We start from the raw sequence: 72,089 nt of genomic DNA on the forward strand, positions 1-72,089 counted from the left end.
TAGGAGTGCTTTTCATGTGGGAGATGGTATGCGTAAGCTTTTCCTTAGATGCTGCTCTCTCTTGATTTACAACCTCAAGCTCCTTGATTTTTTCTTTAAGCCTGAAGTAGTCCTTGGTGTACACTAGCAAGGTTAACTTGGAGCGTATGCAACTGTGATGACAATCAATTAGAAGACTCTACCAGCATCAGTTATTGCTAATCTCTTGCAATAGCCGAGTAACCCATTCTCACCATCTCCCACATAATGAATAAATGATGGTAAGTCTTTGAAAGTGGGTGGGTAATGCTCTCTTGGGTCAGCTGGGTATAGATGCCCATCAACCCATAGATCCACATTAGTGTGACCCCCTTTCTACGTACATTCCTCTCCTGTTATGTGAGATGAACGTTGCCCGAAGTTGCATACTCTTCCAACACCCACACATGCAAATCCACCTTGTGTCGATGTAATGGCACATTAGTGTTAGTGATTTCATGAAATTCCATGCTTAGAAGTGTTGATAGTGGAAAAGAAGAGGGAGGCCCTAAACTCATAGTAGAGAGAGAGAGAGAGAGAGAGAGAGAGAGGAGTTGAGATTAGAGGGAGTGAGTGCATGCCATAACCTTCCAAGGAGTTGATATTAGAGAGAGGGAGGATGCAGTCACACAGGGGAAAGAGAGAGAGAGAGAGAGAGAGAGAGAGAGAGAGAGAGAGTTTGCAGGCCATTAGCTCTCACAGTAGAGAGAGAAAGGGAGAGTTGTGAGAGTAGATGGAGTGAGGCTATGCAGGCCAAGCTCACAATGGAGAGAGATATTCCAAGGAGTTGAGATTAGGGAGAGGGAGCATGCAGTCTCACAGGAGAGAGAGAGAGAGAGAGAGAGAGAGAGAGAGAGAGAGAGAGAGAGAGAGTTTGTAGGCCATTAGCTCATAGTAGAGAGAGAAAGGGAGAGTAGAGAGTAGATGAGAGGATTGTAGAGAGAGGGATAGAGTGAGGCTATGCAGGCCAAGCTCACAGTAGAGAGATGAGTAGAGTTAGAGAAAGAGTTGGTTCAATTTTGGGGGGAAAAAGAGATTGAAAATGATTTTTTGATATATATATATATATATATATATATATATATATATATATATATGGATTTGGGATAACTTTTAAAGCAAAAAAGTTCAAAAATGAGAAAAAAATCACTATTTTTGGCCCCCCTAAGTTGCGAGATTGATGATGTGGAAAGTGACAAGAGATCTCATGACACTTTCCACACTGATTTGGTTGATTTTATGGGGAAGTGGAGGCATTAAATGAAGGAGAAAAAGGTGGAGGCATTCAACACCAACCTTGTAGGTACATCTCTAGATGGGGAGAGCGTGCACGGCGGCCCATGGTACAACCCAACCCTCGCCTTTGTAGGTACAACCTTGCAAGTGTACCTCCAAGATCTTTAATGCACGCAAATTTTAGTTTTCGGGATTCATAGGCTACTGCATTACTACCTGGTTACCCTTGAAGTTGGCCCTCGTGCCAATGCTAGGCTAATCGGTTGAGCAGACTCTTTTTGGCTAATCAATTGAGCAGATTGTCTTCCAACTCATGGTCCTTGATTAGGACTCTTTTGAGTGTGGTAGTGGGGCCTTGTACTAGCCACAAAAGAGTCCTTGATTATAGGACTCTTTTTAATGGTAGTAGGGTCCTACTAGCCACAAATGCTTTAGATGATGCATCCCCTATCTCTTGGTTCAGGTGGACAACTTCTAATAGGCCCATTGCTTTGTCGCAACAATCACTCATCAAAGATGTAGTATCTATGCCTATAAAGATGATCATGAAGCCTCTTGCACTTAAGGTCAATCATTAATTGGTCAATGAGTGATAAATCATTTAGCTTTTCTCTAGGGCTTCATCTTATATGGAGATGTCTCTAGTAATCTAGTCCCACATGGTCTCACATTCCTCTTGCTTGAGGTTATAGATTTGCGCAATGGAGCTTCTTGTGTCTCATTGGGTGAAAATCCTACAATTAATGTGTGTCTCATGATATTATAGTTTGGCTTTTTTTAAAGTGTATTTAGTGTCCTAAACCACTGGCTTTTTCTTCTCCTTTAAGGTAAAGCCCGAATGAGCAGAGCTTGTTGGTGGGATCATCAATCTTTCCCATGGCTTTGCAAAATTGATCAAACTTCTCTAAGTATTGAATGGGATATCTAATTTTATCAAATTTAGATTGAGCTAGTCTTGTCCAAATATGGGCCTCTGGGTGCTATCCTTCCAATTTCAAATGCCATCCCTAGCATGTCTTCTACATATTTATGTGGTAGTGGAACTTAAGAGAATAAACCCTTTGTCTCTGGGATTAAAGTTTCATGCCTGATGGGGTTGGGGCTATGTAGTTTCCAATGAAACTAGTCCTATGCCTATCTACCTTTGTGAGGCTGCAGGCTTGTGGCCGTTGAGGACATATTAGGTGATTACCCTTGTGGAAAACCTAGGTTGGAGGTAGTCCTTGTAACTAGAAAGGGAAACTAGAACTTAATTTTTTGGTGAAGAAGCTTCCAAAATGGAATTTTTAATCCTACTTGCATTGTGTGTGCTTGTAAACTGGTTTGTGGATTGCCATGCCAGTTGCATGACCCCCCCCCCCCCCCCCTTGATGTTACTTAAATTGGGGTCAACATTAGAAGTTTGAAATAATATGGCATTAGACATGGTTTGAGCACTTTTTGCTAAAGCGAATGGTCCTGGTCCTTCTCATGCTCCCTCACTAGAGCTTCACCCAAGGATAGGGTGATTCAATGCCCTTTTCATGAATATTTCTACTACTTTCCAACTGAGCCTGTTGGTGAATCTAGGGCTTGAAGGATTGTGGCACGTATTATTTCCAAGGGTTACATGGTTACTCCACCATGTCTATGTTTATTTGGCTCATTTCTTCTCAAATCTTCTTATTTAATGTAGATTCGAAGGAGTCTTAATAGCAAGAAGTCTCATTTTTAAGGGTTATGTAGTTCCTCCACGATGTCGATGTTCATTTACCTCATTTCTTCCCAAGGATCCTTGTTTGATGTAGATTCAAAGGAGTCTTACCTTCTTAAGAAGGAAGCACTATGTTGAGTGTTGGTTGTTTTTTATGGGACCGAAGCCTGGGTGGATGGGAGGAGGTATGGTTTGATCCACTATCATTAGCTAGACTATCATTTTTAACAATTAGCCCTTTGACCAAGTTTGCATGAAATGGTTTCTCTCTGGTGAATCAGTCTCTAGTGCTTATTGAAGCATGTATGAATGGATTCAGACACATGTGTTCTCCATCCAAGTTGCAAAGTTTTTTTGAGTAGTTTTTGAACTTTTTTTGGCTCGTGTTCTCCGTCCAAGTTGCAAAGTTTTGTTTTAGTAGTTTTTTTTGGGTTTTTGAACCTTTTTTTTGGCTCGTGATGTCACATCGGTTGGGCTCACAACTATTTCTTTGTGAGCTAACACCTATGGGCTCCTCATGCCAAGTGGTTCATGCCTTTTTTTTTAATAAAATGGGCTCACACGGGTCTTGTGAGATGCTTGGTAGGATCATGTCTGGTGGTTTCATGTCTAGCGGCCTTACGTTTTGTGGGCTCACGTCCTCACATCATGACTAGATAGACTCATGTCTCACTACTAACTAGAATCACATACTCTTTATAAAAATAGTATGATGAAATTTTTTTCTTATGAACCTAGCAGATATAGAGGGTTTTGCACAACCATCTGTAGGGCCATTAGAAACTTAAAAACCTAACCTCATGGGGCATGAAACTCTAAACCTAACCTCAACTTGCATATGTTCGAGAAAATATATATGTATTATATGTTGGTCATATATATATGTATTATATGTTGGTCAACAAGCCTTCTAGTGTATCCCAACAAACCATTATGACCCTCACAAACAAATTTAATAAAGCTTGTCAATCTAGAAACCTGTGGAGGCTGACAAGTGAGAGGATCGGCTACTGCACTCTCAAACCAAAGATAATACTTCTCTTACTCGTATCTTTGTATTGTTGCATTACTGATTGTTGTGCCAAACCTACTTTTGGGCACAACAATCTACTTTTGTCTTTTTATACAAAGGACCATACTCTGGATCCAATTGGAAGTGTGTAAATTATGTCATATGTAAAATCACATACATTATCACTCCATCAAGATATTAGAGCCACAACAAATAGAGAGGAATATAAAAAATACATAACAATAAGAATTATCCTCTTCACTCGATACCCCCCAAACATATATATATATATATATATATATATATATATATATATATATATATAGATATATCATTAAACCACAAAATATATATATATATATATATATATATATATATATATATATATAGATATATATATATAGATATATATATATATATATATATAGATATATCATTAAACCACAAAATATATATATATATATATATATATATATATATATATATATATATATAAAGTACCTTTCAATTGAACAAAACTTACAAACATACCTCCATATTCCTTTCTTTCACTCTCGAAGCATTACAGACCAATAAATAGTCACTAACTACTAAATGATGCAATGAAACACCTACCATGATTTAGCTTTCAGCCCTAACGATTCACATTTATTTCCAACCTTTGAATCCTTCACCTAAGGTTCTATTACAAGTGATAGAGAACTATCTTTGAACTCGAGCTTCTATTGATTGTGGATAATATATCCAAGATCATACGTTTTAGCCCTCTTTTTAATCAAAGCTTTAGCACTCTCTTGAATCATAAGTGTTCACAACATGTACATTCTCTGCTTGATCATCAAAACTCTCCTGTGCCATCTACTTAAAGACAATTCCACACTCCTCTCTCAAACATTGACATTTGTAGAAGACGTGATGTCTAACCCTTGCCATCATGAATCAAGCAATCCCAAGCTTATAATGTCAAAAAAATTATCACAATCTTAAACCTAGCAAAATTTAATTCTTAGGGCTGTATTTAAGACAACCTCATTTACAGTCCACATGTCCACTGTCAAAGCCAACTAATTTTCTTGACCCCCATATTTCACCTGTGTTCCTCACTTGGGCCATGTGCTTCTCAAACAAGCAAGGGAAAAAAAAGTAGCAAATCATCAATTGGCTCACACATTCTCACTTGCTTTTAGGTAACGGTAATATGTACATAAGAATAGAGCAAACTTCAGAGCCTATCAGGAGTATTGGCATTCCTTCAAGTATAACTTAAAAGATCCCATCAATCATTACTAGAAACCGTTGATCAATCACCATTGACCATTGTTCATTCAGGATTGACCATTGATTGTTGCCCGTTGACCATCCCAATCATCAGCAAAAAGGTTAGGACTTCTTTGTCTCTATCACCTTTGAAGGTCAGAGACCGTTGACAGTTGGTCATTCACGATTGACCATTGGTTGTTACTCATTGACGACCCAATCATTAGCAAGAAGAGAAGGGTCCTTTCTGAAATTGTATACATTTTGAAGAGGAAACACGCCAACACTGGCACACATGATGAGCATGACCAAAAACGTTGGCTTTGACTACATGGGGGAGAAACCTCAACTTTGACTACAAGGGGGAGGAAAACATTGCATTTACCAAAAGCCAAACTAAAAACAGAGATATTAGTAGCATGTAATTTACAGGGAAACATAATAAGTTATAATCGTGAGTTCATTACAAAATACAACAGAAAAAATTCTCATCACAGCCACAAGCTTCAGATCACAACATGCCATCAAGAGCTGATGCAACAGGTCCTCTAGAAGATAGAAAAGCACAATTCAAAACTCTCCTGAAAAAATTTGCTAACTGCTATGGCATTGAGAAAGAAAAACAAAATAGAGTACCAGAAAGTAAAACAAAATACCATAGTGGAACACAAGTGAAATGTCTTCGTTATTAGTTTTGTATAAAGGTAGGTAATAGAAATTCAGAGCCACGGCCTTCATCCTGCAAGAAGGCTAGCAAGCAAACTGAATGTCAAGATGCACACCTTTTCAGATCAGCTTGAGAAACATGGAAGCCCGAACTTTGGCAGGATAGCAAGATCATCTCTGAGGTTCTTGATCTTCATCGATGTGGACCTGCATTTGCAGTTGTAGCCTGTCCATCTCCACCTTCATTTTCTGCCCTACCCTTGTTGCCAGAATCATATTGACCATTGTAAGAATAACCATTTCCATAAGCTATGTCATCCACAGTCCTAAGCTGCTCTTGACTGTTTTGAGGTCCCTCCCTTTCATACTCCTCCTTAGCGGAGATAGGCTGGCTACAAATCATGTTCCTGCCCAAGGTGTGTAACAGCAGGTCCCTGATAACCAGAACTAGGTACCCTGGCTTCATGCATTGAGTACACATGCTAAGAGGACTCCTGCCCACCATACACAAGCTTGGTAGGTGGCTGGAGTCCGTCTTGCTGCTGCTCATATACAGGTTGGCCAGACTGTCGCCCATATCCAGACTGCTGAGGTACCTGCTCCCCATGACTGGCTTGATTAGCATCATTACCGCTATAACTATATTGCGCTGAGCTATGATTCCAATAACCTGTTCCTGGTTGCCCATAGTTCAGTTGGCCTGCTATCCGTTCCCCCTGACTGGTATCATGTTGACCTGGCCCAGGTGGTCCATACAAGGAATGTGAAGGTTCCTGCTGTCCATAACTTGTTTCATTAGCCCCATCATAACTATACTCTGAGCTCTGCTTCTCGTTTTCTGATCCCACTTGTCCATAACCTTGCTGCCTTAGATCTCGTGCCTCATGAGCTTGTTGGTGTTCATAATCTGGCTGCCCTCCTCCAGGTGGTCCCTGTTGGGAATCAAGTTGCTGGCCCAACCCTTGTTGCCCATATCCTGGCTCTCCTACTCCAGGCGGTCCGTAACCCTGCTGTGAAGGCCCTTGTGTGAAAGTTGTGGAAGCAACACCTGGAAGCCCATAAGGAGGCATGTCAGGCGGCCTGTAGGTTTGATGTGAGCCTATCTGTCCATATGGCTCAGGCTGGCCAGGCACTTGCTGCCCGTACACTTCCTGTGAAGCCCCAGGAGGTTGTTCTACATATGATGCTTGCTGTTCATAACCTCCACCATGAGGCGGCTGAGTGTATCCAATCTGACCTTGTTGATTATAATAGCCATAACTGCCAGCTGGATGGAACTGCTGTGGCGGAGCAGGTGGCAGCTGGTGCCAACCAGTAGGAGTCTGTTGAGGAAAGCTTCCATATTGCTGAGGTGGACCTGTATGGTATGATCCCTGCTGTTGATAGCCCTGCTGGTAGTCGTAGCTTTGTTGTTGCATGGGTGGCCCACTTGAAGGACCCCACTGTGGTGGACCTTGAGTCGTTTTGTAGGCTTGACTGTAACCCCCATACATTGGTGGTCCTCTTGCCCAATTCTGCAGGTGGACAAGTACATTAGGTCCAAACCCATGAAGAAAAATCTGTATGAACAAAGGCACTTGATTTTAAAAGCCTGAAAAAACATGCATCACACCTTCACCAACAATCATAATGCCATCTGAAACCAAATCTTTCCACATCATGGTGTCAAACAGCATTATGCTACATAACTTATTTTTCATCCTGCATGTAATCTAAGCCATGTTCTTGTGTCTAAACCCTAGACACTAAAAATAAGAACATGAACATACCTTATTTTCTCATGCGTGATCTGGCTTCTGAAACATACCTCACTTATGAGTTCTTTGATAAGTTCACTAGCTTCATCGACATGCTGTTTACTGCCCATCAAAGTCAACACTCTCTCAGCCACTCCTGCATGATATTCAGGAGGACCTGGAAGAGGAACAAGCTGTGACAACAGAAGAAATTAATACCAACCAGTGAAAGTGAAAAATACATACACACACGTGTATTTAGATGTGTGTGTGTGTGTTTGTGTTTGTGTGTGTGTGTGTGTGCGCGCACACACACACACACACACATACAGTGAATGTCTGTGTGTAGAAGTCGCATTTTAATGCAAAAGAGCAGTTACGAAACACCTGGATCCGTGCCCCAGTTCGACTCTGCAAACTTTTGATAGTTTCTCCTCCCCGTCCAATAATCAGGCCAACCTGTTGAAATCACAATCGCAAAGGTCTCCGGAAACTCCTCAAAGTTTTTCTCGTAAATTCTCATCAGCTGGCTATTTATGGGGAGACCCCTCACCTTGTTAGTTGGAACGCTCATCTGGATTTGCTCTCCTGCAGAAGAATGTGCAGCATAACTAGGATTCATGGCTGCTGCATCTGCCTGCATGGACGGAATACTTGTAAGAGAGACATACACAAACGTTTGGGGTGCACATGCACGCACCATCCATCCACCACACACACACACAGACACCCTTCAAAAAAATAGAACTGACCTCTTCTATTACATCCTGAATCAGTTGCTCTGCACGATTAATCTGATCAGGAGTTCCCATCAACTCTACCATGCGAAAAGGGACATTCGGGTTGTGGTCCGTATCTTTTGTGATCTGTATTCTCGCCCCCGATTGTTGCTGTATATACTTGGTAGTTTCCCCACCTTTCCCGATAATAAGGCCAACCTGCAGTCAAATGGTATATTAGAAGCCAAATGACTACATAATACGATCCTTTCCAAAAAACTACATAACAGATGAAGTAATATATACAACTGGATAAATTGGGGTGGAAGGCTTGGAACACATGCTAATCTTAATGGCAAGTTAGCAGAGATATGTCTGTTACATACCTTGACGTTAGGTATCTCCACTTTTCGGGACTCGGGAGGTCCATGCATGTTGTAAAAACTCTCGCTGGCAACTTTATTAAATGGCTTTTCTTGGCCCCTACTCTGGAAAAACTGGCCAGAATCGTGCACTGAGACACAACAAAAGACCAGCTAAGTGTAAGCCAATAGAACACTAATAAAATAAAATACCTAATGCCATAAAATCACCTCTAAACCATCATTTCTTCAAGAAATGGGACGGCCTAAAAATCTAGACACATTTGATCACACTTGGCACAACCACAAAGTTACAAACATAACACTAGAATTGGATCCAACAACCAGGCCAATGCTGCTAATTTCTCTTGCTCCAAATCTCTTCTCCATGCTTTGATCTTTTGTTCCCCGCCTACACGTTCTCATAGGCCTTTGCCTCCGGACACTAATTCGTCCATCACATGCATTGCCTACTGTGCCTTAGTGCATCCTACCTATCAAAACACTCAATGACCCTGTGTCACATGTCACCGGCTGCGACTTTTCCTAATTTCCCACATGAAAAAATGGATACAAAGCCTTTGGAAGATGTGGGATTTTTTTGACTAGGGGATTTGCATGTTCTGTGTTATGCATTGGGTCTTCTCAAGTCACCCCAAAAACCCAAGGACAGGATAGATCGCCAAGCCTAATAGTTTGAATGGGATTTCCATGTAGTTGCCCTTAATTTAAAATAATGTGGGAAACCTTTTAATGGGGCCACAACATAATCACAAGACACGTTTCGAGATTAATGAAGTTCCATCCTAGACTTGAAAAACCGATATGTTATCAAAATATTAATTATTCTTTAAATATAATTACAAAATTTAGACACCGCTACATACAATGAACATTGGATATGGATGACCAAAAAACATCATGATTCATGAATTTAAAAGCTTGAAACTTCAAAACTTCAAAATAGGAAGACCAAAAGATGTTGAAGCTTTTGGAGGGATGGGACTCAGGGAATTGGCATGGATGGAGCTTCAAAGAAGAAAAGGAAGGAGAAGAGAAGGGAAGGAGAAGGGCGGGAGAAGGAGAAGAGAAAGGAAGGCAAGGAATAGAAGAGAAGGAGAAGAGACGGCAAGGAGGACAAGGAAAGCGCAAGGCCTGAACACGAGCTGCGAATGGCTGCAGAAGAGGTCAAAAACAGGTTGCAAACAAGGGAAAATAGGGGAGCAAGGGCTGCACACAAACTGCGAATGGCTGCACAAGAGGTCAAAAACAGGTTGCAAACAAGCGATTTTGTGTGGGAGGATGAGAGGTGGGACCAGATTTGTGGGCTGCTAAATAATGAAGAGCTCTACTAGTGCTGTGGGCTGGGTTGTTGAAGGCAGATTAGCTCGGCGGTGCAAGAAACCCTAGCTTTGATACCATTTGAAGGTGTAGGGCCTAGGTTAGGGTTTTTGGCAGCCCATGGCTATATGGTGGGTGAAACTCCATGGTGGGGGGAGAGAAAGAAAGAAAGAAAGTCATATTAACGTCTACAAAAGGCCAAAATGTCCTATGAGACCAAAAGATTTCATCATGTCCACGGAATACATCATCATGGGTACTAAAAATAAAAGAACGGAACAAGAGCTGAAATGCCAAAGCTGATCCCAATACAAAACGCGTCAAGCTCTCACATCACCCTAAAATATCCCGCATAGGGCGCCACATCATGGTACCCAATGTAGTAAAGCTGAGCCGGCGGGAGAAAGTCCTATAGTGGTGGGAAATGATGGCTCTGATCCTCCTGTGGAGATGCGAGCGTGGGTGGAGGCCATGGGATCGGGGGCGTCGAGCTCTGCATAGCTTGATGGCTCTGTCTAGTCACTCCTCTCGGCCGGGCTCTTGCATCAACCTGGAGATCAGGTGTAGTGGGCGGATGAACTCTCGGAGCTTTAGTCTAGTAGAAGTCAATGAGAGCTCTCTGTGCTAGTCCTCAAGCGGGTGTTGGGGTAAAGGCGTTATGCCCACCCTTATAGTGTGTACAAGCCCATAAGTTATAGTACATAGTACACTTAGTACTTTAAAAGTACTAAGTGCACTATGTGTACTAGTGCAATATACATGTGTGATAGGGGAGTCACACACTCATGCTATTGATGAGTTGACTTATCCCCACAACTCTCTCTCTCTCTCTCTCTCCCTTGTTGTTTTCTCTGTGTATGTCTCCCACATGACCTAACCCTAATACTCTCCCATCAACTGGTATCAGAAGATGGTCGCCATTGAGCCTGCAGCAGAGCATCAATAGGAGGTTTCCATTGGCGCAAGGAGCGCAGAGCATGAAGGCAAAGAAATGGCCAGTCGCAACATCTAGCTGGAGAGAAAAGCAGCGAGAACAACAAATTGAGAGCGCAGAAGCACGGCTGGTGGAAGCTGGCGCAGGAACCAGCGCAGCATTGATGCACATGACACAGCACAGTATGAAGAAGCTTGAAGGCTCGCATAATTATGATATTTGGCAAACCCAGTGCTACAATGTGTTGCTCCAGAAAAAGCAGCACAAGCCTATCAAAGAAAGGGGTGTGATGCCCGCTTCTCTTACTGCTGAAGAGTGGGAAGATATGGATGAGCTGGCAAGATCTACTATCATGTTGTCTGTGTCAGACTCATTACTTTTCAGCATTCGTGAAGAGAAGACAGCTTGGGGAATGTGGCAGAGATTGCAGGACTTGTATGCCCAACAAAGTGCCTCAAGCAAAGTGTATTGGTTGAAGAAACTCATAGGTCTTCAGATGAAGGAAGGGGCGTCTATGACAGCCCATCTAAATGACTTTAATGGTATTGTCAGCCAAGTTATAAATCAAAAGTTGGCAATGGACGATGAGTTCAAAGCCACTTTTTTGTTATGCACTTTGCCAGAGAGTTGGGACACATTCAGGACAGCCACTAGCAATTCGCATGCTATGCTGTCATATGCAGATGTTGAGGGTGCTCTTCTTCAAGAAGAGATGAACAGGAAAAACAACTCTGTTGGAAAGTCCAATGCAATGAATGCACGTGGGAGATCCCAGCAAAGGGGTAAAAGCCAAGAACGGGGAAGGAGCAAGTCTCGCTCCAAAAAGGATTTGGAATGCCATTATTGTGGCAAAAAGGGACACATTAAAAAGCAATGCTACAAATGGAAAAATGATCAAAAAGAAAAGGGAAAAGGCAAAGACAAAGAGAAAGATGAAGCCAAAGATGTAAAGCCAAAGGGCAAAAGTGGAGTCAAGATTGAAGAAATCAATGTGTCACATGCAGGTGGCAGTGAGGATGAGGTCCTATTTACTTCTTCACTTGATGCCCATTCACTTCTTACAGGTGGTCATGGTATGCACTCATGGATCATTGATTCAGGTGCCTCCTTTCATGTCACAGGTTGCAGAGACTTGTTTGTCAGGTATACTGCTGGCAATGAAGGAGTGGTTTATTTGGGTGATAACCATGCATGCAAGATTCTTGGCAGAGGTGATGTGAGGCTTGTGTTTTCAGATGGCTCACAGCTTATGCTCCATGATGTCAGGCATGTGCCTGAGATCAAGAAGAATCTGCTTTCTACTGGACAGCTTGATGATGCTGATTATGTTACCACATTTGGTAGTGGAAAGTGGAAGATTAGTAAGGGCTCACTGGTTGTTGCCAGAGGCTCTAAGGTGGACACTCTTTACTTTATGCATGCAGGTGTTTGTCACCATGCTAATGTAAATGCAACCGAGCTGCCGGAAATCTCTATGTGGCATAGCCGGTTGGGACACATGAGTGTCAAAGGAATGGAGCAATTGTCTCGTTTGGGTTACTTGCCTTCTCTAAAGTTTTCAAGTTTTCAATTTTGTGAGCATTGTATATATGGTAGGCAACTACAGTGCCCCCACAAGAAAGCTCTTGGACAGAAAGATGCTCAGTTAGAGCTTGTGCATACAGATGTATGTGAGATGCCTCAGCTTTCTTTGGGAGGGGCAAAATACTTTGTGTCTTTTATAGATGATGCCACACGCAAGGTGTGGGTCTATCCTCTTCGTTTGAAGAGTGATACATTCTCAGTGTTTGAGAAGTTTGTTGCTCTTGTTGAGAATCAAACTGGCAAAACACTGAAGGCTTTGCGTTCCGACAATGGTGGAGAGTACATGTCCAAACAGTTTCAGGACTTTTGTGATGCTAAAGGCATCAAGAGGGAGCTCTCTACTTCTTATGATCCTCCACAAAACGGGACAGCAAAGAGGATGAACAGGACCATACAAGAGAAGGTCCGTTCTATGTTGTCACATGCTGCATTACCTCATGGTTTTTGGGCTGAAGCTGTTATGACAGCCGTTCACCTTATAAACAGGTCACCTAACACGAGGCTTGGTGGGAAAGTGCCAGAAGAAGTATGGACAGGGAAGCCTCCGTCATACAAGCACTTGAGAGTGTTTGGTTGCGTTGCGTACGTGCACATACGCAGGGAAATGCGCACCAAACTTGATCCTAAGTCTCACAAATGCATATTCCTAGGATATGGTGACAGAGGTGAAATGGGGTATAGACTTTGGGATCCCGTGAATAGAAAGATCATACGCAGCAATGATGTCATTTTTGATGAAACATGCATGTATAAGGAGCCTGCAAGGCAACAGGAGCCTGGCAGAGTCATCTTTGATGATGATGGACATCATGGACAACAACAAAGGGCTGTAAATCAGCCATTACAGCAGGAAAACCAGCCCTTAAATGGTGCTGAAAATGGTCCAAATGGACAGCCAGATATGGCAGAAGATATCCCTATGGATATACCACAGTTAGAGGAAATACCGGGCATGATATTTCAGCCTTATGGCATGGAACAGGAGCCACCAATGGGTGATATGCAGGCTGGACAGCAACCTGCAAATGATGGTCATTGGGTACGGAGGTCCACAAGACCCTCCAGAGCCCCTGACAGGTTTGTTCCAGGGATTGACTACTTGATGCTCACTGACTGTGGGGAGCCCTCATGTTATAAAGAGGCTTTACAGAGGGCAGACAAAGCTCTATGGGAGCGTGCCATGAAGTCAGAGATGGATTCTCTGCATAAAAATGGAACTTGGAAGTTGGTGCATTTGCCTGCAGGCAAGAAGGTTTTGCCATGCAAGTGGGTTTACAGGCTCAAAGTTGCACCAGATGCAAAGCCAAGATACAAAGCCAGGTTAGTGGCTAAGGGCTTTAAGCAGGAATATGGTGTGGACTTTGATGAGATCTTCTCTCCAGTGGTCAAAATGACCACACTTAGAGCTGTGTTAGCTTTGGTTGCGCATGATGATCTGGACTTGATTCAGATGGATGTGAAGACTGCTTTTCTTCACGGTGATCTCCATGAGGAGATATATATGCAGCAGCCAGAGGGTTATGCAGTGAGTGGAAAGGAGAAGCTTGTATGCAAGCTGAAAAAGAGTCTTTATGGGCTCAAACAGGCACCAAGAGAATGGTATCATAAATTTGATACATTCATGAAATCTCAGAAATTCAGGAGAAGTGACATAGATCACTGCTTGTACACCAAGAAAGCTTTGGATGGCAGTCTATTGATCCTCATCTTGTATGTTGATGATATGTTGATTGCCGGGAAATCTCGTAAAGAGATGGATGCCTTGAAGCAGAGGCTGCATCAAACCTTTGATATGAAGGATTTGGGTGATGCTAATCACATCTTGGGTATGCGGATACTTCGGGACAGAAATCAGCATGTGTTGTATTTGTCTCAGAAGGAATACATTGGCAAAGTCTTGCAGAGGTTCAATATGGACGGGGGGAAGAAGACTAGTACTCCTTTGCCTCCATATGTGAAACTCAGTGCTATGGACAGCCCACAATCAGATAGAGACAGGGCTGATATGGCCAAGATTCCGTATGCTTCAGCATGTGGCAGTCTCATGTATGCCATGGTTGCTACTAGGCCGGACATTGCATTTGCAGTGGGAGTGGTTTCTAGATACATGGCCAACCCTGGCAAGAAGCATTGGGAAGCAGTGAAAGGTGTCATGAGATACCTGAAGGGCACACAAGATATGTGCATTTGCTTTGGCAAACAGGATGCATTAGTGCATGGTTACACGGATTCAGATTATGCCGGTCATCCAGATAACCGGAAGTCTACTACCGGTTATGTGTTTACATTCACAGGAGGTGCTGTGTCATGGATATCCAGGATGCAGAAGTGCACAGCCTTATCTACTACAGAGGCCGAGTATATTGCAGCCACAGAGGCTTGCAAAGTGGCATTATGGCTATCTCGGTTAGTGGTTGATTTGGGCTATACAGGGGATATTCCATTGTTGCATTGTGACAGTCAGAGTGCCATCCAGTTGGCAAAGAACCCTGTCTTTCATGCAAAGACGAAGCATGTGGATGTGAAGTATCACTTCATCAGAGAGGTGATAGAGAACAAGCAAATTCAGCTTGTTAAGATTCATACGGATGACAACCCGGCTGATCTGTTGACAAAGAGTTTGCCTCCGGAGCGGTTTGCTCATTGCAGACACTTGATGGGCATTGGATGAGGCCAGTTTCAGCCTTGATATGGCCTTGTATATTATCATGTACATGCTGATTTTTCTTTTCCTTCATTTAAGGGCACTTTGCCTTTAAGTGGGAGGTTGTTGGGGTAAAGGCGTTATGCCCACCCTTATAGTGTGTACAAGCCCATAAGTTATAGTACATAGTACACTTAGTACTTTAAAAGTACTAAGTGCACTATGTGTACTAGTGCAATATACATGTGTGATAGGGGAGTCACACACTCATGCTATTGATGAGTTGACTTATCCCCACAACTCTCTCTCTCTCTCTCTCCCTTGTTGTTTTCTCTGTGTATGTCTCCCACATGACCTAACCCTAATACTCTCCCATCAGCGGGTGCAGCTGATTTGGGTTGCAATAAGGACTCCTTGTGTTTGCGGAGCTCCAAAGGGAAGAGCCCTAAGCATCTCTGGTCTGGGCCATGATCATGGAAAGTGGTCCAAATCCGTCTTGGAAGAGGCAATAGTATAGTGGGCCCCTGTCTCGGCCTCTATACGATAAAGCTGGCATATCATGTTCTTTGGTTGGTGCAGCTTCCCCCAACCCATACCTGGTTATCTCCACTCTCAACTGATGGGATGAGGTGCGAATCTGTCCAATCGCATATTACAGCCCAAATGACAAATGTGTGTCCATGTAGCATGGGCACATGATGTAACCATCCTCTGTCAAGTGAAGAAGATGATCTCTGTAGAAGGCCATCTTTGCCCCCCAATGAACGCCAAGTCCTCTGAATATCCAGTATCACCATGTCCTTCTTGATGACCCTATTCACCTTTGTGCGACTGAGAGCAAAGGAGGGGGGCCTCTATTATTGGCATATATGATATATTACATGGTAACAGTGCCACATGTAACTATTTGGCCCTCTTAGCTCTATTTCAAATGATAGAAGTTAGAACCCTTGCTCGGACACCAAACATGTGGAAGAAGGCATGGGGATAGGGACCGTAAGGTTTGCTCAAGGAAAAGCACCAGTCCTGGTCAAAAACCAAGAAAAAGCAAAAAGTCAAACTAGGTTGACTGCGAGCCAAGGGCACCACTGGCAAGAGGAGACTAAGCCGGACCAAAAAGCTGAAAGCCGCTTTTTCAAAAAGAAGCTCCAAGGCCGAAAAGCAAGGCCCTAAAGTTAGAAAAGCAAAGTTAAAGAACTTTGACAAAAGTGAGTAATATTTTATTATAAAGTGGAAAGCAAAGGAAAAAAGGCAAAAGCAAAAGATTGGTTAAGCTTTTGGCAACAAGCAAAGCCCTCTTCAAGTATAAAAAGGCTTGAACCTCTCTTGTAGCATCATGAAGGAGATTGTGGAGTGTATGTGTGGGCATCATTTGATCATGGAGAGCTTCTTCTTCACCATCAACACCTTCTCTAACTTGCTTTTCAGATGTACGGTCAGCCCTAAACTTGTATGGGCATATGCATGGGCGATACCGACGCGTGTATGGAGCTGTACGGACATGTGCGGAGCTGTACAGACTGGAAATTTCAAAAACCCTAAAAAATTTCAAAAATCCTAAGACTGCTTCAAAAAACCTAAAAACTGTTTTTTGGAGTTTTTTATCGCCCGAAAACCATTAAAATAAATTTTCTAACAGTTTTCTTGCCAAAAAGAGCTTTTACATGGTTTTCTTCATCGACAAGGCTGTAGGAGTTGTGGAGATTACTCATGGGATAAGCGAGTGATTCTTGGACTTGGAACTTGGACTTGGATTCATTGGATTTGGACTTGGACTTGGACTTGGACATCTGGATTTGTACTTGGATTCATTGGATTTTGGATCTGGTACTAGCCCGATGAGAGATTCTTGCGAGTCTTTGACATCCATATCCTACTGTAACATGCGGAAGCTTCGGAGAAGATCGGTAACTTCAATGCTCAAAAATCAGCACACTTTTCACGACGGAATTAACGCACAAAACTGAAATAAGATGTGCAGAAAATAGAGAAAGAGAGGGAGAGATGGAGAGGACACAATATTGGGTCCCAAATACCCTCTGTAGGGCCCCCACCACGGATGGTGTATTTGCTTTATTAGAATGATGTGAATCTGAAAAGAAAATACAGAAATCTTGACCTTTCTTGGCTGAGAAATCTCTGCCCTTGACCTGCAGTCCTTCACCCCTTTGCTTTAGCAACTCCTTGGCTTGTCTAGCCCTTGTTTGCCTTGGCTCTTGGTGAAATATGAGATAACTCAATGAGATTGTGGGCTCACTATTTATACTACTCCATAAATAGCGGTCGGCCAGCTTAAGTCCCAGCTTAAGTCCAGGCGGCCAGCAATAATCCTGTCCCACGACTGAATATTAGCATTAAATGCTAGAAAAATCCCATAAAAAGCTGTGCTTCTTTCCCTTGTTGGCTGGGCATCAGGCGCCTACTTTAAGCCAGGTTTGGGCACTGTTTCAAGGCTGTTTGGGGACTGGGCAGCCTGTATGGGCTGTCCCATACTTGCCCTTACAGCCATAATTAGGCTGTACAGTCTATAGGCTTCCCCTAGCCTGCCCTTAGGGCTGTCCTACCGCCCCTCCATGGCTGGTGGGTTCAGCCAGGGCCTTCTTGGCCCTCATGGGGGTAGTTTTACACTATTCCCATGCCCACAAAGACTCGGGGTAGCCCTATGGGCTAGCCCCTTTTCCTAAAAGCAAACCCTAACTACCTACTCAACGATCTGGCATCCAGTACCATACCAGATACACAGAATCACTGACATCATTCCAGAGGGAGACTGCACTGTTTCATGTGCGCACACCTAACCTTGGACTCCTGTGCAGGACAATGCACACCTGACCTCGGACAACTGAGATGGATCCCTGGCTGACTCGTCCCGGACTGGGCTCACATGGGACCAGTTTTCCATCCCAGGTCCTGCACCCTCTGTACAGATATGTCTACGTGGCATCCAAGTGCGGGATGCACATGACATCCCCTTCTGTTTAACTGGACAGAAGCTGCATAGCCTCCAAATAATCCGTCAATAACGCCGAATAGTCTTCGAAAAACTCTTTGTCAAGCCATACTGCTTCGTGGGTCCCTCGGTCCTGAAACTTCGTGAGGAACTGTCTTAGTCTTCGGCCTGAGCCATGCTTGAAACGGTGCAGAAGGATCTGTTCTGGATTCATAACTTCTGCTTCATCAACAATATCGCTTCGTCGTTTACTTCTGAAGGGATAGGACCTGCATATGGCTTTCACCAACTGACGTGAAACACATCGTGCATAGTCCAACTCGGAGGTAGCTTTAACTGCATAGACACCTCATTAATCTCTTTCCTAATGGGAAAAGGTCCGAAGCTCCTGAAAGATAACTTTGGGCATCGCTTGCCCACCTGTTTCAACCTTTGCTTCATAATCCGAAGATAAACCCAATCCCCTTCTGAAAACTTCATATCCCTTCGGTCTTTATTGACCTGTCGAGTGTAGGCCTCTTGCGCTTTAGCCAACCTGTCTTTAACTGACTCTAAAATCTCCTGGTAAGACTCCGTTACTCTGTTCGCTTCAGGTACTGAAGACCACGTCCTGGTCAACAATGAGACTGGAAAGGTCTTCCAAATGCTGCCTCATATGGAGTCCTGCCAATAGCTGAAGAAAAAGAATCATTCAAAATAGCTTGAACTAAAGGCAAATAAGATTCCCACTTACCTTGCTGATCGTGGGCATAACACTTCAGCACATCAAAGGCCAACTGGTTGTATATCTCTGTCTGGCCGTCCGTCTGTGGGTCGAATGCACTGGAAAAAATCAATTTAGTACCAAAGTTATCAAACAATGCCCTCCAAAAATGACTGGTAAACTTGGCATCTCGGTCTGACACTATGATCCTAGGAATCCCGCCAATCGGGTACCAATGCCGAATGAACTGGGCAACATCCTTGGCGGTCACATTGGCCCTGCAAGGAATAAGCATAACAAATTTGCTAAATCTATCAACAATAGTTAAGCACTACATATTACGCTTACTCGGACTGGGGAGCAGATTCGTGACAAAGTCCATTGAAATATCTTGGAAAGGACCCTCAAGAATTGGCAAGGGCTGTAACAACCCTATCTTCTTTCCACAAGGAGCTTTCACCTTTTGACAAATATCACAGCGTTGTGCATATGTAAACACATCTCGCCTCATTTTTGGCCAATAATATTGCCGTCCCAATTTCTCCAAAGTCGAATTCATGTCCCTATGACCATCTGTAATGGCGTCATGGGCATCATGGAGAGGAGCTACCCTGAACTACTTCATGACACACAGTCGGCCTTTGTAGAAAAGCCAACCATCGCGTATCAGAAAGTGGCATGGTCCTGTGGCATCAAATGCCTGTTCCCACTATGTACCGAATTCCTCGGAATCCGCGTACGTGTGCTTCATGTCATCTAGTCTTGTACCAACAAGATCGAGTCTAGTGGTTTAAATCGTAGTCACTTGTCTCTTCCTGCTCAAAGCATCGACCACTGGATTGGCCTTTTTTGGAAGGTACTCAATCATACCACCGAATTGCTGGAATTTCTGACTCCAGCGGTGTTGTGGATCACTCCACTGTTCTGAATCCAGTGTAATGCCTGATGGTCAGTGCGAACCTCAAAGTCACGGCCATACAGAAAATGTTTCCAATGTTTCAAGGCCTGTATAACTACTAGGAGTTCACGATCATAGATTGAGTAGTTTTTCTCTGCCGGCAATAACTTACGAGACATGTAAGCTACTGGATGACCATTCTGTTGCAATACACCTCCAATTGTGATGTTACTCGCATCGGTGATCACCTGAAATGGCTCGTTCCACGAGGCAAGTGCTACAAGGCGCTTCTGATAAAGCCACCTTGAGGTTCTTGAATGCCTCCAACGCTCGTCGAGTCGTTAGAATCTTTTGCCTTCTTGTCTTCACACCCTTTAGTAGATCAGTGAGATCCGCCGAGAGATCAGAAAACTTGTCTATGTGGGTGGAGTATGCCTGGCATATACCCTCAAAGGATCTGATGTCATAGGCTGTCTGAGGTATTTCCCAATTTACAATCTCGGCCACTTTAGCCGGATCAAGTCGAATGCCTTCGGCACTAATTATGTATCCCAAGTCCTGCACCTGAAACAGATAAAATTCCGACTTCTTTTCATTGACGTAGAGCTCGTTGCTTTCCAGCAACTTAAGGACTTTCTCCACATCAATGTCATGCTGCTCAACCATAGCTGAAAATACCAGTATGTCATCCAGAAATATGAACACACACTTTCCAATCAAATCCCAGAAAACACGCATCATCATGCGGTTAAATGTAGCTAGGGCATTCGTCAAGCCAAATGGCATAACCACAAATTCATAGTGGGCCCGTTCCGTACAGAAGGCTGTCTTGGGGATGTCCCCCTCCACAATCCAAACCTGGTGGTACCCACTCTTTAAATCAAGTTTCGAGAACACCTTTGCTCCATTCAACCTCTCCAGAATATAATCAATTCGAGGCATCGGGAATCTACTCTTGATAGTCAGCTTATTGAGTGCACGATAATCGACACACAAACGGGAAGACCCATCTTTCTTCTTGACAAATAAGATCAGGGCTGCAAATGGCAACACGCTGGGGCGGATGAAGCCAGATTGCAACAATTCTTGGAGTTGGCGGTCCAACTCCGATTCCATTGCCTTGGAAAGGCGATACGAAAACTTGCTCAGGGGTTCCAAGCTTGGGAGGAGGTCAACCTTGTGGTCCTCCGGTCTGGACGGGGGGAGCTAGGAAGGAAGGCTGTCCCGAAGATAAATCTTCTGGAACTTTTCATGGAGAGCCAAGTACTTCTCGGAAGCACTAGATACCGTCTAGGTTGTCTGGATGTATATCATCGCACACTGTGCGCTTTCCTGACTGCTCGCTTAGCCTGCAAGTGGCTTATGAGCGGAAAGTTCGGAATTCCTGGCTCACTCTTAATAGTCACTGGGGCGTTTGACACATTCCGATTGATCTAGAACGTGTGCTTGTCCCACTTGACATCATGAAGAAACTTGTGAAACCACTGAATGCCCAAAATTATGTCTGCTCCTACAAGAGGGGCAACCATAAAATCATGCACAAATTCTATGCCCTGAATAACTAACTTAGCACCTAGAGCTTCATACTTGACGCTCGTTGTCATGCCTGTGCTAAAAACCTCAACCTGTTTGTCCACCGAAGTCAGGTTGAAACGGGCACGCCTAGCGGCCTATTCTGTGACCACATCTTCCGTGCTGCCGTTGTCAAACAAGACGACGACTCTCTGGCCACCTATGTAGCCAAAGGACTTGAGCAATTCGTTGCGCTCATACTCCTGGTCAGGGGCGCCCTTCTGCTTATCTTCGATCTTCCGGCTAACAATTGCTCCAACTGAAGCACCGGGGTTTGAAGAACTAGGGATAGCCACTGGGGTCTATGTGGGAGCTGAGCTCACCACCACGGAAGCTGTGGAGGCAGCGGCGGCAGGCTTTGGAGGCTTCTTAGAACAATCCCGAGAAGTATGTCCTTTTGTATGACAAAAGAAACATCTACCCTCCTTGTACTGAGAAAGCTCCTCAGCACTCAACTTGCCACATGTCTTGCCTGCCTCCCCTTTCTAGTCTGGAGTAAGCTTAGACGTATTGTTCGAGTTCTTGGAGCCAGAGGCTCCCGGGCTCTGTCCTGCAGAAGACCCCATCTGGTTCTGGCCATTGCTCCCCGAGGCCGTAGCCTTGGAAGAAGCCGGCTGGGAAGTCTTGGGCTTGCCACCATTATGCTTCATTGCTGCACTCTGCGCAAACTAGAGTGCGTCTTCAAAGGTGGCTGGCCTAAACATACGCACCTCCCATTGGATTTGCGTGTCAATGCTATACAAAAACTGCCCTTTCTTGTCCAAATCAGATAAGCCTAATTGCAAACATAAGGTCGAAATTCTATTGGCAAACTGAAGGACTGGTTGCGCGTTCTGACGCGCTCCCCTGAACTCGTCTTCGTGTCGCTCAAGGTAGTGGGGCGGTAGAAACCGCTGCTTAAGGTCGCGGACAAACTCGTCCCACACATAAGCTGCCATACCTAATCTGGTGTGGGCATGAGCCCACTGAGTCCACCAAGGAATGGCCTCACCTTCCAAATACCAACTGGCTAAGATCACTCTGTCAGTATTTGTCTTTCTAACTGCAGCAAAGTAAGCTTCAAATTGATGTAACTATGAATAAAGAGTTGTGGGATCGAGTTTACCATTATACTTACTGAAATTCATTTTCTCAGAAAAATGATTCGAGGGCGCCGCCGGTGTCAATCTGGCGTCCAAAGCTGCTAGGTAATGCTTGTGTTCCACGCGTCGCATGGCTTCGTCTTCACGTTGTCGGATCTCCAATGCACGCATTTGCAACTCAAGCAAAGAGCTTGACTGCGGTCGTGACCCTGGGAGAGGGTCCTTGTGTCGAGGATCTAGAATTTGGGATACGGAAGGAGAGGGAGGAGGAGATGGAAAACGCGATGCTGGAGAACGGGTACGCTCTTCCAGAGCCAAGATCTGTGCCTTCTCCTCGTCCAACTTGGTTGTCTGGTCTGCGATTGCTCGCATCATCTGCTGGAACATATCTGTAACACTCAAGCCTGGTGCCCTAGCTGGGCTGCCTGGTGCGCTCTGGCCCCATGGTTCTTGGTCTCTCTCGTCGTCGAAGCTCGCCATAGCAGGAAAACGCACTTCCTTTCTGGAGCACAATCTTACCATCCACTCTCTGTGTGGGAGATGTCCGGAGGCTTCCGGAGGCTGAAAACCAACCGTCCTTCGAGGGACAGGAGTCACTCCGAAAGGGGTAGTCCACCGGCATCTGAAAACCAACCACACGAGCGAGAAAAAAATCTGGTTTCTTTGCTGAATCTTTGCACTTGAAGTAGGCTCTGATACCACTGTAACATGCGGAAGCTTCGGAGAAGATCAGTAACTTCAATGCTCAAAAATCAGCACACTTTTCACGACGGAATTAACACACAAAACTGAATAAAGATGTGCAGAAAATAGAGAGAGAGGGAGAGATGGAGAGGACACAGTATTGGGTCCCAAATACCCTCTGTAGGGCCCCCACCACGGATGGTGTATTTGCTTTATTAGAATGATGTGAATCTGAAAAGAAAATACAGAAATCTTGACCTTTCTTGGCTAAGAAATCTCTGCCCTTGACCTGCAGTTCTTCACCCCTTTGCTTTAGCAACTCCTTGGCTTGTCTAGCTCTTGTTTGCCTTGGCTCTTGGTGAAATATGAGATAACTCAATGGGATTGTGGGCTCACTATTTATACTACTCCATAAATAGCGGTTGGCCAGCTTAAGTCCAGGCGGCCAGCAATAATCCTGTCCCACGACTGAATATTAGCATTAAATGCTAGAAAAATCCCATAAAAAGCTGCGCTTCTTTCCCTTGTTGGCTGGGCATCAGGTGCCTGCTGTAAGCCAGGTTTGGGCACTGTTTCAAGGCTGTTTGGGGACTGGGCAGCCTGTATGGGCTGTCCCATACTTGCCCTTACAGCCATAATTAGGCTGTACAGTCTGTAGGCTTCCCCTAGCCTGCCCTTAGGGCTGTCCTACCGCCCCTCCATGGCTGGTGGGTTTAGCCAGGGCCTTCTTGGCCCTCATGGGGGTAGTTTTACACTATTCCCATGCCCACACAAAGACTCGGGGTAGCCCTATGGGCTTAGCCCCTTTTCCTAAAAGCAAACCCTAACTACCTACTCAACGATCTAGCATCCAGTACCATACCAGATACACAGAATCACTGACATCATTCCAGAGGGAGACTCACAGCGCGGACTGGCACTGTTTCATGTGCAAGATAGTGCACACCTAACCTTGGACTCCTGTGCAGGACAATGCACACCTGACTGACTCGGACCACTGAGATGGATCCCTAGCTGACTCGTCCCGGACTGCGCTCACATGGGACCAGTTTTCCATCCCAGGTCCTGCACCTTTTGTAAAGATGTGTCTACGTGGCATCCAAGTGCAGGGTGCACGTGACACCTACATCAGCATATCTGTTTGTTTTGTATTCATCGATTATATTGATCCTGGCCAACGTGCCCATGGATTGTTCCTAAATAAATTCTTGAAAGGGGGGGGGGGGCCTGTTCCCCGCTCAGTGTGTTGTACTGTGCAAGATCCCTATTCCCTTCTCTCTCTCACCTCTCTCTATATCTTTATCTCTTGGACACATGGTTGAATCTGTCACAGCACGCCCCAATAGGCTTTTGCACCACATGTGGAAGCTCTGTGTCTTCTTTCAACCCTAAACACCTTTCCAGGAACTAGTAGATGGAAAACGCAAACAAGAGATGGAGAGAAGAGAGAGAAATAGCGGTCTTGGGTGGTCCTAACCTCTGTTTGATAAAGGTGCTCGAATTGAAGGAGGGTAATGGAGGTGGCAATTCTCGTAGCTACTCTCGGGTTATCGCATGACTAGAAGTTGTGGAAGTCGAAGAGCCATATATAGGGTGTGGTGGCACCTTGTCATAGAGATGTCCTGTGGCTAGGTTTTTGGGGGGGAGAAACCGCTAGGAAATGGGAGCCCAACCACCGACATTGCTCAGTGCCCTAGGGTGGTGTGCGTGCTGCTGTGCTGCGTGACTTTGACAAAGAAGCCCAATATTATTTTCGTGGGTTTTAGACACATTAAAATAAAAGGAGTACCTTAAGGCATCCCAGGCCACATGTGCAACTCTAGCGTATGCTGGTGCCTTTGCATGCATGACGACGACGGTCGTCAACGTGGGGAAAGGGCAGGGTCACCATGAAACGCGTTGCACTTCCCTTGAAACACGAAACACGAAACGTTGGTGAAACGTTTCATGCATGGAGTGAAACGTAGAACGTTTCAAGGTGGGTAATTTTTTTATTATTTTTTAAGAAAGAGACTTCTATTAAGTATGAGAAAAACATACAAAAATCACAGTTATAAGCCCATCTTCTCAACATTCAGAAATGGGCATTCAATTCGATGCCCAAATTTGGGAGTTTTGTCCAATTTGGGACAAAATCCCCTAATTGGTTGCCCAATTTGAGCAAATCTCAATTTGGATCCCCAAATTGGTTGCCCAATTCTTCCACCAATTCGAGGGTTTGGGCAAAACCCCTAAATTCAGGTTTGATTCCGATTTGGGCAAAACCCCCATATTGGTTGCCCAATTCTTCCACCAATTTGAGGGTTATGATTGATTGATTATTGAACTGTAGGTGTGCACTGTGTATACTTTCAGCTCTTTTGGAAATTGGCACCATGCCCAACCTTCAGATTTTATGTATATAATCGTTTCGGTCCATCATTTCACTGGCCACCTTCCCGTGGTGAAACATTTCATTCCAAAATGAATCGTTTCAGCAGTGAAATGTTTCGCGGTGTCTTTGGGAAAGGGGCAGCCGGCAAGCGGTCAACTCTCGCTCTCTCTTCCAGCAGACCAAGCGAAGGCCCTCGACTCTCTCTCTCTCTCTCTCTCACCTAGTGGACTGAAGCGAAGGCAACTCTCTCTCTCTCACCCGGTGGACCCATGGAAGGATCTTGGGCCAAAGGCCAGTTGAAAAAAAAAATAGCCAACTCGCTCTATAAAAGGCTGTTAACCTTGTTTTATCAATCTTGGAACCCTATCAACTTCCTACTCCCTGATCTCGAGCCCCCTAACCCCATATGATTAGTTTCCTAATCTGTAAATTAGTGTCCACTTTCATAACACACTTGATGGGACATGATTATATCTTGGATACATGGCTTGAAGCTTAAAGTTGCGAACAACTTTTAAGAAACTAGGGAGAATGTCACCAACCCGAACATTTCCCCAGTATGAAAGGAGTCTGGTAGATTCCTTTGAAAAGATGTGCTGACATAAACAAGGTCAATGTCTCCTCCCAAAACCTTCTCTTTGACAAAATGGTAGTGGACCTCTATATGCTTCGTGCGAGCATGAAAAACTGGGTTCCTGGCCAGCTGTATACTGCTAATGTTGTCACAGAAAATGACAACTTGTCTATCCACTGATAGACCCAAATCTGCAAGTAGCTTTCTCAACCAAGCTACCTCTCACATGCTGCCATAGCAGCACCTCTGTACTCAGCCTCTTTACTGGATAGAGAAACCGTAGACTGCTTCTTGCTGCTCCAAGTCACAGCAGCACTCCCCAAAGAAAACATGAAGCCACTAGTAGATCTTCTATCTGAGATACTACCAGCCTAATCAGCATCTGTGTACCCATGTACACATATCTCTGTCCCAATTTCATAAAATAGTCCACAATGCAAAGTAGACCTCACATACCTCAGTATGCGTCTCAATGCATCCAAATGCGGCTTCCGAGTGTGGGTATACTTCATGAAGGAGAAGGGTGAGATGTTCACTCATTTTCAGAATTTCAGAGTTTGTTAAAAGTTGTACCTCATGTGGAAACAAGGTTTAACAAAGGGATTTATTTATTTATTTATTTCATGCTTTTGGGTCGGCCATTTCCAGCATAAGGGTATAAATACCCATGCCCACCATTGTATTTTCTCAATCAGTTCATTGCTAATAAAGTTCAAGCTGTTCGTCAACTCTTCTCTCTCTCTCTGCGTCAACTTCTCTCTCTCTCACTGCGTGTGTTAAGCTTCCGCATACACGATTCTGACATGGTATCAGAGCTGAGCTCTTGATCCTCGGCTGTACGCAAGGAGCAGAAGGAGAAGGAAGGCAAAGGGCTGCGTTTTCTCAGCTGGAAAGCTCGTGACCTCGGCACGGAAGCGAAGAGGTGCAGTGCAACGTGGGGAGCTGACTACCAGCTTGCATGGCGTGCATAGCACGGACGTGAGAAGTCTAGAGGCAAGCATAACACGAAGCCAACGTCTAGGGAAGAGTGCAGAGCAAGCGCAGGCTGTGCAGGAGGCAGAGCGTGTCGGATGCTCGCGAGGAGGACAGAGCGCCTGGACCACCAGTTCGCGTGGAGTGTGGAGTCGGCTCAGCGGGAGCGGCAGCTCGAGTCGAGCGCTTGGCTCCTGCAAAAGAAGAGGGCAGCTCGCGTGTAGCGTTTTTTTTGCTTCTGCTGAGTATGGCCAGGCTGGTGCACGGCTGTAAAGAGCACTTTGATGGAAAGAGTGCGATAAGGAGGGCGCTGGAGAAGAGGCTAAGAGAGCGAGCTATGCGCATTCGGGCATGCTCTCTGTGTGGCCTGGCAGAGGGGCTCACGAGAACAGCAGAGCAGGAGCTTGTGCGCCAGCAGGACAAGGCTACTGGCACTTGGGAATGCCACCCTTTCTATCACTATGGTAGCAATGTGCTTAGCTGGATCGGCAATGAGGCCCTTACTACTGCTTATGCATTAGCTTCCCTAAGGTGCTCTAATCCCAAGAAGTCATTCATCGAGCTTCCATCGCTCACCTCCGAGGTCATCAAACAAAACAAGCTTGATGGAATGGATTTTGCGCATAGGGATTTGATCCTAGAGTCATATCCAATGAAGGCAAAGATCATCCATTATGAGCTACTGGCTATGAACCACACAACATTCATCATGTTATCCAGTCTATAGGTGGCTGCTTTGATCTTTAGAAAGCTTCTTCAGGAACATGATATAGTCTCCAAAGAAGATGATGAGACAATATTAATGTCCCAAGGTAAAGTGTATGCATCCAACTCAGTGGAAGATTCGGAGCAAACATTGGAATTCCATAATCGAGCTTATGTGGTCCAAGCCACATTGGCTAAGGATTCTGCATTCTAGTTGTATAACAGTTCCACCACATGCTTCAGCCAGAGAGAGGCACGTGAGTGGAAGAGAGGGCTATTCTGAGCTCTCAAACAGGTGATTTGGACCCGTGTGTCAGAGTTCAAGGCACATGCATCTGGCATGGAACAGCTTGACAAATCTATGGACGTGATGTGTTCGTAGTTCATCGGTAGCAGACTATGGATGGGATGAGTTCCTGGTTCATTGTGTAGCAGAATTTTGGGCGTCGTGTGTCAACAGTTCAAGGTTCAGAGGATTTTTTTTGAACGTGATGTGTTCGTAGTTCAACGAATGGGGGATCATGGATGTGGAGTTGTCTGCAATTCATTATTCTATGTGGCAGCTGAAGCTCAAGATGGCATTCCTTGAGGAGACAGGTTGTTTGGTGCATTTTTCGAGCTGTATTCGGTATCCAGCCGGTACTGAGATGTCCATGGTTGCATCTGCATCGACTTGGTTTCTTCATCTATGTCCACTATGAGCTACAGAGAGGGTGTTAAAAGTTGTACCTCATGTGGGAATAGGGTTTAACAAAGGGATTTATTTATTTATTTATTTCATGCTTTTGGGTCAGCCATTTCCAGCATAAGGGTATAAATACCCATGCCCACCATTGTATTTTCTCAATCAGTTCATTGCTAATAAAGTTCAAGCTGTTCGTCAACTCTTCTCTCTCTCTCTGCGTCAACTTCTCTCTCTCTCTCACTGCGTGTGTTAAGCTTCCGCATACACGATTCTGACAGAGTTATGGCTGAAAAGAAAACAGGGAAATATGTAAAGTGCCTAAGGTCAGATAGAGGGAGAGAGTACTTCTCCAACAAGTTCTCTAAATTTTTGAAGAAGAATGGTATTCGGAGACAGTTTACATGCAGATGCACTCCGCAGCAAAATAGAGTTGCTGAGCGGAAAAGCAGGCACATTGCTGAGATTGCGCGAGCATTGATGGGAGAGAAGAATATGCCGCATAGCTATTGGGCTGAGGCTGTTTCTACAGCAGTTTACATCATGAACACGACTCCAACTGCAGCCACACATGATGTAACTCCAGAGGAGAGGTTTACTGGCAGAAAACCTGATTTGTCTCATTTGAAAGTCTTTGGATGCATTGCATATGTGCATGTGCCAGATGAGCTGAGAACTAAGCTGAAAAATGTGTGTTTATTGGGTATTCCCATGAGCAAAAGGGATACAGGTGTTATAATCCTGCTACACGTGAGTTGAGGGTAAGCAGGGATGTTGTTTTTGATGAGATGAGCAGCTGGTATGCTGCTGAAAAAGCAGCTGTTGGGGTTGATGTGAGTGGAAATGTGGTTGCACAGAATGCAAGTCAGCAATCACAGTCTTTGAGTGGACCAGGAGAGTCCTCATCTAGTGATTCAATTGATAGACCATGGAGTGGCAGGCTGCGTCATAATACCAGTCCTGCAAATGTGATTAGTACATCACATAAAGGCAAAGAGAAAGTGGTTAAGCCCCTTAGTATGCCTGACATTTCTGCAGGGCATTCTCATGTTGATGGAGAGTCTAGTGGCTCAGAGATGAGCCTTGATGAGGATCTTGGGATACCAGCTATGAGAACACTTGGCGTAAAGAAGGCTATGGAAGCCATGAATGCAAAGCTGCGAAGATCTGGGAGAGTGTAGAATCCTGTCCAGAGGTTTACCTATGATGGTTATGTGGCACATCACTATGCATACATGGCAAAAGTTGTACAGGTTGTAGAGCCCACATGCATTGATGAGGCTGTTGGAAATGTGTATTGGGAGAAAGCTATGGATGAGGAGATGGATGCATTATATGGAAATGAGACTTGGGATTTAGTGCAATTGCCTGAAGGCAAGAAAGCCATTGGATGCAAGTGGATGTACAAAGTAAAACATAACAGTGATGGAAGTAGAAGCAGGTACAAGGCTAGATTGGTAGCCAAAGGATATGCGCAGACATATGGCATTGATTATGAAGAAACTTTCAACCCAGTTGCCAAGATGGCAACAGTGAGAGTTGTGATAGCAGTGGCTGCGTCAAAGCAATGGTCTTTACATCAGATGGATGTAAAGACTGCATTCTTGCATGGAGATTTACGGGAAGAGGTGTATATGTTGCAGCCACTTCCTTGTGTGGTCATCAATAAATGTCACATAATACCTGCAGCCTCCCATAGACATAGTCTCGTAGGACCCCATACATCTGAATACACAACATCTAGTGCATTTCTGCTCACATTTCTGTCACGTGGAAATACATGCTTTGTTTGCTTTCCAAATTGGCATGCTTCACATATTTTCTGCATACCTTCAACTTTAAACTTTGGCAGCCCTGTCACAATTCCTTTAGTCTGCATAGACTTCATTCTCTGCACATTCACATGTCCAATTCTTTTATGCCAAATGTCTGTGTCTGCAACAATTCCTGAACCATGTGCAAACATCGCAGCACTCACTTCAGGCATGTTTACATTCAATGTAAACATTCTGCCCACTCTGTTGCCTTTTGCAACCAACCTGCACTTGTCTTTAAAGTCTTCAACATAACAACCATCAGGGTTAAACCGAACCTGCAGACCCTGCTCAATCATCTGGCCAACTGAAACCAGATTCTTTGTTATGTTCGGAACATGAAGTACATCTGCAAGATACTTCACTTTGCCATCCTCTGCATAGACAATGGCACATCTCCAACATGGGCAATTGGATGAGCAGTGTCATCCCCTGTTTCCAGAAAACCTGGTCTTTCAAGGTTTTTCATCTCCTTGAACCACTCCCCATGACTTGTCATGTGGTTCGAAGCACCTGAATCAATGTACCATACATCATCTTTATGTGCTGCTTCAACATTTTCAGACATGGCATTAACGACATGCTGCATAACTGTCATGTGCATGATCAATGCCATGGACAATCTTCAGACACTGATCCAGAAGAGGCAGCCAGATAAAGAGTATGAACCAGTTAGAACCAGAATCTAGGAGCACAGAGTGCAGATATGACAGTGTTGTTGGCTGCACACAAGGGAGTCGGCAGTACCAGAGGTGTGTCGACTGAACCAGGTTGGAGGGCGGCTGCAGGCGCATCATCATAAAGGGCATTTTTGACCAGTTGGCTGGCCGACTAGCAGTCGGCCAGCACTCCTATGGACCAAAGGACCTATAAATAGGCACAAGTGCTCCTTGTTGTAATCATTCATTCCACTAGGGAGTGGATCAAGTTCTAGGACAGATTTTGGTGTGTTACCACCTTTTATGTAAGGCAACCTATGGCTATAGATTAGGGTACCTTTTTGTACCATATGAATATACTGAATTTCCAGCACATCTCTCTCTCTCTCCTCTCTCTCTACATCTGCGTTTTGCATCAGATGGTTTCCAAGAGTGTTTAGGGCTGAAAGAAGACTCCCAGAGCTTCCGCATGTTACATTGGTATCAGAGCATCAGGCTAAGCAAAGCTAAACACTGAATCAGTCCCATATGATGGCGTACAGGTCCAAGGTACAGGAAAGTACACGGATTCAAAGCCCAAGGCAAGGAACACAGATCGGGAAGAGCTCCCAGGAGGTTTGTTGGTGGTGTTCCACAAAGCCAAAGGGGATGGCAGTCCTATGAGCCAGATAGGTTCTCAGGCAACGGTCCCAAGGAGGTTCATCCTCCAAGGGTGATGTGAGAGTGCCAAACTCATTTCTCAGGAATGAAGACCAAGACGGTGTTCAGAGTCAGGGCAGGAATGGATTGTGGACTAGATGGAACAGATGCATAGATCTTCATCTGAGATAGAGTGGTTTGGAGAACAGGCCGGGATTTCAGAGAAAAGGGTTGCCAGGGATGGATGGATGACAGAGGGACTTTGGGAAAATATTTGGGATGATAACAGTCATCCAAGAGCAGGTTGGAAGCCCGTCATCAAGTTTAGCAGAGGGGGATGTCATGTGCATGATCAATGCCATGGACAATCTTCAGACGCTGATCCAGAAGAGGCAGCCAAATAAAGAGTATGAACCAGTTAGAACCAGAATCTAGGAGCACACAGTGCAGATATGGCAGTGTTGCTGCGCTCGCTGAAGCTTTCGCTCCCCCCCACTCGCGCTGCCGCCTGCACGCACACCCCCCTCCCCACCCTCGCGACTGCTCCCCTCGCCTGCCCCGTCCTCTCCGCCCTCGCGTCTACCCCCCCCCCCCCCCCCCCGGGCTGGTCTTCTCGCGCCCCTCGCCCCTGCTCTTTTGCGCCCGCCGCCCCCTGCTCTTCCCCTTCCTCAGTGACCCGCCCCCTCCGCCCTCCCCCCCCACCCCTTTTCGCGTTTCCTCCGCCCCCCGCTCTTTCGCCGCCTCTGCCTTACGCCCCTCCCCCTCTATTTGTGTTTTTTTTTCGCCCCCCTCTGTTTCTCTGTCTTCCGCCTTTCCCCCTCCGCCCCTCCCCACTCCGCCTTTTGTGCAGCTCGGTTCTTGCAGGACACTCCGCATTCGCTTCGCCTTCGACTAAGCTTCAGACACTGATGGAGGTTCCTCCCGCCCCACCTCATAGGGACTCTTTCGCAGCCCCCTCGCCCGCCCCTGAGGATACCCCCATCAGGCTTTCTCTTTCGCCAGAAGAGGAAGCGAGCCTCGCCGCAGAGGTGGAACGCCTCCAGGCACATTCCACCATCTGCCGTATAGTCGACACTCGCCCCAGCAGAGGGGAGATCCGGGATATTCAGCTACCTAGGATAGGGGGGGGATGGATCGATCAGAGAGTGGAGTTTTCGGGGCTCCCGAACCAGTGTTTTATATGCAGGCAGGTCGGCCACATGGCCAAGGCCTGCCCTCGCAAGAGACCCCGACCTTCACCGCAGCAGCAGGCCCCCGATGGCCCGCCCACAGATGCGGCTCGGCAGGCAACCTGCGGGACACCTACTCAGCCCACAGAGACCTCGGAGTGGCAGCCTGGACAGGGGCGCCGTAGAGGGAGACAGCCCACAGCAGCATGCCCAGAGACCGATGCAGAAGCAGCCACAGTCTCAGCATCACTGGGTTCCAGTGAGGAATAGCTTTGCTCCCCTCCAAGAGGAGACCCCAGCGCAGACTGAGGATCAGAAGATGCCAGCACCCCCTCCTTCGCCCCCACCCCCCCCTCCCCCGTTCCCCCCTCCCGCCTCGCTTCCACCTTCGCCTCCTCCCGTTCCCGCTCCCATTTTGTCAGCGGCTCCTTCTCCACCCCCCTCTTCCCCCCCTCCTCCCCCTCCGCTCGACTCAGCTCCCCGGGAGGCCCTGGCAGTACCCTGGCACTCACCTGCAGTCCGGCGGGCACTGAGCACAGACCTTGCTCAAGCACCGCAGAGGAGACCTACCATGCCGATTCAGGCTTCACGGATATCCTCTATCCGCAATCGGCTGAGTAGTCTCGATACTAGACAGCGCTCGAAGGCTTTTGACTACTCCTTCACACGGCTTTTTGGAGCGGAGAGCCCCCATGAGCCAGCACCCATCAGAGTTCATGTAGTGATACCTCCGGCCCGAGGGGAGGAGGCACTTGATTCAGCGGTGGCCTTCTCCTTCCCTCTCTGTGGCCCTAGCGACCAGGAGTGGACTCTGGATCTCGCTCTTAGCATTTTGAAGACTCAGGCAGTTGAGTTTTCTCACCATGTGAGCGATCTGGAGATGACAGACGTGATAGGCCGACTCTGGGAGTTGGCTCATTTCTTTGATACCGGGAGTGTGGATGCCTCCGAGATTGGACATTTGGTGGTTCGCATAGTGGCAGACCTAGCACGCGACCCTGGTTATGTATGCATACACGAGGTTGCTCTCTCTGAGCGGGAGGCAGTCGCCATGGGACACAGCCACTGGCGCCTGATCCGAGATTCTTGCAGCACACCGGGTGGGCAAATTCGCAGCTGCTCGGATGGGGACTATTCTCCATCCAAGCCGCTTGCGAAGGCCCGCCGTATGGCTGAGACAGTCTCCACCTCAGCAGGTCATCCATGAGGATCATCTCATGGAATGTATAGGGCCTTGGCGGCGCACACTATGTACGTTATCGTGGTTGCTTGAGGCAGGAGCTTCAAAGATGCCTGGTTGGGAGCAGTATTGATATTCTGATGATGCAGGAGCACCATTTGAGTGAGCAAGATTCGGAGATACGGTTCGGTGATGCCTGGTAGATGGGACACATTTTGGTCTGCAGGGTTTGGCCCCTTGGCTGGGCAGGGAGGAGTATGTATGGTCATTGCGGATGTATGGAGGCAGGCCATTGTGGATCGTGGGGTCATTGTGCCTGATAGAGCACAGTATGTTATTCTGAGGATACATGATGAGCTCTTTGGCGTGCTCAATGTCTATGCGCCCAACCATGCTAGTGCCAGAGCAGAGTTCTGGACCCTTGTTACGGATGCATTGCCCGAGGCCACACATTGGTGTGTCGGGGGAGACTTCAACATGCTTGAGGACCCGGCCCCGATAGGGTGGGAGGCAGTCATGTTACAGTGCACGGCATGGAGCTTGCAGCTTGGGAGCGATTTTGCATGACACTGCGGATCACTGATGCATGGCAGTATGAGGCTTTCTCCCGCTCTCAGGACAGTCTTAGTTTTTCTCGGTCGGATTTCCGGCAGGGAGGGACTAATCTATCACGGATTGATCGCTTCTATGTGGGCGACAGGTTCGGGGAGCGTGGGAGCTCCGTTGGCATTCTCAATGGCACCTCTTTTCAAGACCATGCGCCAGTTATTTTGACACTTGAGGAGAGGACACGGGAGACCAGCTTGCAGTTGAGGATCCCAGAGAGGATACTTACAGATCCCAGTCTTTCTGAGGACATTGAGAGGATATGGCATGATAGCCAGAGCTCAAACCTGGATGCAACAGGCCAGTGTGCCCAGGGACTCATCGAGCTCAGCTCTTTTTTGCACGCTGTAGCCTTGACAGGGCTGGGAGAGACACGAGAGTGGGAGCGTCGCTTGAGACGTAGCCTTGCTTCGCTCCAGCGCCTTCAGGAGCAGCAGCCTACATGTGAGTGGGTGGCGTCCCAACTGAGCCAGGCCTCTCAGTGGACGCAGCTTGGTGATAGAGTGACTGGGGAGTTCTTTGAGATTACTAGACCCCGCCATGCTCGAGCAGGAGTACGCCAGCTCAGGAGGCAGGACGGATCGTTAGCCACCACTGAGCCCGGGGAGATCAGAGCCATTGCCACTGAGTTCTATAGAGACCTGCTTTCAGCGGAGCCAGCCACGGAGACACGTGATGCTTGCAGACAGACTGTGTGGGCCCATGTGTAGAGGAGGGTCACAAATCGTATGCACACAGTTCTGGGTGAGCCTCTTTCAGAGGATGAGCTTGTTGAGGCTTTGAGGATCCTTCCGCGCCATAGTTGCCCTGGGGAGGACGGATTAACGCCTGCCTTTTTTATGCGCTATTGGGACCTTTTGGGGCCAGGCCTCCGCAGGGGGTTTCAGTATGTTTTGGACACTGGGGTGATGCCACAAAGCTTTTCAGAGGGCTTGATCTTTCTTATCCCCAAGGGGGAGGGAGTGTCAGATGATATTCGGCATTGGAGACCTATTACGATCCTCAATACTGTCTACAAGGTCCTGGCAAAGGCCTTGAGCTTGAGGATCCAGCCCTTCCTTGGGGAGCTGATTCATGCTACCCAGACAGGATTCGTCAAGGAGCGCATTATCCTTGACAACATTTTCACCTTCTGGGAGGCGACGGCCCGAGCTAGATTTCTCGGTGAGGACCTGGTCGTGATGCTTCTCGATTTTGAGAAGGCATACGATAGAGTCGATTGGGGTTTCTTAGAGGGCACTATGCTTCGCCTGGGTTTTGAGCCAATCTGGGTTCGAGGAGTGGCGGCTCTATATTCCACAGCTCGTAGCCAGGTGCTGATGGCAGGAGGACGGGGACCGAGCTTTGAGTTGACCAGATCAGTCCGTCAGGGGTGTCCTCTCGACCCGTTTCTTTTTCTCTTCTTTGCTGAGGCTATGAGCATGTATCTGACGGCAGAGGAGGTTGGTTTGAGAGGACTCCAGCTCCCAGTCCGGGGTGAGGACCTGCTCGATTCTGAGTTTGCTGATGACACGGGATTGTTTTTGCATGGCCAAGAGGCCAATCTTCAGAGGACAGAGCAGTCGCTATAGGTTTTTGGTGCAACTTCGGGAGCATTGATCAATTGGCACAAGACAGTGGCCTTTTGGATCAGTAGCGCTCCCACTACGGCATGGAGCCCAGACCCAGGTTTTAGATGGATTCCTCCTGGCACAGCAGTGCGGTATTTGGGATGCCATATTGGACTTGATTTGTCACCTGAGCAGCAGATCGCCCCGCTTCTTCTGAGCATTCGGAAGAAGCTTTTGTATTGGAGTACAGCTCGGCTATCCTTGGCTGGGAGAGTGGTGGTGACAAATCAGGTGCTTTTAGCAACCATGTGGTACATCACGTCTTGCTGGATCTTCTCGAGCTCTTGCATCAGCCACGTACAGCGGCTGATCAGGAACTTTCTTTGGTCTGGGCGGGATGCCCGGGCTAAGGTTGCTTGGGCAGTTATTACTCTTCCGCTGGCCCAGGGGGGCTTGGGTACTATAGATCCAGTTGATCAGAGTAGAGCTTTATTGGGGAAGCTTATTGTTCGGGGGCTGCTTCCAAGCGCTAAGCCTTGGAAGGAGCTTCCTTTTCAGCGACTGCAGGCTAGGGCTCCGGGGGCACTTGGACACCAAAGATACGATGGATCTTCATAGAGATGAGGAGGACAGGCCTTAGTAGAGAATGGGAGGACAGATTTGCCTTGAGCATCCTGCGAGCTTGGGAGCTGCTGAGACCGGGGCTTTCTCAGAGACCTCCTACTTGTGAGGAGGAGCGGGCCAGACAGCCGCTCATCTAGAGCCCAGCGGTACGCACAGAGCAGGGTCATATGCTGGGTTCTCGGCCTCGTCTAGCCTGGGGACCATTGGCGGCAGGCCCAGCACGCAGTTTTGGAGACTGGCAGGCCTTCTGCAGTCTCCCACAGGAGATCCACGTGGAGAGACTGAGTGACTTCAGAGGGGGGCTAATTATGAGGGATGACATTCAGGAGGCACTCACTGAGGAGTGGTTCACGCCTTTCGAGCCAGCGGCCCCACGATGGATGGGAGCCTTTACACAGTTGGAGATCCTGATTGCTGTCAGAGCTTGCACTGAGGATGGTAGATGCCTCTACTATGAGATCCAGGATGAGGGCAGACTTCAGAGAGTGGAGACGGAGTCGCCTTTGGTTGCAGAGTGCATCTTTCGAAGGATACGAGTAGTGGCCGCCGCTTCCCGGAAGTGGCATATTGATCCAGACCCTGCAGATGTGGACTCTGATTGGCGCATATGGGCATATGCTGCGCACCCCTTGGCCCGGCTCAAGTAAGACCCTGGCGAGTACGAGTGGCATGATCCTTATGCGTCCCCCAAGGCCGCAGAGATCACCTTTTTCCAGTACACTGTTCGAATGGGGAGACATATTTTGACTGCGAGGAGAATGGTCCCTCCAGCTGCATCGGAGAAATGGCGTCTACAGGGACTCTCACAGGAGTTCCTGGAGGATTTTCGGACTAGGCTCTGGGCTAGTCGACAGGCACGCAGGATCTCGACTTTCCAATGATTGGTTGCCCACAGGGGCTCTGCAGCAGTTGGCACCTGGCTTATCTACAGTGGTCTTCCGGCGGCCTGCGTCCTATGCGGCCACCCTTTGGAGACACAGAGACACTACCGATGGAACTGTCCACAGGCGCAGCAGATTTGGCTGCGGATGCTGCGCATTTTGGCCCCCCTCTCTCCAAAGGGCATGTATACGTGGGGTGCCGCTGCTTGGTCGACTTTGTCAGGACCTGCTCTGGGATACGAGACGGGGCAAGACAGCCAGACCATCAGATTCATTAGAGGCAAGTCTCGCCTTGTTCCTTCACTAGATTTCTCGTCCGCTGACTGGACATAGGAGGGATCTACGATGGGAGCTCCTCAGCAGCCTCACCATCTGGTTCACCTTGAGAGCCCGGTGTTTCAGGGCCTTTGAGGGGAGACTGGAGCGACCAGCAAAGACTGTTCGGGTGATTTGGCAGGAGTTGATCCACACCCTGCGAGGACAGTATGATCGCATGTCCTATATACTGATAGAGAGCTAATACATAACTTTTCTGGCTCCTTGGTTCCAGTCCTTGAACTCTCACATCTGCAACAGTCGGATTGATCTCCGGTATCTCTGATGCCTCTTCATGCTCACCTTCTATGTAGTCCCAGTAACCCTTTCCCATCAGGAAATTTATCAACCTGAACCTCCAAGCATAGAAGTTGTTCTTATCAAGCTTCTCAACAACAATCTCGTTTATGCCATCGTTTGACATCTTGCCAGACACAAATTTATCAGAACAGCACTCTGGTCGACACTGCACAAACTGCTATATTTTCTGCAGCGATACTGTACTACACTCAAATGTCACAACCAGTGACATCAATGTGTATACATACACCCAATGATAACTGTTCACCTCCTTGTAACACACACAATGTCTGCACAACCAATCTGTCTTCTTGCAATTCTTAAAACAGAGTTCTGCATAGAATCGATGACTTACCCGCAGTACTCGAAATCGCCTGCTTTTTGAAAAACGGAGGTCCTAACGCGCCCGAAACACGTTTTCGGCCCGTAAAATGATGTCCAATAGGTGTCCAATAGGACAAAATAGTTGCCCTGTAGCTTTACTCTCGCGAAGAAAGCTCCTCAATCAGAGATCGTTTGTCGATGCCTCTCGTAGAGCTCCCGACAAGGATGTAGTCGCCAACACAAATAGGGAAGAGTAGATGAAGCTCTTACCCTCTTATCGCTTCCTGTGCTTCTTTTGCTTGCAGCTCAGTCCTTAGCATGAACCAAGCTCTGATACCATGAAAAGATGCAGGAGAGAAGAGAGCTTGAGCTCTTGTGAGCACAAACACACTCATAAAACCCTAAAAGAGAACACACAAGGTGAGAGGCTGAAAATCTTCTTCTTCTTCACACAATACTCAACACACCATATACAAAGATAAGAGTACACACAATATGAAAGGTACTCAACCAAATACATACTAGGGTACTCTATAGTGTGAACCCAACTAAATGAGCTGGCGCTATAACTATGTCAGTCTCTAGAATGGCTGTCACACACAGCCTGTCATCCCACTGGCCGCATATCACCCATGATCTCACCAACCATGCCAGTGGTGTAAGTGTGGGGCCTATCTCCCAGGCGAGTCATCAGTGTCCACCGCCTCACTAGATGAGCTCGATATCTCAACATCCTTGACATCTAAATATTTAGAAAGTACAAGCTCTACGAACGGGAAATTATCCAATACAAAAGATCTAGCGCTTGAAGCTTGGTCTAAGGGCTTGAAATGGTTTCTTGAACACAGAAATGGGCATTGGAACTCAGTGTCAAGTGGAAAGCATGTATAGTGAGCTCCTAAGGATTTGGGAGAGATTTAGTATTGAAACATGGTGCTCATATACATCTCTAATAAGGTGGAATGCAAAGGATCACACTCCTAAAACCTAGGAGGGTTACTATTGGGGGGAAATTTCTTCGAGTGGGATAAAATCAAGTGTGTTACTAACCAGTGCTATAAAGTACCTACATCTTCAATGCATCAAAAGCAACTCGATTACATCAACTTCAACTTATGAGCACAACAAAACAAGTGTTATGGGAAGCTAGGGTCACATTCTAAGGTTGAAGGAAGTAGGCAAGATTGCCTTTCCTTCTACTCCATCAATCTAATGGTCCAAATGATATATTCAATGTCAAACTAATGGTCCAACCGATATACCCAGTGATGAGCAGAATTCAGGTGAATTCTCTCGTCTGGATCCATAGACATGGGTTGGCAGAGGACCAATCTATCGGCCTGCAAGAAATTCGGGATTCATGATCTCCTCCACCCCTCTGTCGTCATTGCCATTAGCATTATGTGCCTGCTGATGTGTCAAACGATCCTCTGTACCCACCTGTCAGTATCCACGCAGAATCTTGGAGTGTATGTCAGAAAGGTCGCCGGAGATCGTGAGGATAAATATGTACGATCAAGTTGAACTTAAAAGAGGATCTCACGAAGAGGGAAAAGAAAGGGTTATGGTGCAATTCTCTGGGCAAGATGATAGTGATTCTATACCACTCCATCAATAGAAAACTGAAAATTTAAAAATGGAAAGGCATGTGATGCATACCCTCGCTTGTTTGTTCGTCGCGTTGGGCAGCACTGTCGTCCGGGCTGCGATCTTCAACGCGAGATCGTTTGGTGTCCTGTGCGACGAAGCGAGCCGCGATCTGCACAGCCCTCTGCTTGGCGAGCTCAAATTCGCTGAGAGGAGGGGGCACTCTGTTGTATGACACGCCCGAACCGCTGTCGTCGAACTTGCGCTTGTTCTGGGTGTCTGCCATGGCTACGGCTACGGTTACAGCAATGCGTCTTGACTAGGGCCCTACGTACCTGATCGGTGCTTTCTGCTTTTTTTTCACCTCATAAAAAACCCTAATGTGCAGCTGTTCTACGTACTACTCATATACTAGTACTCAGCCCGCCCGTTGCTGCGATATATATATGACATTGGTGAAGCGTGTGTGTGTTTGGGGTAAGGTCTCGTGATCGAGTCTTTCTCATCCGTAAAAGACACTCCTTGGTACAAATAAAAATCTCGCATTACAAAAGACATATTAAGAAGCATGGAAGCCAAAATACAAAGGGTCAATCAAAGGGGTTTTTTCCTCTTATTTTTTAGAAATCAAGGATTTCTTTTTTCTCTCCTCTCCTTGTGCCTTGGTTGTCCATGGTTAATATGTAATAGATATATATATATTGTTATTTGGGGCATTGATATATATATATATATATTATCATTTGGGACGTTGATATATATATATATATACACACACACACACACACACATAATTAGTCATTCAGGGCGTTTTGGTTTGGGAAATGGTGGGCCCAGATCAAGTATGTTAATTTCTTACCCTCTTGGGTGAGGGAAAGCAAAGTCGACCAATTGCACTTGCCCTCGATTATTTCACTTTGCTTGCATGGCTTCACCGTTGCCATGGACTACTCCATGGCAACAAGTTTAGCATCAAGATTTTGATAACCTTCAGTGTGATAAGTCCAAGGTGAAGAGTATAAAGGACAACAAGATGAGTAGTCTACATGCTAGCAATGAAGTGTGACAAGTCCAAGGCGAGCACCATGATGGGCAACATGGATGGTAGCATGATCTGTAACATACAACGCAACATAAATATTGATAAGCTATATCCTTTGGATGGCAAATATCTTACTTATGGCCTACATGGAAATGTAGTCGTAGTGTAATCTTCTAAAGTAGCAAGATTGATGTCCTCGCTTTGCTAACATGTCAATCATTGCCTTAGAGTCATTGTCAAAAAAGATGGAGCAAGAGCTTTGTATAGATGATCCAAAGAAGCTATCACTTGGTAGAATGGGTTATGCTTATAGTGGGGGATTTGATCATTTCTTTTGTGTATCCAACTTTGTGAAAATGGATCATGACACTGCATATGATATTTGGAAGAGCCATGGAGTGTAGGAGTCTTGAGGAAAAGCTTTTGGATCCAAAAGGGGATGCTAGTAATGTTGAATTTCTTTTTTAAAAGCAATCTTCTTGCAATCAATGTGCAAATTGAAATCTATGGCAACGATTTTAAATTGTGTGAGAAATTAGAATCAATTTGTTTTTGCGGTGAGAAGAAAAACCAATGACAAATAAAAAACCCTCATGTGGTAATTGAGATCTACAATGGAATTCAAACAATGGAAATCAAAATCAACTATGTGAACTAAAATTTGTTAGATTTATGGTTGCGGGAATCAAAGTTTGTTGCACTGATCGATTTCCATGTGAATATTAGGATGGGAAAGATGACTAGGAATTAAAAGTAGCTAGACAACACCCATGTTATAACTCCAAAAACTAAAAACACAATAGTTATAGTTCTCTTTAAGTGATTGTTGAGAAAGGGGGGAATGGCTGGGTCTCGTACACTACCATATGCCGTAAAAATGTGCTTGCACTCTTGGCTAGTGACATTTTACTTGGGGAAAAACAATTGTTAGAACCTTGATGGAGTCCACTCAATCCACGATCAAGATCGTACATCTTTCACAACACATTCATTTAGTAAGCATAGTAAGACATAGGAAAACTATCAAACCATAACTATCAAGATCATGATCTTTCACAACACATTCATCTAGTAAGCTTGCTAGACCATCATAAAGAGTCTTTGCGTAGCATGCAATAGGTTGACCTTCGTAATGCACAACTAAGCCTTCTTTAAACCTATGAGTTTATGTAATCCACTTTACTTTGAGAGAGCAAATGAGAGTTGACACCAGATTGGGTCCCAATTACCCATTGAAGCCCCCCCTCCCCTCTGCCAGTAGGAGTATTTGCTTGTATTTCTTTGGAGACCTTTGTACAATGATTATGAATGATGATGGACTGCCCAACGCAAGGATGAGGAAGACCAAATGCAAGTTGAATTGCATGAATTGCATGTTGTTCAAGACCACTGAAGAGAGTCTGATGTAGCCACGTATGCTACTCCAAGATGCGAAGGAGTAGCACATATACTCGCTCAAAATGAGGGTTGCCTTCAGGTTGCTTTTGAGGCTGAGCACAAGATGCTTGTTGAAGCACTAGAATCTAGGATGCTTGAACTCTTTGAAGCACTAGAATCTAGGATGCTTGGGAGTGAGATGATTTATGTAAGGGATTATGAGCTGCTTATATATGAGTGAGGGGCTGCTTATATATGAGTGAGGGGCTACTAGTCAGTTTGCTTCAGAGACTATTAGCCAATTTTGGACAAGAGAAAATGTCATAAAATAGCATTAAATGTTGTGCTTCCTCACATGTGTGTTCCAATTGTTGCCTGACTGCCTAGTGTGGCCGATTGGCTGTTTGAAGCCCCATATAGGTTGCCAATGTTGAAAGGGTTGATGGTGTTTTATTCACCAAACCCAAGGCATAGCCCATGGTGGACTACCTTATGGGCTAACCCATACTGAGTACTTGTTCTAAAAATGCTTCTACATGTAAAACCCTAATTTGGGGTTGACTGTACATGCTCCTACATGAATGTATATGCTAAAATCTCCAAGTGGGTAAGAGGACTGACACGTGCACTCTCTTAAGGCTGGGAGACTAATTGTGTGTGGGGGGGGGGGTTCAAATAGTGGGAAGTATGCCAAAATGAGTGAGTAGACCATCACTCACACGTGTGGATACCTATTGTCCTAAGAGGAGACTCAAAGCTCATACCTTGGATAGATGTGGACCTTTGATAGAAAAAGTACCCAGTTGGGTATATCCAAAGGTGGGAGCTATTAGGGTGTGTAACTTAATTAAGTGAGTAAGAAGGCAATAGTGCTCTAATAGAATGTACAATTATCTTTGTCAAACAGAAAATTTCTTCAGCATTTTATTTTATAGTAAATTGTAATATCGTCTTTATCCATTGATGATCATGGATTAAGGCCCTAGGCAAGATCAAGTAGAAGGTCCCACGTTAACCATTTTGAGTGGAAGCATGACTTGAGGGTAATAAAACCCCATATAGCACATGTGTACATGCCCATATTTAAAATCACCCCAATTTTTAATTTGTACATTTTTTTAACATTTAGCCCCCTCCCCTATAAGTATAAACGTTCTGATTTCGAATTTAAAATCCCCTCCATAAATTCACATGAATGAATTACATTAAACAACTGTTTGCTAAATCCCTCTCGCATGTGTACGGATGTATGTCACTTAATTACAAATACTCCCCTCTCGCATGTGTACGGATGTATGTCACTTAATTACAAATACTCCCCTCTCTATACACCAAGGTGCTATGTTACATACACATAAAAATAACCCCCCTGAGAAGCATGCTAAGACAGACCATTTTTTGTAGTGCTAGTTAGCACAACTAAACCTCATCTATTAAGGCATCTCCAATGCTATTCTTAAAAATCTAGAAGTTCTTTTATCACTAGTTAAACTATGGAGAGTCTTAAAAGCACTTTATTTGTTTGTATTCGTACTTAATATCATGGATACCCATACCCCCTCCATGCAATAAATGTCATATGCATCACATGAATAAGGATCTTACTTGCAGCCCCACATTTCAGGCAAGATTAGGGACAAAATATGGTTGAAGTTGAGTAGTTTTTTAACAAACCAATACGTGCCCAAAGTCGCATAGGGATAGCCCCAATGGTTGGGGCACAAGCACAATATGGAGATTTTTTATGGTGTTTTTTTAATGTTTTATGACTTGAAAATGGATGGTTGACCAAAATACAACTTGCCATGTGATCCCTATACAAATGAGGTCATTGTAGGAGGGCAAGACCATGATTCAAAGGAGCTACTTTACAGCACATCCTTCAAGCAATAACCCAACCTGTTAATCAGAGAAGATAACAATTCTCATGTGCATTTTCACATGGAGAGCAATGGGACCTTCTGCATATGTTTAGGAGGTTATGTGGTATATTCATTACAATATTCACAATAGTTTAGGTCTATGGTATGTTGGTAGTCTTGACTAGCATTAGTCCATGTTTTTACTTAGTATTAATCATTGTTAAAGTCTTCCAATGTTAGTATGCATGTTTCTTTATGCACAAGAGCTTCCAGGATTGGGTGGCATAGGAGACTATTTCCCCAATTGAGGAGTATAGACTAGTGGGGACGATCCTAAAGAGGTGCAAATGTTGGTCGCAGTAGAGTTAGAGCCAACACAAGAATTGATCTCTAAGGTTAAATAGGTAATGCCATCTGATGCGAGAGCTAACAAGTCAACAAGCATCCAACAATCTTTCTAAGAGTCTCTTTGAATCCAATGTAGAGGAGGATGAGACAACGAGTGATCCATAACTATTTGAGGCAGTAGCTCCTTTAGCATTTCTATTTGTGATCCAGCTAGTGTGTTAAGAAAATTGGAGTTGCAGGCTACATTGACAAGACCCAAGTAGCAAAGGAGCTCCAAGTTTTGCAAGAGGGGATGCATCACATCGGTCTCACTACTGCCACATGGACATGGATCTTAGCCATATGGTCTAATTTGGCTAGTTTTAACAACCTAATTAACCTCTTGTGGATAGGAGTTTAGCATAGGAATAACCTCTTGTGGATAGGAGTATAGCTTAGACATAATAGATATAGCACATTCTTGAAAATGTAAAGATACGAGGGAAGGTTTATTACTATAACAATCATAATCTCCAGCATCATCTCATACAATGTGGCATCCACATCAACATTGTTAAGACAAGATGACCAATGTTAAACGAGAAACTAAACTCAACAATGGTATTTATACAAATTGGTTGGTTACAAAGAACAATAACTTTCTACTCTTGTTTTGGCTGGTCAGTGTCCATAGAAGCTTTGGGCTCTTCTGATTTCTTGGTCAGCTAGGACTCCGACTTCTTGGACTTAGTTTTCCTTTACTTGGTCTCTTTTCCCTTAGAGTGTTTCTATTTTTGAGAAGCCTTCCCCTTATTCTCCGAGTCTGTCATTTTCTTCTTTGACCCGAATTTCAATTGAGCCACTGCAGGAAATCCTTTCTTTTTCAATGGCTTGCTTGTAGGAATAGTGGGATTGATGGTGGTGGTAAATGTGGATCTACAGGAAGATCCACACGATTGTTGAGCATTAATCTAATTGACTTTGCTCTCACCCACTATATGTATGTGTCTGTGTAACATGAAGTTGTAAATTGTAAATAATTATGATATAATGCTTAGTAAAAATTAGAATGATATGAAAGTTTAAGATAAATTTATATAAAAAATTCTACTTTCTTTGATGTCTGTTGAAAATACTCACAGTTACTCTATTTGATATGTCTACTAGAAATATTAATTGCATGTATCTCCATGTATTTGTGAGTGACCACTCTCCATGCACATGAGCTTTCATCAGTTTGTAATGGAATCTATAGAAATGATAGTTATTGTTAAAACTCTCAACAAAAGCTATATTAGAATCTTTAAAGTTGTCATTGATACTCTAATAACATACATGCAAAGTAAAAATTGATGTGGAGTTTTATCGTCGAGGAGTGGAGGATGGATGGTTTTTATGTGCTTATTATACACTTAGATGTCCTGCAAAATAACAAACCACATAGATTATTCAATCTAATACGATATGAATTAATATAATACGATATGAATAATTAAACACAATGACCATTTAAATTAAACACTTACAATTTTGCTTCTTCATGCATACTAAGCATGGAATTCAAGAAACGTGTCTTTCTTTTCTTGAGATCGATTATAAATACACTCCAATGGCTCCAACACAACATAAAAAGAAGAAAATGATCATTGATAAAGAAGCATAAAAAGGTGTATGTAAAACTAAACAAGACTTATATTAAAAATAGAATACTTACTTCTCATTATAAGGCACGATTACATATTGCACCTTTTCAAAGTCGCATCTCCTCAAGCATTCTTTGAGCCTATTAAAATTGGTGTTTGTTTCTCTTATATAAACACAGACTATAGGGTCTAACAAAAAAAGAGGATAGTAGGCCTCTAGGGGTAGGGTGACCAAAAGAAGCCTACCGAAAAACAAATCACTATTCTCACCCTCATAAAAGACTACAATAATAAAATCTTCAAAAAAGATAGCTCACTTCAGAGATATCAGGATCACTACATCATTTATTTCTCAATTTCTCTCTACCAACATATATGTATCTGATGGTGCTATATCAAGGTACTTTGCACCATCAACAAAATCTCTCACCTAAACAGCAAGTTGTCCAGGTACTTTCTTTAAATCTTGAAGGTTCTTCCTCTCAAGATCCATTAGCTCATCTTCCATGATTTTTTCTTGATCATTTCTAATTTCTTCCTTAGAAGATATCTTTATGCATACAGATGATGGCATTGTTATGCAGCAAACTAAGTACATAAAAAGTTTGCTGACACATTCAAGATACTAAATGCCTAGAGTCACTCAATGGTATAGGATGTAGTAGCTTTTCAAATCTGTATCTAACAAGCCTGCAAGTATGCATGTCCTTGTCCATAAGAGTGCCCCTATGAGCATGGGTAGAACAAATGTAAATGTCAATAAAAAAGTCAATAATAAAATCTTCTGAAGCCTCTTGAATGGCACATACTGCATTGGAGCCCCACCTCATCCCCAGCTTCCAACCATCACAAATCTGTCTCACAATTCTCATGAATGTAAGCTTGGGGATAAGAAGCTCAACATGTTTTTGGGCCCTCCTTATCTCTCTAATGGCATTCATATGTTGGTTGATCCTTTTCTTCAACATTTTCCTTGTTATTTTACTTTGATGTACTACTTTCTTTGCCATACCTAGAACCAGGCCAACCATTCTTGTTGGTTTTTTTGTTCTAGCCATCTATGGTTTGTCAATCAAACAAGAAAACATATCAGACACAAGAAAACATATCACATATTTATACACAAGGTCTTATCTTCCAATTAAACTTATGTGCAAGAAGATGGACCAATCAATAAAAAAGCTAACCAACATTGAAAAAATGGAAGAATTGTGCATCTCTTACCTTATGGAAAGACGAAGCGCAGAGGGGACAATCTAATCACCACCGATTATTTCTATCGCATCGTCTTTCTACAAGTCATATGAAGTCAAATTTCTACAAGTTGTATGAAGTTGAATACATTCTTTCTACAGATGAGTGAGGCAAGGAAAGGATGAATGTAAGGGAAGGCAAGGAAGGATGGTGTGATAATAATACATTGAGGAAGGAAGAATACGAGAATCATGTTGTCTTTCCATGCACGGAAAAATGAAAAAAAAATTACCCATGCATTTATAGGCTACGAGACAGCAGACACGTAGTCGTAAGGACATGATGTGGCTATATGGCCACATGTGTATTACGTACATGCACGTGTGGTTGTATAGACATGTGGCACAATAAGCATGCACACATGTGTGAGCCACACATGTCCTCGGTTTTTGTACAACCACACGTGCAAGTCACACATGCGACACACGTATGGAGGTATAGACACATGGCTCGCTCATGTGACTGTATGGGGCTTCACACCTTTATAAATATGTCAGGTGTCATTTTTTATTTTTTTATTTCAGCGGCCCCAAAAACTTCAATTAATCCAACTGCTCCAGCACCACTTGTTGCTAACTGAATGCCCTAGTTGCTCCTCATTATTCTATCCAATTAAAAAATTCTCTTTATAGAAACATAGCGCGAAAGAGCCCATTGGAGGAGAACAGATTTATATACTTGCGCCATGCTTCAAGAGAAAGTTTCTTCCTTTTTACAACCCTTTATATAGTTTTCAGATAACTTTTACAAGGCATTTGAATCCAAAGTATTACTTTTCTAATAGGATATTATTGTGGAAAGATGGCGCGGACATAGGCATCTGACTACATTGGATGCACAAAATCGCTCCGTTCTCCCAGACCTTACAAACCAGTTAGTTTTTGTGATTTGCAGGATTTAAGGTTGATTCCCTATATTTTGAAATAGGTTCAAGTGATGAAGGTATTCTTGTGCTAGAGGAAACACCCCCGCAGAGAAGCTCTTTGATTCTCTACAAGTAGCAGGAGCACATGACTTGTTTGTATCGTAAAGGGAATGCTTTAATGTATTTTTTGACTTGTGTTCAATCATTGATCATTTTAAGGAGTACTATGAAGAAGAAATGGAAGCTTCTCTTGGCTTTAAATGTTGATCTGGTGTAAAATTTGATCATCTCAGTAGTTTGGCAAATGCTTCTTTGGAAAAGGCTAGATTGTAGAAGAAGTATGATGCTGTGAGAGCACGATCAAATGAGGGAGAATAAGAAGGTACGAGAGTATGTGCTACAAAGGAAGGGAGACCTTGAACGCGAAGGCGCGAGGGAGAGAGTGTTTTGCATAATATACCGAGCACATCACAACTTTAATGTGATCGCTTGCTAAGCGGGACTAACGTAAGATCACCAAGGGTTCCTTTTCTATCTGCATGCACAAGCATGCATAGAAAATTCTGGAAAAAGTAGTCCTAACACTTCTAGTGTGCATTTGTGGCATTTCTAGGTGATATTGAAAATCAAGAAGAAATGAATGATGTAGAAATGGTCATGGATAAAGCACAAGAAGAAATATTGAGTAAAGATTTTGATGTTGTAGATTTTAAGGCAATCTTAATTTTGTTAGTAGAGGAAAAGGATGTTTCTATAGAGGTTTCAGAGAAGGAGATTATTCTCCCATGCCTTCCATCCTTCCCACTCAAGGACAACAAGGATTTTGTACTCCTTATAGATATCCAGAAGCTCTTAAGTTTAAGAGGAATATTGTCTTGGATTAATAGCTGATGGATGTTAAGTTGCTTCATATTTTTCAGATCCAGATGAAGTGGATCAATTTTCAGTGCTTGATACAGAAGCAGCAAGGAGCAGTTTCATTGATCCACCCAAGGCTATAAACATGTGCTGTCGAAAGATTGAAGAACAAGAAAACACTCTTCCCCCCCACAGAAGAAGAGTTTTGGCTATTTAAGAAAGCATGGGAATCTCTAGTATGGGAAGAAAGAAACCAAAGACTCCATGCTTAGAAGAAGAGATGCCTCCACAAGGTTTAATTGACTTGTGGGAGGATAGGAGACTTGTTGAAGATGAGAACAAAAAAGTATTTATAAGAATAAATTCAGATTCTATTTTTTTCAAGATTTTATTTTTGTAAAGATAATTATATTTTTCCCCTTTGTAGCTTGAGATAGCAGACGAAGATGGATTCCTTGGCCGAGGTGGAGGTACACGTACTTTTTTTTGGTAGAGATTCGGTCCTTGGCCACTATATTTCAAGGATACCTCCAAGCGTGTTCATTTACTATTCAAAATATTGAGATAATCCACGCATTCCATTAATGGCCTTAAAAGTTTTGTCAGCATACTTAGGATATTCAAAGATATAGAAAAGATCATGTTGATGGAGAAGAAAGAAGCTATACATATATTTGGATATGGACCAGTATTGTGGGCATCAAGGGCAGGGTATTTTTTGTGTTATGCAGCTTATGCTAACAAAAGTTACTAAGGTATAGAGGCAAACTACCCAAAGAAGATGAGGGAAAACAAGTATCCAAAGAGGACTACCTTGAAAAGGAGGATGAACAACTGCCCAAAGAAAACCCTGAAAAGGAGGGCAATCTTGTTGAGGAAGAGAAAAGGAGGAAGAATGGGAAAAGAAGACTTTTTAAAAAAAGTCTTTCTCTACTTGTATTGATTTTTTTTTTGTTACATAGTATTTGTCTTAATGCAGAGAGGAATTATTAGTATATAGTGTTTGCTACTCATTTAAAAGCGAACACTTTCTTTAAAATTTTATAAGATTTGCATCATCGACTTTTTCTCCATCTCAATTTCCATCTTGCATGGAGATATGATTTATTGAGCATGATGAATGTTTATAATATATTGACGTTAATAATAGTAGCTATATTTTTATGTGGTATAAATTTACTTGGTTTTTAGAATTACATTATATCGTTGTATTTATCTTTGGTAGAATATGTTAAAGAGCTCTCATAATGCATTTGTTTTTGTTTTCCTACCACTACCGTGTCGAGTTATACGAAAATAGTTGATATGTGTGGCATAGTGTGATTTTTCTATGCCTTAAGTACTCCATGTAGCAAGAGGCTCTTGGTTCTTCACAAAGTATGGGCCATGTGCAAACAAAATATGCTTCACATAGAAAAAAGAACATATTAATAATTGATTTATGTCATTAATTACAAATTACATGAAGAAAAAACTCTTACTAAGTAGAAGGTTATGTCCTTGTCCCCCCAGGCAGTCAATTGTTTTCACAAGTGTCTTGATTCGGTTTCAAACTGACTTGCATAATTGCCTTCAGTCATTTGCTTACATAAGAGTGTTATAAAATTACAAGCTCTATCTAGACTCTCATACTAAGAAGCTTTGTCATTCTTGGATCACTAGCTTGGTTAGTTGTGTGCTCGCATATAAAACCTTCCAACATTCCCATACTGTTGTAACTTGTTTGTTCTCATAGTTTGACAAGAACCTCCTAGCATTGGCTCCTCCCATTAACACATCTACCAGAACATTAGCACTGTTACCTGATTGCACATGTCCACCATGAAAGCCCATGTTAGAGAATAATATCTCACATTGCTCTAAACATGCATCTGATAGCTCTAATGGCAAAATGGAATGAGCATAGTCAAGATGAAGCTTTAATAGCTCATCCAATATTCTAATTTATGTATGTAAAGTACAAATGTGAACTCTCTCTAGCTTTATAGGAAGTATGGGATCCTAATTGGGATCCTTGGGCACAATACAAGGTTCACCCTTAACTTCAGCTGTTTTTGTTGACTTTCCCTTGCTCCCAGTCTTTGATTTCTCTTTACCCTTGGTTTGGTTTTTTATCACCAATTACTTTCTTTGTCTTGTCTCTGGATGAATGCTTCGTACAATCCATTGAATGGTTGTACCATTCTAGACTGTTCATATTTGCAGTGTAATAGAGTCATGGGTTTGCTAATTTAAGACCACCACACACTCCATACATGCACTTCAATGCTTTTAAGTTAGCACTCATGTGCCACTCAACTGTAACGTTTCCTACCCCATTCACCACAAGCTTCTCACCTTTATTATGTGCATCAATGATGCTTGGAATTTTTGTGTGTGTGAACAACCATTTGAGAGTATCATGAATCTCATCTGGTGTAGCTACCCCTAGGTACCATAGTTCCATCTTTGACTGTGCAATTTCCTATACTGATTCTTTCCATTCTTTGATGTTTAAGGATCTGTGTCTCATCAAGCTTGAGAACAAAAATAAGATTACCCTCATAGTCCTCTATTGTGCACTAATAAAACTTTACCATAGCTAATTGGACCCTTCTAATGTCTATAAATATGTTATTATACATGTCGTACTTGAATGCTGATTTCTTTTTCTTTGGCTTCTCTATAGTCATTAAACCATCAATGTGTTTGTATTCACCTATGAACCTTGGAATAGCCAAATTTTGTCGGTGTTGTGCCATTGATGCAATATGTGCTTGGGGTAAGCTGAACATATGAAGACGATGAGGCTTCATACCTTGGATGAGTAATTGATATGGATTTGTATCCCTTCCTGCTTATTGAAACCTTGTCGCAAGCCTCCACCACCTCATCAAGCTTGACCAAGTCACGAAAGTCATTGCAAACTTCCTTGACTACCTTCCTTTGAAGCCCTGCGCACTCTGAGAGCTTGAGCATTTCAATCAAGTCATTGTTTTTAATAGCAGGCTTGATTATAGCTATTGAATCTATCTAGAGGATTATCCAAGTAGAAACCTCCCACACTATTTGGGTAGCTTTGAGCAAGCTTCATCCATTTCTTCTTAGCACCCCCATGTGTTCCTAGGTATGTAACACTCTTAAACTGTCTAGATCTTGCTCTTAATCCAAAAAGAGTACTTTTTAGTTACGTTTTTTTGAGTGCATGTACCTCTAAATTCTTGTTAGCTTATCTTAGCTATGTTACCTCTTCCTGAGATGATTGAAGCAGTCTTTCTAACTCATTTACATGCTGAGTTTGTGAGATTACAATGTCTTCTAGCCTTTTAACATATTGCTTGTATACACCAAGCATAGTTTTAGCCATGTGTGTACTGATAATGGGAAATAGTAGCTTGATCATTCAATCTTGAGCAGTATCCAAATAAGCCTTCTCTACCATCCCCAATGAATCGAACAAGATCATGTAAAGTGCTTAATGATAGAGGCTTACCAATAGTTGATGGGTCAAGAGGGTATAGACCTCCTTGAACCCACAAATCTACATGCTTCTTCCCTTCTGCTGCACGTAGTCTTTGAGCTTTAGCCTCATCATCTAGAGCTTTATGATGAATGCTTCTCCATGTGCACTAGTCTTTATTAAGTGCCAAGTTGATACAGTATCTTTTCTTTGAGTGTGGATCAAACTTTGGAGTTGCCACAATAGTAAAAATGATTCAAAGAGAAAGCAAGAGATGGCGAGGAGAGGAAAAATGACAGTGAAAAGAAAAGAGAGGGAAAAACTCACATCATGCCCTATGAAAAAGAGAAGTATGTTATGGATTCAAATATTCGAAATAAGATTATTTTAGAAAATGTGTACTAAAGTAGGTAAGATGACCACCAAGAATAGGTGAATTAAAGACACTATAGATATGTGATGGGTGGCATATTAAAGACACTCTCCTCCAAATATAGGTAAAAGAGATGCATTTAATATAGCTATTTGTCTCCACTATTTTAGTTAAATCACTTTGATTAAGAAATTTAATCCAATCCTTGCACAGCCCCTTTTTTTTTCATTTTTGGCCCTAATGGAGAGATAAAGAGAGACACAATATTGGGTCCCGCCCTATGAAGGGCCCCCACCACAGATGGTGTATTTGCTTTATTAGAATGATGAATAAATAATGCAAATCTGTAGATCTTCTGTGGCTGTAGACTTTTAGCCTTTGTAGAGGGGACCACACCCTTTCAAGCTTCACCTTAGCTCAGGTTCCCTTTGGCTATCCTGGTCCTTGGAGTTCTTTAGCCCTTTGTGAATTATGAGATAACAAATGAGATCCTAACCCATGATTTTATAGTGCCTTTTATGTTGGTCGGTGGGTTCCAAGGCCCGACCTCTTTATTTATCATCCCACGACCTGAATTAAGTGCCTAAAAGATGCATCTTTTCATAGCTTGCTATTGGTTGCCTTTTATATGCCGTTCAGACTAGCCACTTGGCTGGACTGACTAGCCTCTATGTCCTAGTAGCCACCTATTGTTTTAGCTACCCATGGGCTAGCCGACTGCCTACCCAGCCTAGTAGGGCTAGCTAACAGGCTGTGGCTAAGCCATAACGGGTGGATGTCTTACTATCGGCTAGGCCCCTCTAGGCCTGGCTGACAGCATGCCCTGCCAAAGGGTTGGCTGTAGGGCATTGGCCATGGGTTACCTAGACCCTATGGTGGCCTAAGGTCTACCCCATTCCTCCCCCATTCTTAAGCAAGGGTATCGAACTCTATTTTGGGGTGGCTCTTAGGACTGCCCCCTTCTACAACTACATGCTGGGTTACCTAGACCCTATGGTGGCCTAAGGCCTACTCCATTCCTCCCCATTCTTAGGCAAGGGTATCGAACTCTATTTTGGGGTGGCTCCTAGGACTGCCCCCTTCTCAACAACTACATGCTTCCTAGTGAGATGCTCAATATCTGGCTACAAGCTGAACACCCAAAACACTTGTCATTATTCCAGAGGGTGACTCACAATACGAACTGGCACTACTTTATGTGTGGGACTTGAACACCTGACTAAGACCGTCTTATGGGACTTATACACCTGAACTTCGATGCTTAGAGTGAAACCTTGGGTGGCTGACTTGTCCTAGATTGGGGCTCACAAGGGACCAGTTTTCACTCCAGGTCCTGCACTTGCTGTATAGATATGTCCACATGGCATTGAGGTGTGGGATGCACATGACAACAACTTTCATATGTCTTACTATGCTTATTTGATGGATATGTTGTGTAGATCTTTGATCCTCATCATGGAACTAAATTTTGGGACATATAATGTCATGTACAAAGATGCATTTTAACATGAAATACGATGAATTCAATGGTTTAATTGATGCTACTTCATGCATCAAGTTGGTCACTCTCTAGTTTTACATAATAAGCTAGATTAGTATAACATGTTATGGATAATCTCTCAATCTAACTAACCATTCGATTATGGGTGTATTTTTTTGGCGAGTGCTTTTTGGTGTTGAGGCGAGCAATTTCTCTCTCTACTCTTATTGTCTCCATCTAATCTTTACCTCATTGGCAACATGTCACACCTACGAGATGTTGAGCACTAGACACCATGGGTCACTATCATTGCAACTCATTTACAAAGACACCTCACTCTCTCTCTCATGGCCTTGAGATCTCTATCCATCTTGCTCCACCTCTCTCAATTGTCAATTTTATTACCTAAAAAGTCATAGCAGAAGCTAAAAACAATGTTATTGACGTAATTTGAGTGTATAAGAGTGCATCACAATAATGTCTAAAACAATATATTTCTTTCATTACAAGCAAGTAAAATACATTAGTAAGGACATTTGCGAGTGCTGGTGGAAGAAGGAAGGTGGCTGCATATAGGGAGCTCTACCAAATGGTGCAGGTGTAGGTGGGAATAGTGGCCTTGCAATTTTGGGATGTGGTGCCCATGATGAGGGCATTGTAAAAGAACCCACAGGGGACATCTTTAGCATGACATGTCGATATTGGGGCTCCCTTGGAACACCAGGGGGCCATGACGAGGCACTTGATCTTGTTGGGCTCATGGGTACTGGGGCGAGTGGAGGATATGGGTGAGGAACATGTGGAGACGATGCCCCCACGTCCCTTTGCTGCTCTTGTCGAGCATACTCACTAAAGTCACCCTTGAAAAACTATTAACCCAAATCTTCAAGAACGTACAAAAGTGGTTGTAGTACACATGAACTAAGACACACCTCATTGCTCTCCACACAGATGCAATGTTGATGAAGTATCCTGCATGCTCTAGCAATGGTCCCAGTACCAGCAAAGCAATCTAGGACTGCATCCCCTCGATCAGTGAACGTCCTGAGTAACCACCTGCCATAGTAAAAGCTCACAATTGGTATATATAAATGGATGACAATATAAAAGACAATGACTAAATAACAATTACACTACTTTGAAACTAGTTGTAATGAAGTGAGTGCTGTAATTACCTTATGAAAGGCTTGCTACGCTCAATAACATCTCGGATGGGATTTCCGTCCACATCCAACTGGTATGGCGAGGTTCCCTCTTACGGTTTTGTCTCTAGGAAGATATCGTGATCCACCTCGAAACCTGAACAATCTGCATCTACCTCACCTCTCCACCTATCATACTTTGGGTGGATGGACGTACTCTCACACTAAGGTGTGTAGTAAAGATGGCGATAACCAAAACAGTGACCTACGTGCACACACTTATAAGTAAGCTAGGGAAACCACTCCTTCACTCACCTCTTCTTGGCCATCTTCTGACATGACATAGAAGTATCGCGGGAAGTGCAAGAACAAAGTCTTTTGTATTGTTAAGTTCCATGTCCTCACCTCTTGCATAGTAATCCCCAAGTGCTTTGCATGTAGAGTACACACCATAGTGCCATCGAAATGTAGGAACTCTCTAGTAAGTACAAAAGCTGACTTCACAAGTACCTCCCTAAAAACATTCCATCGTCGAGGAACCACAACCTCATCCTTGTAGAGCGCTAGATTTGTCAAAAAATTGGCCCACATCAAGCTTAGGCCTCCAAGGTTATTGAACATGTCCATGCTTCCCCACCTCATTAGATATCCCATGAATCATTGCAATATTGCAAGATTCCTAGAATAACAAAGCATATAAGTGGACTGCAAACTATATAATGACGATAAATGGAGAGAGTCACTAGCGCGGGGTTAGAGATCATACCTATGTTTTCACTTTCCCAAAAGTGCAAGACATAGGTGATCAATGTTGGAGCTGAGAACTAAGTGCAGAGGGTCCACCACTTGTGAACAGAAGTCTTCATTTAGACAAGACCACATACATATTATTAGTGTTGTTCAAATAATGAACTAATGTTCAAATATGTTAAGTTCACTGACTAGATTCCAATGGGGCTACACCGTCTTCTTTTGAGCTCTCCAACCCCTGCTCTTTGCTTTCACCATTCGGGCTTACTTGCTCATCAACACCCAATACATGGGACTCATGTTATCATCCGTAGAGTAGTTATCCTCAGCATCCTCATCAATGTCATCCCCTTCCCCCTCATCCTCAGCATCCTCATCAATGTCATCCCCTTCCACCTCCAGTCGGTGACCTCTTTTTGGGTGTTGCTGATGGTCGTGGATAATGGAGAGTCCTCGTTTGTGCTAATTTCTTGCCCTTCTTCTTCTTGGGGGCCGATGTTGCTGCTCGGTGCCAGGCTTCTTGCCCTTCTTCACTCTTGCATTTAACTAACATAGGAACTTTAAACTCCCAAAAAACAAACTTCATAGTTCATACAAATGTGCTACCCTACACAATGAAATATACTCTGAAATTGCTCAGTCTCCTCTGGAGGAAACTCCCCCTTGGGATAGTCTATCCAAACACCACCATGGGCACACTATCCAAGTGTCCTTGCCCCATAGCTCGGCGATCCACTCCTTGGGGTATAATCTCGTCTTCACTATCTTGAACTACACCCATGTGTCTCAAGGGTGCTCGGGAATATATATCCGATTACACATGCTACTTCTCCACCACCTAATACAGAAATATTAAAATTATCTAACATAAACATAAAATAACAATAACAACTTCTCCACCACCTAATGCGATAAGATAACAATAATACCTATACAAGAGGCGTCGTGCCATGCATGGCAAGTGTTGCTAGTCAGGATCCAAGGTCTCACGCATTTGCCCTTTCCACCTTGCAAACACCTTTTCAAAGTGAGTCTTCTTGAAAGTTTTGAGGGCATCCATGATACCTACCCTAGAGTCCAGTGTGGGTCTCTCGTGCATGTCAGTGGGTGAGCTTGTCTCAAACTTCGCGTATAGTTGTAGCGTGTACTCGGTCAATTGGAACCAGTACATGTGGTGATGTATCCACACTCTATCGAATGGAGGAATCTCAGTGTCCCTTATAGCAAACTCACCACCTGCCAATATGTCAAGGAGCCAACATTTCCTACATTGTAAACCAGCGTTATGTTTCTACCGACTTATAAAAAATACTTTAATGCAGTGAGAGAGTTAGAGATCTTACTCTCCATTTAGAATATGTGCCTGATCGATCTCTACTAGCTTGGGAGTAGTGAATTTGCTAGCCTTTTCACCCTAACCCTGGTAGGAGATCACTTTCTTATTAAAAAACTCTTTACTACAGTCAAGGTTGGCAATTTGTGCGAGCTCATGTCCCCTCTTTGTAAATAGTGCCTTCATCTGCTTAAGGGTATCTTTGTAATTCTTGATGAACATTTCTATATTCAGAAAGTATTCTCTACTCCCTCGCTCTCAGGCAACTCTCAGGCAAACCAGTGACCGCGTCTTGGTACGTGGCATTGAACTCTGATTGCAATGCATTTATGTTTAAGAAACATATTTCAAAATTAGAACTTGGCTTTATTGTGATTTGAGAACGAGGTGCACACATACCTTGAAAACCAATTATGAGAGGAGTGCCATGGGAAACTTCAGCCACTTTGATCTGCTAGGTCCCTAACGAGTAATAGCCTTCTCAGCCCCCATGCACGATCCACGTCAGTGAACTTTGACAACAACAATTGTAGATCGGCAAGGTCCACACGCTGCATCATAAATAGATCATGTGCGATTGTGTGGCACATGAATGGTAGTGACCTTGGCAATTTCACATGCATAATAAATAAGGTAAATGACATATAAGATGTTTGTTCATTTGAATCACAAAAAAAAAGATACAATCCACTTACTGTTTATCATGCGCAACACCAACAAGAACTCAGCCTCCTCCTCCTCAAGGAATTGGACCACTCTACAAATCACCTTGGGAACCTTCTCTTTTTTAGCTTGAGTGGTTTTTCCCATTCCTACCATGCTTTGAGTTGATGATTGCCATCCCAGACAAAAAACATCTTCCCAACCATGTTTTTCTATGCTTCCATTTGCTCTAGTAACGTGTCAAACTCTATTGACAATGAAAGGTCGTGAGACTGACTGCACTTCGACGGTCAAATGGAAAGGGCTCTTGGCCAAGGAAACCCTCATAGACAATGAACACCACCACCATGAATCCTCATTCATATGGATTGCCGGGTTTGCAAGGAGGCGATAAAGAGGCACTCTAGAAGAGTAGTTATGATTATCAACCAAGTGGTCCTCCACCCAATTTATGGAGATTTGTTGTTCAACCACTTGGCCAAAACTGTCCTTTATGGACTCCTCTTCTTTGGCAATCATGGCACTACTGTTGGCAGCACGATTGGTTGGCGGGCGTTGTAGGAGCAGCCTTCATAACAACTATAATGCAGATGTGTTTGTTACCTATATATATATATATATATATATATATATAGATATAGATATATATATATATATATATATATATATATATATATAGATATATATATATATATATATAGATATATATATATATAGATATATATATATATATATATGTATATATATATATATATACACACACACACACACACATATACATATACATATATATATACATATACATATACATATATATATACATACATACATACATACATACATACATACATATATATATATATATATATATTCGAAGGTCTATCTAGTTTTTTTTGGGCGGGCTACCATGTGGCATACATAACCATAATTGTTTTCAAATTTTCCATGTGTTTTTTTTTTGGTGGGATGCCACATAGCACACCTAGGCTTGCATTACCACGTGCCACATGTAATCCAAATTTTTTAAAAGTTTTTTAAAGATTTTATTTTTTTGGTGGGGGTGGGGAGTCACGTGGCACACATAAGTCTATTTTTTTTTCCAAGATTATATTATTATTATTGTTTGGGTGAGGTGTCATGTGGCACACATGGGCCTGTGTTGCCATGTGGCGCACATACCTCTTTTTTTTCCCTTTTTTTTCGGTAGGGTATCCACATGGGCTTTCGTTTCCATGTGACACATGTAACTCTCATTTTTCCATGAGAATTTATTGTGGGGGTTTTTGTGTGTGTGTGTGTGTGGGGGGGGGGGGTGTGGGTGTATGTATGTGTGTGTGCACGCGTGTGTGTGTGGGTGTGTGGGTGTGGGTGTATGTGTGTGTGTGTGTGTGTGTGTGTGTATACATGTGCATACATGCATATAGGTGTGTGTGTGTGTGTGCATGTACATGTTTTTAGTTCTATTTTAAATTTATCGTGTGTTTTTAGTTGAGTTTTGGGTTTCAAGTTCTTAATCATTCTTGAGTATATGTGTATGTACAATCAATAGGAAGTGCTACATGACATATGTATAATGAGGTTTTGAGGTTTCACCTTACTGTGTGGCCCTACTAAGTGAAGGTGGAGAATCGATTGCCCATTCACGACCAAATCATTGACGTCATTGCCGTCAGCCTTTTGGCTTAGCACATTTGATTGAGCTTTGTCTTTCTAGTTCTAGCTAGTGAGTTGGTGTTGTGGTGGCTGGCATACACAGGTGTTGTGGAATAGTGGTGATCTTTTTGAGCCTTGATGGTGCCACGAAAGTGTGTGCATGTCTCTCTTTGGGTTTTGGCACTATGGGTGGCTCTTCTTTGATGAGATTAGGGATGGGTAAGGCCATTTCACATGGGCAGGGTATTGCCTCTTGGCATTCACCGACTCCTTTGACTTCTTTGAAGGAGGTGTTGGCACATAAGTTGAGGTGGAACCCATTTCTCTCCATCTTACTTGAGCTTTGGGATGGGTGTCGGTGGAGGCATGGCTGTTAGTCTACACTCCATATTTGGTCTAGCATTTTATGGCATGGTTGTAGAGGTTTGTTGTGCAGGTTGTCTTGACTTTGAAAGCCCAAATATACCCTTGGTAAAAGCCTTATGCTTTGATAACATCCTAGTTAAGACCCAATGAAATGTCGATTGCTAAGGTCAAGCTGGCATTCAAGGCTATTGCCCGACTCTCTTTATTTTTGGAGATCGGGGTGTGTGGTCTTGTTACATAATGTCCATTATTTACCTGAACGGGGACACTCGGATGCTAGTGTGCCATCCTAGTAAATTGGTATCGTGGTTAACCCCACATTAAACACTAGTTACCTAGTGTTATTAGTATAGCTTGAGACCATGCTTGACGGGTGTATGTTGTTCAGGTGTAACAAGTAGGGCCATGCTTGACGATTGTATTGTGGTCAAAGTGAAACAAGTGGACTATGCTAGATAACTGCACAGGGTCGAAGTGTAACAAGTGGTTTATGCAATTGATGTGCCATACTAATTGAAGTGTAACAAGGGGAAATACACGCCATGCTAGTAGATGATGTATATAATGATACTCTCATCGTAGTGAAACAAGTGGTGAGTGTATGTTGTGTTCATGCCTATCAATGTTTCATATTGGGATTGATTGTATAGAGAAGGAAATCAATTGGAACAACTAATGTGTTTACGTTTGTGAGGTAGGTGAAGAGTAGTGCGCATATCGCATATGGAGGATCTTGTCTATATCAACTTGGAATATTATTATTTCATATTATTTTGGTGGCCATATGCCAAATGATTGTATAAACTATTTATGCACGCTTGTGTGTGGCATTGCTATATTTCTAGTACATATGCTAAAAGAGTTTTGGTTATTTACACTTAGTGTATTATGAACAAGCTCTAGTGCTTGAGCTATTTTTGTAAAAGTGGAAAAGTGAGCTCTATTTTGTATGCAAACCTATTATAGCTCCTTGTTGGGATTTATATTGAATATAATTCTCAAAATACTCATGTCATGGAAGTGGGAGCTACATGCATGAGGGGGGAGATTGCACCCCAATAGTGTGTTGATCGTGATGTCACTCTATTTTTCTTGTTCTTTGCTATACTTTAATCTTTTCAATTTGATTCAAGTCTATGGTTTAATCCTTGATGTATATGTGAGTTTGATTAATTCTCCAAGAAGTATATGAGGTCCCGTGTTAGTGGCATGAGAGCTATGGGTACTTGCAAATGAAGAAAAGGAAGAAACTTACAAAAATCCAAAGGGTTAAGGAAGAAAAAAGCTCAAGAACTCTTGGACAAAGCTTGGAAGGTTTATGGGAATTTTTGAGCCATCGGATCGAGATTAGAATCAAGGGCATAGAGAGATTGTCACCTTTTCCTCAAAAACCACTTATGTGAAGCCCAAAATAATGATTAAAAAGTGGGTTTCCTCAATTCTTAGCCTCTCCATGATCCAACCTTATGGATAGAGTCACCATTTGAAGGAGGCTTAAGCCCAATTTTCAAATTGCTAAACCCCTGATCATAGACACCTATAATGGAAGGTGGAGATTAGTCCATAAATCAAATTGAAGAAAAGTGTGTATTGGATTTTTACTACAAGAAAAATCATGGGATTAAAGCGTAATCAAGAGGAAAAAAATCACCTTTCAAAGATAAGAAACCAAATTTTTTTTCCTATTCTCTTCATATCGGGTGACGGTGGCGAGACGGACTAAGCACTGATTTTTCTCTTTTCTTTGTTGCGCATTGCACGGTTTTGGTTGCCATGGAGAAGGTTTTTTAAATAAAAAAAGTTTAACATTAAACTTATATTGCTATAAGCTTATTACTTTTTTAAAAAATGAAGCTTATACTATTATAAGCCTCTTCTCTATTTTTGTTTTGCGTTGGCTATCGGCGGTTGTGGAAGAAACTCCTTTCTTAAAAAAAAAAATCTTTAATGAGCTATATTACTAAGCTTTTAACCTGTCAAAAGTCAAGCTTCAAACCCTTTTCTTCTCAAGTGAATTAAACGTTAGAATCTGCATCAATAAACAGAGAGTTCCAAAAATTTAAATTTTTATTTGGTCAAAGATGGAGATAATGCTTTCCATGCCACAAATTTTTCTTCATCCTCATCTCCCCTATTTATGAAATTTTGGACAAAAACAAGTGTTCGGGGCTTTCACTTGCATACATCAAAGTTTGCCATCTCTGACGAACCAATTGCAGGGGCTTCTTCTTACAACTTTTTCGAGATTCCTCCAAGCTTGAAAAGCCACTTACAGATTTATTTAACACTTGGAGGCAATGTTTGAGTGGCGGACTATGTGTTAGTCGTGCAGATTCAAGCATGAGTTGAACGAGCTTCTTACTTCTTACAAATTGCGGGTGAAAGCTAAGTATTATTATAATTTTAGCAATTATCATTTTTACATTTAAAATTTCCGCATCTCTCCTTCATTATGAATCCTCTAACCCCAATCATTCAAGAGCAAACTTCAAAATCAGATTCTAGCTTAGAAGAAGCTGAGAATGGATCTAGAGGATACGTTATCCGGTAAGAAGAGACATAGATATGCTATTGCTCACAATACAAAGCTAGGGCTAGACAATGATGGTCTATTTTTAGACAGCTTGAGAAAGAGAATATATCCGCTTATGTGGATAGATCAAACATTGTTACAAATACAGGTAGTTGAGAAAGTTTGAACCAAGGATCAAAGAAGGAACTTTATAGTAGGTTTGAAACCCACAATTCAATTAGAAGTGAACTTGTTTCGACTACATTCTCTTAGCTTGGCCTTTAACCTTGAATTACGAAAAGAAAAATGGTTTTCCCAAGGAAGCAATGACATCCCAAACCTTGACATCAAAGTTCTTGAAGCCTAAAACCTTTCCACATGTATTGACACCAAGGTTGATGATTCACAAGCTAATAAAGATGATTCAAATAAGTGTTATAGGTGCAAAATGAGATTGGACATATCACATTGAATTGTCCATGGAAGTCAAAGTTTATTTCATTTGGATTAAACATGATCAATGATGATGAAGAAGAATATCTCGACGACTATTTCGACTTCTAAGGTAATATATTCATTTTATTTCATTATTTTTTACAATAAATTTTATTTAAGACTTTTTGTAAATTTTAAGGAGAGTTTTTATGCATTAAAAGTAGAACTTCTTCGAGGAATTGGCCCTTCCATCTTAAACTATACTTTATGATTTTTTAACTATGTATTAGTCTTGTGGTATGGGAAACAAGAATAATCCTGTGTGTGAAGGATTCTGATGCATACTTATCTCTAGATTTATGTGGGATAATTTCTGGTAGTATGGGACACTAGAATTTATTACACATAGAAATCTTTGATACAATATCTCTTTGTCATAATTAAAGAAGATACTAGAATTTGTATACGATAAGACAATGATCTCCTTTGCTTACAATAAGCAAACATGCAATTGAGGTTAGTTGCTTATCTAGGCAAGAGGGATGTTACATAATGTCCATTCTTTAGTTGAACGGGGCCCGCGATGGCTAGTGTGCCATCCTAGTGAATTGGTATCGTGGGTGACCCCACATTAAATACTAGTTACCTAGTGTTATTGGTATAAGCTTGAGACCATGCTTGACGGGTGTATGTTGTTGAGATGTAGCAACTAGTGCCATGTTTGACAACTATATTGTGGTCAAAGTGAAACCAATGGACTATGCTAGATGGTTAACTGCAGACAGTCGAAGTGTAACAAGTGGTTTACACAATTGATGTGCCATGCTAATTGAAGTACAATAAGTGGTATGCCATGTTAATTGAAGTGTAATAAGGGATGTGCCATGCTAATTGAAGTGTAACAAGTGGCAGTACACATCATGCTAGATGATGTGTATAATGATACTCTCATTGCAGTGAAATAAGTGGTGAGTGTATGTTGTGTTTGTGCCTATAAATGTATCGTGGGATTAATTGTAGAGAAAGCAATTAATTGGAACGTTGTGAGATAGGTGAAGAGCACTGCGCGTGTCGCACATGGAGGAGCTTGTCTATATCATCTCAGAATATTATTATTTCGTATTATTTTGTTGGCCATGTGCCAAATGATTATACAAATTATTAATGCACACTTGTGCATGGCATTGCTATATTTCTAGTACGTATGTTAATAGAGTTTGTTATTTACACTAAGTGTGAGAATGCTGTTTTTGTAAAAGTGGAAAAGCAAGCCCTATTAGTGTGAGAACAAGCTCCAGTTATTTACACTCACAGTGTGAGAACAAGCCCTATTAGTGTGAGAACAAGCTCCAGTTATTTACACTCATCAGTGTGAGAACAAGCTCTAGTGCTTGAGCTATTTTTGTAAAAGTGGAAAAACAAGCCCTATTTTGTATGCACAACTATTATTAGCTCCTTGGGCTATATATTAAATGCAATTCTTAAAACACTCATGTTGTGGAAGTGGGAGCTACACGCATGAGGGGGGAGATTGCACCCAATAGTGTGTTGATGGTGATGTCGCTCTATTTTTCTTGTTCTTTGCTATGCTTTAATCTTGTCAATTAGATTCAAGTCTATAGTTTAATCCTTGATGTATATACATGAGGTCCCGTGATGATAGGTCTATAAGGTTCTTAGGACCCGAACATAAGGGTTTTTGTCGTAGAAGCCTTAAGCTTCTACCATCTTGATGGAGATGCAACGAGGCTTAGGGAGTGGGTAAAACTCTATTGAATGGGGCTTCTATTCCACTCATAGGTAGGTTTTTGAGTAAATGGTGGTTGCCAGGTCTTTGCTTGGGCATTGTATTTTCCTTGGCTAGCTAAGGTACTCTAGGGTACCCACTCCTTCCTTCTTTCTTAGTGACCTCCCTAAAGGGTTGTTAAGGTTGAAGTTTATGGGGTGATTTTTGTCTTTGCCACTTGATGTCCATAATGGTTTGAGGGGGTGGTCGACGCAGTGAGGCGAGAGGAGTGTCAGGGGGTTACTTGAGGTGATGGCTTATAAGTGGAGAATGGGGCTTGGGATTGTAGGAGGGCAAAGTGCCCATTACTATATGCATATAAAAGTGGGCAAAGTTATGAGAAGAGTGTGTGAGCTATTCCATATGCAAGGGATTATAATAAATGCCTTGGGCATATGTATAAAAGGGGAGATTTCTATTCATCAGAGGCATAATACAATAACCAATTTGTTTGTTGATTCTCTCTTTTGCCTCATTGCATGCCATTTCTTCTTCTCCGATTGGTGTGTTAACCTACTTTCCATAGCACTCCATGCCTTGTGGTCCTTCTACCACCCTCACCCAAATTAAACGTCGTAAGTGCAATTCGCTAGCATGCTATTGCAGTCCTTCAGCTCTGTTCTCTAAAATAGGTTGGTGGGGAGGCCACCGTTTAGCCAAAGGGCCTGCTGATTTGTGCATAATAATGGCCATACGGTTGGTATATGTGCCTTACTCATCAACCGCTTGGGCAGCGTGATAGTGTAATTACCTTCTTGGCCCGTGATTATTCCCTGGCTAGGTGGATGACATCGACACCCTTGTGATATAAGGTCTTGTTGGTTGTAAAGGACGAGATTTAATCTCAAATCAAACGTAGATATATGAGATGATTGTGGGAGCCATGTGTGGCATGGTGCATTAGCATTGGAGCCAAGGCATTAGGGAGGAGATGGCTTGGTTCATGGGTACTCAAGCATGACTCCACCTTCTCATATGTATTTGGTTGATGATGGTTATCTTTTGTAATTGGCTTAGCGGTAATATTGGTGGATATACACATGTATGAAAGCTATGTATTTTTCTTAGCATGATGATTCACTAAGATGGTGAATTCTTATTATGCGAGGAAACTATAGCAAGGTAGAGTGCCCATTGTTATTTGCATGTAAAATTGGACAAAGTTACGAGAAGAGTGAGTGTAAGTTATCCCATATGCGAGGGGTTGTAAGTGCCTTGGGCATATGTATAAAAAGAGAAGATCCCTATTTTGGAGGCATAATGCAAGTGCCTTGGGCATATGCGAGGGGTTGTAAGTGCCTTGGGCATATGTATAAAAAGAGAAGATCCCTATTCACTGGAGGCATAATGCAATAACTAGTTTATTTGCTAATTCTCTATTTTGTTGGGCATCTAGTTTGTCGTGTAGTCAAAATTTTGGTGACCTATAGCCACCAAGGGTGCCCACACTACATTGTTCAAGTTGGACCATCACATGGTGCCACACTGGATCACCCAGATGCTAGATCATTCCACTATACCGTCCTAGAGTATCCATCCAAAAACGAAAGCACACCACCAACAGATACATGAGAGATGCATGCTCTGGCATTGAAGACATCGCACGGTCACTCTGATGGGTATTTACCAGAGATAGGAGATGGAGATTCCATTGAAAGGCACCATGATTGCATTGGGCATCTACTAGAGATAGGAGATGTCACCGTCTCCAATGCAATCATGGTGCCTTTCAATGGAGATTCCATTGAAAGGCACCATGATTGCCATGGGCATCTACTATAGATAGGAGATGTCACCGTCTCCACCGCACCTTGCACGAATCTTTTAAATGGCTCTCAGCTCATCCTTCAGGACATTCTTTACTCTCATATCCCTTTCCGCGGGGCATCATTTCCCATTTAGCCTTATTCATTGAGTGTTGTAGTCACTTGTCATTACCATCTGTGTGTTATCTTACTCATTGTGTGAGGATCACACACTAGGTGTGCACGATATGATGAAGGGCATGTAACAACATCTTGGGAGTAATGCAAATGTTATTTACAGTATTCTTGGGGCTTGTAATGTAAGGCTATTTAAAGTATTCTTGTCATTGTGCTATGCTTGTATTCTAATGTGTCTTAGTCTCTTCATGCATGCATTATGGTGTGAGTATTGAGGACTCTAGGCATATTGTATAGAGGAGAACCACCACTTTAGTGTATTGGGCAACCAACCTTGTAGGGGTTTTGATAGGTTTGGGGTACCCTCATCCACACCAAGGGGACGTTACGGTCCATGGGAGGGGATGGATGCAATCGATCCCCTCCTAAGGATAATACTCTCTTTCACTGTAACTATGGGGGTCACCTAAAACTTGTAAGACGTAGGTTTAGTTTCAGTATAAAATTCAACTTCATGGTAATCGATAATCATGGATTGGGAACTGTTTACCGCATTAATGGTTGCTACGGATGGTACAAGGGGTGGGTGGCCTAATGAGGTCCATGCCTCACAAGGCAACATGTTCTGGCTAGCCCTAGCACCAACTAAGGTGGGGAATACATCTAGGTGGTCTTTTGGGAGAGCTCTAGATCAAGGCGAGTGGGTTTTCCACCATTGGTTTTGTTTCAAATACATCAAGCACGAAGATGGATGTGATTTCAACACTATCCAATTGAACAAACCTTTTTTGAAGCTTCTATGAAAGAGTGTCTATGGTCTCAAAACGTGGATTCGCCAATCCTTAGAGTTGACAGGCTCTTGTGGGAGCGGCACATATTGTTGGTCCTTATCTTTACCATCCAACATCTCTTGTTAACAAGCTCTACAGATATCAATAGATGTGGTGTGAGCTTCTATGTTGCATGCTTTATAGATATCGCACTTGAAGCGGTCTAGGCAACTGTAGTCGAAATGTACTCTATTCGCTTGAGAGAACTCAATGGGAAAAGGTGGGGCTACTGATAGGCCTCCCAAATGATGGTGTATGTTCCAAAAGACTTTCAAGATATCTTGTTGGTTTTGCTCTAAAGTTTGGGTTCTTTTAAATAGCTCCAAGAGGGTTTCATATGCGAGACATTCTATATGAGAACCTCATCGGGTTGTGCATCTAAGGTATCATCCTCCCAAATGTCTAAGAGGTCCGTCTAAGTTCTTTTGGGTAGTGTTTAGACCTATGTTCAGCCGCTCCTATGGAATAATCTATGGGGTCGTCATCACAAAGGAAAATGGTAAAGTTTGGGTCGCACCATGAGAACTACCAGTCTCGTGCATGTCAAGTTGAGTTATCAGTGGGAGGATGAATGGCCTCCGTTTGACATGCATGTATTTCTTGCCACATATCAGCAAGCTTGGCTTGTGTCAAGTTAGAGAAAGGTGACAAGACCCTAGAGACACTCCCACCCTGAGGTTAAGGTTAGGCTATCACTCAATGCCATGAGTGCCAATGATAAATTATGCAAGAAGAATGATGCAAAAATGAGCACAAGTGCTGGATTACTAGATTTCTTGTGAGTGTATCGGCCCAATGCAATGTAGATGCTGAGGATGAGCTATGGTGCCATAGGGTGCCCTCTGGAAGAACCTCTACCACAAGCACCTCAGCTTCTCTACCCCTTTTGACTACTTTGGCGTTTTAGCCTTAGTTAGAGCCATGAGGCCAGGCCGGTGTGATGGGCGAACAAGGCGTTTGACAGTGCTGGTGTACCTTATGCACAGCTTTGGTAGTACTCGCCCTTAGTTATGCTTTAGTCTCTGTACTTTGATAGAGATAAGTGAGTCGGCGGGTCCCAGCTATTCCTGGGATATCAAAGGCGTAGCTGGCTTAGGAGTTGTTCGTAGCAGCGGTGGTGTTGGCCACGCGCCAGTAGTCGGGCCATAGAGATTCACTTCGGGCTGGGTAAAGGCAGTAGAGTAGCAACCGTAGGCAACACGACTGCACAAGCGAGTATAGTAGCCAAGGCTGCACAAGCGAGTACAGTAGTCGGGCCATAGAGATTCACTTCTCTTCATACACCCTCCGTTGTAGAGATGCAGAAAAAAAACGAGAGAGAAAGAGTGAAGCCTTTTTCCACCATTCAAAAAATAAGAGAAATGACACTGCTTGGTACAAATAAAAATCTCGCATTACAAAACAAAAAAACAAGAGAAACCTTATCTTCTTCCAAAGGGGTTCATGTGTGTGGAGAGTGAGTGAGGCCCATCATCCTAGCTCTAGGACCAATGTGACATTGTCTAAGTAGCCACCATAGCCACCAAGAGAAGGGAGGAGAACCCAAGGAATGTGGACATCTACTTAGACAAGCACCGCACTGATGAGCTTATGTAGTGGCCTGCCTGCCCACACTTGCCTGCGGGCCTCCGACCTGGGCACCTCACCCCTGAACCTCGGACACCCTCACCGATAGCACTCTGGTGAGATCAGGCTCCATGTCTGATCAAGCTCTACGTAGCTTATTATAAGCTACGTGACAGGTGCCCTCATCCACACCAACAAGGGCACGATATAGCCATTCTATAGGGAAGCTCGAGTGTTGCGGTCCTTTGGAGGGGATGGATTCCATCCCCTCCTAAGAATATTACTCTCTTTCACTATACCTGTGGGGGTCACATAAAACTTGTAAGACATAGGTTTAGTTCCAATATAAAATTCAACTTTAAGGTAACCAATGGTCATGGATTGGGAATTGTTTATCGCATTAATAGTTGCTATGGATGGTACAAGGGGTGGGTGGCCTAATGAGGTCTGTGTCTCCCATGGTAACATGTATGGCTAGTCCTAGCATTAAAAAAGGCAGGGAATACATCTAGGTAGTCTTTTGGGAGAATTCTAGCTCAAGACGAGTGGGTTTTCCACCATCAGTTCTGTTTCAAATACATCAAGCATAGAGATGGATGTGATTTCAACACTATCCAATTGAACAAACCTTTTTCGAAGTGTCTATGAAAGAGTCTCTATGGTCCCAAAATTTGGATTTGCCAATTCTTAGAGTTGGCAGGCTCTGGTGGGAAGGGCTCATATTCTTGGTCCTCATCTTTACCATCCAAGATCTCTTGTTAACAAGCTCTATAGATGCCAATTGACGTGGTGTGAGCTTCTATGTTGCATGCTTTATATATCGCACACCTGAAGCGGTCCGAGCGATTGTGTCAGACTTATTGGCGAGAATGCCTTGACCAGTGGGATGATTCTTCCCTATTTTCAAGTTTTTTTTTCAAGGATTAGTTACCTTTATGTATGTAAATGTGATTGATTTCCCAATCATGACATCTCTCATGTAAGGCCTTCTGAGGATCATGGTGTATGGTCTCTTGTATGACCCTCTTCTATGAAATCCACCACCACAAATGTTTGGTAAAAGCTTATCCTAAGGTATTAATCTTTATATCCTGAAGAATGCCCAAATGTTTAAGCGTGTTCCCATTGACAAGCTTGACCATGAGGCTTGTGGCTATAAGTGGTGGTGGGGTTCCCTATGCCTTTTATCAATCTTAGTGAATTATGTTGAGACCAGCACCACCATCCAAGATTGCAAAGACCATCATGTCTTGATAAATGATAGGTAACGACGCTCATTTCGTTGCTTTTTGAAATAGTGTCCCAACTTGTTCATGGACACTTTCAGCTATCCTTTTGTCTTGGGTATGGAGGGAGGGTGCCCCATGTGTGGCACGACTCATCCTCCTCATATTAAAGTTTAGGAGTGTGGGATCTTTAGCTCTCCCAGTCATCAAGTCGGGATAAGTATCTCCAAAGTTGATAGTTTCCTTATAAAAGAGATATTATTAGGACTTGAACTTATGAGGATAAGGAAGACTACCCCTTGGGTGATATTTGCGCTCATTTGGTTTGTAGTCACTTGCAGATGGGCTTGGACATGCCAATGTGTAAGACATGCATACTAATCCTCCCAAAGTGGTGGTGCCTTTAATGCGGTCATCACCCCAAAGAAAATATTCTGGTGACTATGATGCCATGGAAGGCCGACTTTCATCTCCCACTGACTCCTCCACTCTGCACAACCTCTATGTGGGATTCGGTTAGATTGCTTCCTTAGGTAGAGGCTCTAAAACTGGCTCTTTTTGTAGCTTCTTTGACTATGAACTTTGTCACACTTTGAGGTTCCCTTACTGGTTCTATGATTGAATCTTGAATAGGGTCTAGGATGTGCTTAGGTGGGGTTAGTGGTTTGTACTTGATCACTTGCTCAAGTACTCGCTCTAGTTTAACTTGCACCTTCCTTATAAGCTCTTGGGTTTGTTTCATTTACTCTTTCTTCAACATGGGCTTGCAGTTTCTTTAAAAGGTTTGTATAGTTAATGGGTTTCTTCTCTTTGGAAAGAGCTATTTTGAGCAAGAGATTGCTCGTTATCTCTATTGAGGGAGGAAACTTTGGAGCTATTGTTTGAACCACTTTATGGAATGACATTATTGTCTTTGTTTGTGTGTTACATTTCAGCATCCTCCTTGAGATTTTCTTCTTTTAGACCCGTGGTTCTGGTTCTTTGGCCTTTTCAACGGCTATTGTTATAGCCTTTAGGGCTTGCACCTCATGCTCTTTGGTTGTTGGCTTCAAGATAGAAGCCCGAGCTTTCTGCTTCTTATCTGCCTTGGTTGCAACTACCGTCATCTTGATCTAGAGCCTTGTGATGGCATTAAGGGGGATTATATGAACAAGTCTTCCTTGTATGCTTAACAAGCTAAGGCTCATTAAAGTAGTTGATGCTCCTACCCCACTGGGGCGATTATCACTCTCTTGGGACAATCCTTGAAAGCATGTTTGAATCCACACTTGTAATATGTTTCTTTGACATTGAGGTTTAGAGAGGTGGTCTACATGACATGTTATTAAAGTCTCTTGCTCTTTGTTGCACCATTGCTTCTAGAACAAGGAGGCATAGT

At 43.4% G+C, this 72,089-nt stretch overlaps 1 protein-coding gene across 1 annotated transcript; it reads right to left on the bottom strand.

Moving 5' to 3' along the window:
* Positions 1 to 5,798: 5,798 nt before the first annotated feature.
* On the bottom strand, positions 5,799 to 40,623 carry LOC147626973 (uncharacterized). The gene is made up of 7 exons (XM_086815546.1): positions 40,119 to 40,623; positions 8,724 to 8,851; positions 8,371 to 8,556; positions 8,172 to 8,255; positions 8,006 to 8,077; positions 7,690 to 7,812; positions 5,799 to 7,396 (listed from the first exon to the last, which is right to left on the bottom strand). The coding sequence occupies exons 1-7, from the start codon at positions 40,330 to 40,332 to the stop codon at positions 6,365 to 6,367; spliced, it is 1,839 nt and encodes a 612-aa protein (XP_086671672.1). The 5' UTR covers positions 40,333 to 40,623; the 3' UTR covers positions 5,799 to 6,364.
* Positions 40,624 to 72,089: the final 31,466 nt, after the last annotated feature.

This window comes from Cibotium barometz, chromosome 21 (assembly GCF_041138505.1).
Source record: "Cibotium barometz isolate CiBa-2024 chromosome 21, ASM4113850v1, whole genome shotgun sequence".
Lineage (NCBI taxonomy): Eukaryota > Viridiplantae > Streptophyta > Polypodiopsida > Cyatheales > Cibotiaceae > Cibotium > Cibotium barometz.

Coding starts and splice junctions, on each gene's coding strand:
- LOC147626973 (XM_086815546.1), bottom strand. CDS start 40,332: ATGGCAGACACCCAGAACAAGCGCAAGTTCGACGACAGCGGTTCGGGC. Junction 8,078..8,171: donor TGAGCGTTCCAACTAACAAG/GTGAGGGGTCTC, acceptor TGATTTCAACAG/GTTGGCCTGATTATTGGACG. Junction 7,397..7,689: donor TCAAAGAACTCATAAGTGAG/GTATGTTTCAGA, acceptor GTCCACCTGCAG/AATTGGGCAAGAGGACCACC.